The following is a 72,089-nucleotide window of genomic DNA, read 5'->3' as shown; positions in this document are numbered from 1 at the left end:
GAGGAGAAGATGGCGGCACGACGCAGCGTGTGTGGCTGCACCGAAATTATATCGTATTTGTAAGTAGGTACCATGCACAATCCTGATTTGATGGAGACAGACGTGAGAAGCACGAAGGAACATCTGGAGAAACTTCTGAAGTGCCTGCTTCACTGCCGCTGCTACTGTGCGATCAAGAATCTCCGGAGGGAAAGGCCTCGAATCCACGGCTTTGCCTATTGCCTATTGCTGGGACGGGGTCGAAGCGCTCGGCAGAGATGGTGTTCGGTGCTCGGTGTCGGAGGGCTGGTCAGAGGCTCGAAGTTTTCAGACGGACTCAAGAGTCGGCTGTGGTCGATTGCTTCCAGGATGCTGCATCGGCAAGTTTGTGGTGCTGGAAGCTCATGGCAGAGAGAGTTTTTCTCCTTCTACCGCCTGTGTGAGATGATGGGACTTTTAAAAGACTTTGAGACTTTTTTTCACCGTGCCCATGATCTGCTGTTTATCAAATTACGGTATTGCTTTGCACTAATTATGTGGTTTTTGTCAGTTTTTTTAGACTTGGCTTGTCTTGTGTTTCTGTGATATCATTCTGGAGGAACATTGTATCATTTCTTAATGCATGCATTACTAAATGACAATAAAAGTGGACTGTGTGTCCTCACAATCTAATCTAATCTAATAGTTACGTATCAACATCAGAACATATAGATGCAAGCAGATCTTTCACTTTGCCGCTCCAATAAATGGTATCACCAACTTGAAACACAATATGTTGAAGCTCTAAAATTTTTCAAAATAAAGGTTGTGCTATGTTTATTATTCAGAAAATTTATGGATTATATCCATTGGTTAGCATCTATCTGTCTCGAAGGACAATGGGTGATGATGATCTTCACAAGCCTGGGTGGAAGATGTGGAGATCCTGAGATGCCCAATCATCAAGACCCCCTCTTGGACTCACCAGTATAGTCCAAAGGAAAGCTTATGAAACAATATGTTTGGCTGCAGGAGCTGCCAGGAGGATGTTCAGTGATGTCCAGCTGCCTCAGAGTCTCCACTCCGGATTTGCTGTCTGTTTACTCCTGTAGCCTTCATCTCTTTCTTTATTAATCTTTTTATTGATTTAAAAGGAACATAAATGCAAACAAGAGGAGAATTATCTCAAATATATATATCAATAACAATACTAACCGAGATTGAGATAGACATTATCAAAAACATACATAGTGTTAAGCTAGCATATAATATATAATAAAAAAAGAAAATAGCAATTCTCCTCTTATCAGTTCATAAGGAGGAAAGAAAAAGCTTTGAATTTTAAATGAAGAAAAAAAACCCATTACACTATACAAGAAAAAAAGAAACAAAGAAAAAGGGGACTGTGCAATCCACTCTGAGGATACGACCAAAAAAAAAAGACGTTCTGATCAAATCTAAGACTTCGAAAAAAAAATTGGAAGAGTACTAAATCAAATTAAATGAAAATATTGAATAAAAGGTCGCCAGATTTGCTTAAATTTAAAGGATGTATCAAAAGTCTGTCTTCTTATTTTCTCTAAACTTAAACAGGACATAATGGAGGAAAGCCAATAAAAGACCGTAGGTGGATTAGAATCCTTCCACTTCAATAAAATGGCTCTCTTAGCCAATAAAGTCAAAAAGGCTATCATACGTTGAGCGGAACCATAGCCTTCATTTCTCCCAAGGCTGAACACAAGGCAGTGGGGCTACTTACCCATAGCTGGGGATCTGGTTCACAGTGTCTTTATAAGACAGGTGACCCCAGACATTATCAATTCTCTTCAGAGATCATCCACCTGGTGTCAGTGGTTGTATAACCAGGACTTGTGATATGCACCAGCTACACATACGATCATTCACCACCTGCTTCCATGGGTTCACATGACCCTCATCGGGGTGCTAAGCAGATGCTACGCCTTGCCCAAGGGTGACCTGCAGGCTAGCAGAGGGAGGGAGCACCTTACACCTCCTTTGGTAGAAATGTATCTCTACTGCACCACCCACCTGTGTTCAAAACTCTTTTAAACTTCATTCCTCGCACTTTAAACCATGCCCTCTTGTTTTGATATCCCTAACATGGGAAAAGTATTTGACTTATCTCTCATGTCTGCTCTTTTTATTGTCTTATTTACATCTATAAGCTTATCCCCTTAAAGTTCCTCACTAGTAGAGGATCCATTACACGAGACAACAAAGATTTTGCTTCCTGAATACTTCTGGGTGTATCTTATGGATTTTGGGATGCAGATCATGAAAATCACCATGAAATTTCCCAATCACGCATCATTTTTTAAAAATTGCCTATATTTGTAATTTCAATTCATAATTCAAGTCAATTGGTGCCCACAATGCAACCTGAAAAGTTTCCCATCTTGTCCTGGCGTGCCTGGGCATGCTTAGCCAGAGCAGATGCTGCTTGGCAGGACAGGTTTTAGAAAAACTATAAGTTTCCATGAAGGATTTTGATATTTGAGACAGATGTTTCTCAGAACAACTGATGCCAAGATTAAGGAATCAATTTTTGTTGGTCCCGAAATCAAACAGGTCACCAACGACAGGCAATTCAAAGAATTTCTAGTGGGAATGTAGAAAATCTCATGGAAGGTACTCAAGGAATGCTGTCTTGAGGAAAATTAAAGTGGATAAATCCCCGGGACCTGACAGAGTGTTCCCTCGAACCTTGAAGGAGACTAGTGTTGAAATTGCGGGGGCCCTGGCAGAAATATTTAAAATGTCGCTGTCTACGGGTGAAGTGCCGGAGGATTGGAGAGTGGCTCATGTTTTTCCGTTGTTTAAAAAAGGATCGAAAAGTAATCCAGGAAATTATAGGCCGGTGAGTTTAACGTCAGTAGTAGGTAAGTTATTGGAGGGAGTACTAAGAGACAGAATCTACAAAAATTTGGATAGACAGGGGCTTATTAAGGAGAGTCAACATGGCTTTGTGCGTGGTAGGTCATGTTTGACCAATCTGTTGGAGTTTTTCGAGGAGGTTACCTGGAAAGTGGATGAAGGGAAGGCAGTGGATATTGTCTACATGGACTTCAGTAAGGCCTTTGACAAGGTCCCGCATGGGAGGTTAGTTAGGAAAATTCAGTCGCTAGGTATACATGGGAAGGTGGTAAATTGGATTAGACATTGGCTCGATGGAAGAAGCCAGAGAGTGGTGGTAGAGAATTGCTTCTCTGAGTGGAGGCCTGTGACTAGTGGTGTGCCACAGGGATCAGTGCTGGGTCCATTGTTATTTATCATCTATATCAATGATCTGGATGATAATGTGGTAAATTGGATCAGCAAGTTTGCTGATGATACAAAGATTGGAGGTGTAGTAGACAGTGAGGAAGGTTTTCAGAGCCTGCAGAGGGACTTGGACCAGCTGGAAAAATGGGCTGAAAAATGGCAGATGGAATTTAATACTGACAAGTGTGAGGTATTGCACGTTGGAAGGGCAAACCAACGTAGAACATACAGGGTTAATGGTAAGGCACTGAGGAGTGCAGTGGAACAGAGGGATCTGGGAATACAGATACAAAATTCCCTAAAAGTGTCGTCACAGGTAGATAGGGTCGTAAAGAGAGCTTTTGGTACATTGGCCTTTATTAATCGAAGTATTGAGTATGAGAGCTGGAATGTTATGATGAGGTTGTATAAGGCATTGGTGAGGCCAAACCTGGAGTATTGGGTTCAGTTTTGGTCACCAAATTACAGGAAGGATATAAATAAGGTTGAAAGAGTGCAGAGAAGGTTTACAAGGATGTTGCCAGGACTTGAGAAACTCAGTTACAGAGAAAGGTTGAATAGGTTAGGACTTTATTCCCTGGAGCGTAGAAGAATGAGGGGAGATTTGATAGAGGTATATAAAATTATGGGTATAGATAGAGTGAATGCAAGCAGGCTTTTTCCACCTAGGCAAGGGGAGAAAAAGACCAGAGGACATGGGTTAAGGGTGAGGGGGGAAAAGTTTAAAGGGAACATTAGCGGGGGCTTCTTCACAAGGAGAGTGGTGGGAGTATGGAATGAGCTGCCAGACGAGGTGGTAAATGCGGGTTCTTTTTTAACATTTAAGAATAAATTGGACAGATACATGGATGGGAGGTGTATGGAGGGATATGGTCCATGTGCAGGTCAGTGGGACTAGGCAGAAAATGGTTTGGCACAGCCAAGAAGGGCCAAAGGGCCTGTTTCTGTGCTGTAGTTTCTATGGTTTCTATGGTTTCTATGGATGTTGTGGAAAACTTTCTTGGCAACTACAGAGCACCAAGCTATGTGCAGCTGGTTGACAACATGCTTCAAGCATACAAAACCATGAAGTGCAATATGTCTCTAAAGATTCATTTTCTACATTCCCATTTAGACTTCTTCCCTACAATTCTAGGCTCTGTCAGTGACGAGCATGGTTAAAGGTTTCACCAGGACATTGTGGTCATGGAGAAACAATATCTGGGCAATTGGAATCCATCAATGGAAGTAATCTGAAATTATATGTGTGTTCAGCTTCAAGTGGCCTATCATAAACAAAAAAAAAATCCTGATGAAGTAACACTTCTGAACATTTGTGGTCCAGTGTTATATCCCCAGCAGTAAGGCAAGTAACAAGAACAGAAATTCTCACCAAGGATCCTCTATTGAAAGGGGACAAAACTCAACAGTGACTGGTAATAATGTTGCCCATCTCTAACTTGGCAAAGTTTTTTATATAGGGTTTGACAGTTGGGAGAACGTTTCATTGTAAATGACATTCCTGAGCAAGGGCAGCTGTGCAGCTGGTGGAGTTGCAGTGATCTGTCGGTACTGTCTGGGTGGAGTTTGCATCCCAGTGACTGTGTCGGTTTCCTCAGGGTGCTCTGGTTTCACTGCACAGACATTGATAGATAGAAAGCCTGTTAAATTTTCAACTTACTTACTTTGCATCAGAACTGACCATTTCTGCTCCAAATTATCCCTGTCATATTGACTCACTTTCTCCATTAACACAGCCTGACCTTAGCTAACTGCCTGTTTAATTCGTTGACTAGAGAACCTTTGAGAATAATGAGATGAGGAATTTCTTTTGTCAGAGGATTGTGGATCTGTAGAATTCATTGCCACAGGCGGCTGTGGAGGCCAAGATTTTGTATATATTTAAGGTCGCGGTTGACAGGTTCTTGATTAGTCAGGGCATGAAGGGATACAAAGGGGAAGGCGGGAATTGAATTGAATTGACTTTATTAATTACATCCTTCATATACATGAGGAGTAAAAATCCTTTCATTACATCTCCATCTAAATGTCCAATGTGCAACTTGTAGTAATTTATAATAAATAGTATGTACAACAGGATAGTCAATATAACATAGAAATACAGTTGTGCCAGAATGAATTAATATGTCTGATGGCCTGGTGGAAGAAGCTGTCCCAGAGCCTGTTGGTCTTGGCTTTTATGCTGTGGTACCATTTCCCAGATGGTAACAGCTGGAACAGTTTGTGGTTGGGTTGACTCGGGTCCCCAATGATCCTTTGGGACCTTTTTACACACCTGTCTCTGTAAATGTCCTGAAAAGTAGGAAGTTCACAACTACAGATGTGCTGGGCTGTCCGCATCACTCTCTGCAGAGTCCTGCGATTGAGGGAGGTACGGTTCCCATACCAGGCAGTGATGCAGCCAGTCAGGATGCTCTCACTCGTACCTCTACAGACAGTCTATTTGAAAAGCAGGCTAATTGGCTGTTCCAGTTTCCTCCCACATTGCAGAGACATTGTGAGCATTAATACCTTGCCTAAATCAATGAAACACAATGTCACTCTTTGCCGTGGGTACAGCATCAATCACAGAAATGGAAACAGCGCCCTCCTGTGATTTACACTATATAGACTGGAATTTGAACGCACAGTTCACAACAATCTCCAAATTCAACTTACCATGTTCATTCATCATTAAGGCATCCATCATTAACAGACCCCCACCACCCAGAGCATGCCCTCTTCTCATTGCTACCATGGAGGGGGACAGGAGCCCGAAGACACACACTCAATGCTTCAGGAACAGCTCCTTCCCCTCCACCATCAGATTTCTGACAATGTATGCCAGACCCTACCTCAGCATTTTACTTCTATATATGTGTCTAGGAACAGAGGGACAGCTTCAGAATATAGGGACATCCATTTAGAATGCAGATGAGGGAGAATTTCTTTAGCCAGAGAGTGGCGAATCTGTGGAATTCATTGCCATGGATGGCTGTGGTGGCCAAGTCATTGGGTATATTTAAATTGGCAGTAGATAGATTCTTAATTAGTCAGGACATCAAAGGTTAAGGGGAGAAAGCAGGAGAATGGGGTTGAGAGGGATAATAAATCAGCCATGATGGAATGGTAGAGCAGACACGATGAGCCAAATGGCCTAATTCTGCTTCTATGTCTTATGGTCTAATATTTCTTATAGTAATTTATAGTAATTTTTTATGAATTGAACTGTACTGTTGTTGCAAAACATCAAATTTCATGACATATGCCAGTGATAATAAACCTGATTCATAAAACTTGTGCTCCAAGATAACTGCTTTGTCAGATCAGAGTCACTACAGGAATGCAATATGGACAATATTCACAACAACATCAAGAAACATCTGTTAAGGGAAAAACTGTGGATCCCAGGAATGGGACAAGTGTTTGATATGCCAAGCAACCACAATGTCAAGCTTCAAGATAGTGGAAGCACCCAAGAGTGCATGTGTTAACATTAGAGTTGATAGTTAGGTATGTGGGTAATGACCAAAGGAAAAAATGGCTGGAGTCACTTAGCACATCAGTGCAAGAGTGTTTATTAGGTGCATCAAAAATTAAACTTACAAAAATTAGTGAAAAGAAAACTACCAATACTTACAAAATCTGCCAGAAAACATAATAATAGTCTGTACTATTCTTGTCCAATGTGAACTCTCGACAGCCCCTATCTGTCTCTCATATTGAGGGTTAAGAGTCCCTTTAATTCAGCACTAGGACATAGAATGTTTAATTACCAACAAAGAATCTGATGTAGCCCACAGTGTAGTTAGAATCATATTACAAAATCAACAGAACTATCGACCTTAGATACAGTATACAAACAATGTTTACAGGCTTACACATCCCCGTTGCTAAAGAAATGGAGTGTTCCATCATGTATAGCAGCAAAGGCACCATAAAGACAACCCAAGTGCATCAGCTTGGTTTAGGACCCATGATGAGAATATACCAAGGAAGACAGTGAAGTGTATCCACTCAGCGCAAAACAGAATGACAAGGCAAGGTTTGAGTGTGTGCGTGAATGTGCGTGTGTAAGGAGTGCGTTTACCAAGTGCTCTCCATCGTGTATATTTGTAACAGGTGATGACTATATTAAGAACCCCACTGGAGAAAATGTCAGGTCGGAATCTACAAAATGTACTATGTCGCTGCACTGTTAGATGATTTGCAAGCACTGAGGAGGGATAACAGTGAGTTCTTCAACAGTTTACAGTACGCTTAGTTTTCACATGTGTATATATATATGTATATATGGTAAAGATCCTGTGACAAAGAAAATCACGGAAACAAGAACTTTATTGTATCTTACAGAACTATGGATTGAGACCATATTCATTGATAGGAATGCTGCCGGCTTCAGTTTATGTGTACAGAGATACCCTGAAAGATAAATTATCAACATCTACAAGCCAGAGAGGCAGGACAAAGGCAAATGCAGAGAAAGGCATGAAACTGAGATTCGGACCAATGCAGCTTCCGCAGGATAGAATGACCACAAGAAAAGCAAGAATCTCTGTGTGAGATTGTCATCACCACAACACAATCATGTCATGGATTAGTCCACAAATAACCTTGCTAAATGTGTCATCAAAATTCTCAAAATACCATTGCCTGTGAAACAAAAATTCAACAAACTCAGAAATGAAAATACACTCAACTTTCCGCTTTTGTTTCAGAACCTGAGCAAACCTACTTCACTCCACCACCAATGTTCTCGCATCTGAAAATGACCGAGTGTGATCCATTCCACAGGCCGAAACAGTCCATACAAAGACAAGGAAAGTTAAAATGTTCCTTTTAAGTAACATGGTGAAAGTTGCGGTTACTTTATTACAATGCTATGTTCAAATACCTTTTAAGGAATACTCTGCATATTTCCTCTGTAAGACTGTACATTTCTGAACATCTGGCATTTTCCCCCTTCCGTTCCAGCCCTGAAGAAGGATCCCGGCCTGAAATGTCGACTGTTTATTCATTTCCAGAGGTGCTGCCTGACCTGCCGAGCTCCTCCAGCATTTTGTGTGTGTTGCTTACTAATGTTACGGTGACAACAATTGCTTGACACTGTCCTCAGCGGAGTCCACATAATCAGCCATAAATAGATTTTCAGTCCAGAGACTGAAGCCTAGACTTAAAATGATTAGGAGCAAAACAAAAGTCTCCTTCAAGAAACTGCAAGCAAATGAGAGGGAACTGGTCAGTGGATTCAGAAATGAAAACAAGGGACATGCTGCTGAACATAATTTTACATGTCCTTGCAGCAACCAATGGAAATGCTTTTCAAATTCTGTTAGTGGAAAGCTGCAGCACTTCTGTCCAGTAATGAAATACAATGTGCAGTCATATTAATAAAATAGTGGCAAACAGCAGTCCTAGTCCCATTCTCCAGAGACGGTTGGAGGTCAATGGCTTAATCCTGAAATCCCTAAAGCACGTTGGCAGGCACTCATTATCTGAATCAGAAACAGGTTTAATATCATTGTGCAAAAATAAAACTAGAAAGTGAGATAATGTTCGTGTGTTCAATGTCCATTCAGAAAATGGACACCAAAGGGGAAGAAGAGGTTCCTGCATCATTGAGTGTGTGTCTTCAGGCTTCTGTACCTCCTTCCTGATGGTAACGTGAGAAGGGGGCATGACTTGGGTGATGGGGTCCTTAATGATGGATGCCACTTTCCTGAGGCACTGCTCCTTGAAGATGTGTTCGATACTACAGAGGCTAGAGCCCATGATGGAGCTGACTGAGTTTACAACTCTGTAGTTTACTTCGATCTTGTGCAGTGCCTCCTCCCCTCATACTAGACCTGTGATGCAGCCAGCTCGAATGCTGTCCGCAGCACAGCTGTAGAAACTTGTGAGTGTTTTTGGTGAGACACCAAACCTCTTCAAACTCCGAGTGAAATATAGCCACAGTTATGCCTTCTTTGTAGCTGCATCAATATGTTGGGCGCAAGATAGATCCTCACAGATGTTGACACCCAGAAACCTGAAAGTGCTCACCCTTTCCACTTCTGATCCCTCTCTGAGGACTGGTATGTGCTCTCTCATCTTACCCTTTCTGAAGTCCACAATCAGTTCTTTGGTCTTACTGACACTGAGTGCAAGGTTGTTACTGTGACACCACCCCACTAGCTGATATATCTCACTCCTATATGCCCTCTCATCTCCATCTGAGATCCTGCCAATGATGATTGTATCGTCAGCAGATTTACAGATGGCATTTGAGCTGTGCCTAGCCACACAGTCAAGGGTGTAGAGAGAGTAGAGCAGTGGGCTAAGACGTGTGCTAGTGCCGATTGTCAGCGAGGTGGAGATGTTATTTCCAATCCACGCAGATTGTGGTCTTCTGGTTGGGAAGTCGAGGGTCCAGTTGCAGAGGGAGGTACAGAGGCCCAGGCTCTGTAGCTTTTCAAGTCAAGTCAAGTCAAGTCGCTTTTTATTGTCATTTCAACCATAAACTGCTGGTACAGTAGACAGTAAAAATGAAACAACGTTCCTCTAGGACCATGGTACTACATGAAACAACACAAAACATCACTAGACTAAGTGAGGCAACACAAGGCTACACTAGACTATGTAAGACAACACAAAAACTACACTAGACTACAGACCTACACAGGACATGTGTTGGCGCGTAGCCAAGTAGTTAAGGCATTGGTCTAGTGATCTGAAGGTTGCTAGTTCGAGCCTCAGCTGAGGCAACGTGTTGTGTCCTTGAGCAAGGCACTTAACCACACATTGCTCTGCGATGACACCGGTGCCAAGCTAGATCGGCCCTAGTGCCCTTCCCTTGGACAACATCGGTGGTGTGGAGAGGGGAGACTTGCAGCATGGGCAACTGCCGGTCTTCCATACAACCTTGCCCAGGCCTGCACTCTGAAAACCTTCCAAGGCACAAATCCATGGTCTCATGAGACTAACGGATACCTATTATTACACAGGACTACATAAAGTGCCCAAAACAGTGCAGGGCAGTACAATAATTAATAAACAAGACAATAGGCACAGTAGAGGACAAGTGGATGTCAGTCTAGACTCTGGGTATTGAGAAGTCTGATGGCTTGGGGGAAGAAACTGTTGCACAGTCTGGTTGTGAGAGCCCGAATGCTTTGGTACCTTTTGCTAGATGGCAGGAGGGAAAAGAGTTTGTATGAGGGGTGTGTGGGGTCCTTCACAATACTGTTGGCTTTGGTTTTTTGATCAGAACTGTAGGAATGATTGTGTTAAACACTGAGGTGCAGTCAAGAAACAGCATCCTGGCATTATCAGAAACTAATAAATCTGGCAGTAATGTGTCAAGTCAGAAGATGAAACAATGAGTTGTTTTTGCAAGAGATCAGCAAAGAGATATTAAATACAGTTTAAAACTGTGTCAATAGTGATTATTGTCTTTTGATCTCTTCCCACAAGTCCATATCAATTTTCATCTGGACTTAGCTTGATAACTGCTCGGATGTATTCCAGATGTTAGCCTTTTTTGTGGATCACAGATAAAAATGTACTGTGACCAGTGGTGTGCCTCAGGGATCTGTTCTGGGACGCCTCCTCTTTGTGATTTTTATAAATGACCTGGATAAAGGAGTAGAAGGGTGGGTTGGTAAGTTTGCTGATGACACAAAAGTTGGGAGTGTTGTGGATAGTCTGCAGGATTGTCAGAGGTTATAGTGATAGGATGCAGAACTGGGTTGAGAAGCGGCAGATGGAGTTCAACCCAGGTAAGTGTGAAGTGGTTCAGTTTGACAGGTCAAATTTGAAGACAGAATGTAGTATTAAAGGTAAGACTCTTGGCAGTATGGAGGATGAGAGGGATCTTGGGGTCCATGTCTATAGGACACTCAAGTCAGCTGTGCAGGTTGACAGCATGTTTAAGAAGGTGTATGGTGTGTTGGCATTCATCAACCATGAGGTAATGTTACAGCTATACAAGATCTTAGTTAGATCCCACTTGGAGTACTGTGTTCAGTTCTGGTCACCTCACTACAGGAAGGATGTAGATACTATGGAGAGAGTGCTGAGGAAATTTACAAGGATGTTGCCTGGATTAGAGAGTGTACCTTATGAGAATAGCTTCCGTGAACTCGGCTTTTTCTCCTTGGAGCGACGGAGGATGAGGGGTGACCTGATGGAGATGTATAAGATGATGAGAGGCATCGATCATGTGGATAACCAGAGGTTTTCTCCCCAGGGCTGAAATGGCTAACATGAGGGACCACAGTTTTAAGGTGCTTGGAGATATGTACAAGGGGGATGTCAGGGGTAAGTTTTTCACTCAGAGTGGTGGGTGCGTGGAATGCACTACCAGCAACAGTGGTAGAAGCGGATACAATAGGGTCTTTTAAGAGACTCCTAGATAGGTCCATGGAGCTTAGAAAAATAGAGGGCCAAGTGGTAGGGTAATTCTAGACAGTTTCTAGAGTAGGTTATATGGTCAGCACAGCACTGTGGGCCAAAGGGCCTGTAATAAGCTGTAGATTTCTATGTTCTATGACGCTGGAATTGAATATTACCAGCTGATTGGGATCTCCATTTTATGTGACTTTCTGTCCAGTTCATCATGTGGACTACAGCCAGCCACTGTTGTACAAAACAGAAACAAGGGAGAGGAGAACAGTTATACATTACCATTATAATTTAATAAAACATTTCATAGACACAGATACCTCCTAGGAGTACAGGGCCTGTTCTGACAGTAAATATTGTCCGGCTATAAACCATTAACAGATTAAACAGTTTAAACTATACAGCGGGCAGCGGAGTGAGTGGCAGCAGAGTGTAGGGCTTTGGTTCAATGAGCTTAGGTGGTAACAGGAAGAGGCGAGAGCGAGGCACCAACCCTTTTTCGTCCCCTTGGCGATTCGGCCTGGACAGACAGAAGAACATCAGGGCTCACACAGCTAATGGTACGAACTAACGGTTTAAAAAGTTCGTGTGTTTGGCGAGGTATTTGGTTGAGTAGACTTATTTTTCCTTGTTTCATTCCTGTAGAATTAGGTAGCATGCCTGCAGGGTTAGTGCTTTGTTCAGGGTGTCAGATGGAATCCTGGGAGACCTCCAGCCTCCCTGATTGGCCACATCTGCGCCAGGTGCACCGAGATGCAGCTCCTCAGAGACCGTGTTAGGGACCTGGAGCTGCAGCTTGATGACCTACTGCTTATCAGGGAAAGTGAAGAGGTGATAGACGGGAGCTACAGGGAGGTAGTCATCCCGAGGCTACAGGGATCAGAAAACTGGGTGACTGGAGAGGGAAGGAAAATGCACACATAGTGGGGAGCACCTCTGTGGCTGCCCCCCTGAGCAACAAGTATCTCGTTTTGGATGCTGTTGAGGGGGATGACCTGATAGGGGATGCCCACTGTGACTGGGTCACTGGCACTGAGCCTGGTGCTGTTGCGCAGGAGGGAGAAGGGGAATGCGGTAGACATAGGGGATTCCATAGTCAGGGAAACGGACAGGAGATTCTGTGAGCCTGATAGAGATACCCGCATGGTGTGTTGCCTCCCAGGTGCCAGGGTACGGGATGTCTTGGATCGGGTCCTGAATATTCTGAAGGGGGAGGGCGAGCAGCCAGCTGTCTTGGTATGTGTTGGTACCAATGACATAGATAGAAAAAGGGAGGAGGTCCTGAAGAAAGATTTCTGGGAGTTAGGAAGGAAGCTGAGAAACAAGACCTCCAGGGTAGTAATCTCAGGATTGCTACCTGTGCCACGTGCTAGCGAAGGCAAGAATAGTAGGATCAGGCAGATGAATATGTGGCTGAGAGACGTGTGCAGGGGGCAGGGTTTCAGATTCTTGGATCATTGGGATCTCTTCTGGGGGAAGTATGACTTGTTCAAAATGGACAGGTTACACCTGAACCCGAAGGGGACCAATATCCTGGCGGGAAGGTTTAATAGAGCTGTTAGGGAGGGTTTAAACTAATTTGGCAGGGGGATGGGAACCAGAATGATAGGGCAGAGGAGGGGGAAAACAGAAAAGAATCTCAGATAGTGAGCAGTAAAGATGTCAGGAAGGACAGGCAGGTGATGGGGCAAATGTGTAGCCATTGGGATGAGTTGCAGTGCAATAAAGTTGCAGTGAAATCAAAGCACAAAGTACCAAATACTGGTCTTAAGGTGTTATATTTAAATGCACGCAGCATAAGGAATAAGGTGGATGATCTTGTTGTACAGCTACAGATTGGCAGGTATGATATTGTGGCCATCACTGAGATGTGGCTAAAGGATGCATGTCTCTGGGAGCTGAACGTCGAAGAATACACGGTGCATCGGAAGGATAGGAAAGTAGGCAGAGGGAGAGGCATGGCTTTATTGGTAAGAAATGATATTAAATCATTAGAAAGAGGTGACATAGGATCGGAAGGTGCAGAATCTTTATGGGTTGAGCTAAGAAATCGCAGGGGTTAAAGGACCCTGATGGCAGTTATATACAGGCCTCCTAACAGCTGCCGTGATGTGGACTACAAATTACAACAGGAAATAGAAAAGGCTTGTCAGAAGGGCAGTTTTATGATAATTGTGGGGGATTTTAACATGCGAGTGGATTGGGAAAATTAGGCTGGCACTGGATCTCAAGAGAGAGAATTTGTAGAATGTCTGCGAGACGGCTTTTTAGAGCAGCTTGTTGTTGAGCCCACTAGGGGATCGACTGTACTGGATTGGGTATTGTGTAATGAACCGGAGGTGATTTGAGAGATTGAGGTGAAGGAACCCTTAGGATACAGTGATCAGAACATGATTGAGTTCACTGTGAAATTTGAAAATGAGAAGCCGAAATCCGATGTGTCGGTGTTTCAGTGGAGTAATGGAAATTACAGTAGCATAAGAGAGGAGCTGGCCAAAGTTGACTGGAAAGAGACACTAGCGGGAAGGACAGCAGAGCAGCAGTGGCTGGAGTTTATGCGAGAGGTGAGGAAGGTACAAGACAGATATATTCCAAAAAAGAAGAAATTTTCTAATGGAAAAAGGATGCAACCGTGGCTGACAAGAGAAGTCAAAGCCAAAGTTAAAGCAAAGGAGAGGGCATACAAGGAAGCAAAAATTAATGGGAAGACAGAGGATTGGGAAGGTTTTAAAAGCTTGCAAAAGGAAATCAAGAAGCTTATTAATAGGGAAAAGATGAACTATGAAAGGAAGCTAGCAAATAATATCAAAGAGGATACTAAAAGCTTTTTCAAGTATATGAAGAGTAAAAAACAGGTGAGAGTAGATATAGGACCGATAGAAAATGATACTGGAGAAATTGTAATGGGAGATGAGGAGATGGCAGAGGAACTGAATGAGTATTTTGCATCAGTTTTCACTGAGGAAGACATCAGCAGTATACTAGACACTCAAGAGTGTCAGAGAAGAGAAGTGTGCACAGTCACAATTACCACAGAGAAAATACTCAGGAAGCTGAATAGTCTAAGGGTAGATAAATCTCCCGGACCAGATGGAATGCACCCTCGTGTTCTGAAGGAAGTAGCTGTGGAGATTGCGGAGGCATTAGCGATGATCTTTCAAAAGTCAATAGATTCTGGCATGGTTCCGGAGGACTGGAAGATTGCAAATGTCACTCTGCTATTTAAGAAGGGGGCAAGGAAGCAAAAAGGAAATTATAGACCTGTTAGCTTGACATCGGTGGTTGGAAAGTTGTTGGAGTCGATTGTCAAGGATGAGGTTACGGAGTACCTGAAGGCATATGACAAGATAGGCAGAACTCAGCATGGTTTCCTTAAAGGAAAATACTGCCTGACAAATTGCAATTCTTGAGGAAATTACAAGTAGGCTAGACAAGGGAGATGCAGTGGATGTTGTGTATTTAGATTTTCAGAAGGCCTTTGACAAGGTGCCGCACATGAGGCTACTTAACAAGGTAAGAGCCCATGGAATTACGGGAAAGTTACATACGTGGATAGAGCGTTGGCTGATTGGCAGGAAACAGAGTGTGGGAATAAAGGGATCCTATTCTGGTTGGCTGCCGGTTACCAGTGGTGTTCTACAGTGGTCCGTGTTGGGGCCACTTCTTTTTACTTTGTACATCAATGATTTAGATTGTGGAATAGATGGCTTTGTGGCTGAGTTTGCTGATGATACGAAGCTAGGTGGAGGGGCCGGTAGTGCAGAGAAAACAGAAAGTCTGCAGAGAGACTTGGATAGATTGGAAGAATGGACAAAGAAGTGGCAAATGAAATACAATGTTGGAAAGTGTATAGTTATGCACTTTGGTAGGAGAAATAAATGGGCAGGCTATTATTTAAATGGGGAGAAAATTCAAAGTTCTGAGATGCAATGGGAATTGGGAGTCCTCATGCAGGATACCCTTAAGGTTAACCTCCAGGTTGAGTCGGTAGTGAAGAAGGCGAATGCAATGTTGGCATTCATTTCCAGAGGAATAGAGTATAGGAGCAGGGATGCGATGTTGAGGCTCTATAAGGCGCTGGTACGACCTCACTTGGAGTACTGTGTGCAGTTTTGGGCTCCTTATTTAAGAAAAGATGTGCTGATGTTGGAGAGGGTTCAGAGAAGATTCACTAGAATGATTCCGGGAATGAGAGGGTTAACATATGAGGAAGATTTGACCGCTCTTGGACTGTACTCCTTGGAGTTTAGAAGAATGAGGGGGGACCTCATAGAAACATTTCGAATGTTGAGAGGCATGGATGTGGAGAGGAGTGGATGTGGCAAAGTTGTTTCCCGTGGTGGGGGAGTCTAGTACGAGAGGGCATGACTTAAGGATTGAAGGGCGCCCATTCAGAACAGAGATGCAAGGAAATTTTTTCAGCCAGAGGGTGGTGAATCTGTGGAATTTGTTGCCACGGGCAGCAGTGGAGGCCAAGTCATTGGGTGTATTTAAGGCAGAGATTGATAGGTATCTGAATAACCAGGGCATCAAAGTTTATGGTGAGAAGGCGGGGGAGTGGGACTAAATGGGAGAATGGATCAGCTCATGATAAAATGGTGGAGCAGACTCGATGGGCTGAATAGCCGACTTCTGCTCCTTTGTCTTATGGTCTTATTGTCTAAACCACAGCGTCCTGTGCAAATTACAGTTTACCTCCACATATACTTCTTCAGCAGTTTGATCGGGGCACGACTGCGCAAGTGCGTGGACGTCAGCCAGATAGAACAGCGAGAAGAGTTTAAAAGGAGACAGCTTTAGAGAGTGGGCTACAGAGTAGAGGTAGACAGAGTAGGAGGGCTTTGGCTCAATGGGGCTTCAGCGATAACGCGTCGAGACAAGGTAGGTTGCTTGTCTAGAACACAGACAGGAAGTATGTGTGTGAGGTCAGTGTTCTGAGCTTGGTGCCGGATGTGGGAAGAGTGGAAGACTCCCAGCCTCCCGGACGGCCACATCTGTGTCAGGTGCGTCGAGCTGCAGCTCCTTAGGGAACTGGAGATGCAGCTCGATGACCTTCATGTGGTCAGAGAGAGTGAGGAGCTACAGGCAGGTAGTCACACCAGGGCCTTGGGAGACAGGTAAGTGGATAACAGTCAGGAGAGCAAAGGGCAAGAGTCAGATGGTAGAGAGTACCCCTGTGGCTGTCGCCCTTAACAATAAGTACTCCTGTTTGAGTACTGTTGGGGGGGGAATGGCCTACCTGGGGGAAGCAACAGTGGCTACACCTCTGGTACAGAGTCTGGCCCTGTGACTCAGAAGGGTAGGAAAAGGAAGAGGATGGCAGCAGTGATAGCTTCTGATCGCGTCCATGATATCCTGAAGTGGGAGGGAGAACAGTCAGAGGTCGTGATACATATTGGTACCAATGACAAAGCTAGGAAAAGGGAGGAGGTCCTGAAAACAGACCACAGGGAGTTAGGAAGGAAGTTGAGAAACAGGACCTCAAAGGTAGAAATCTCAGGATTACTGTCTGTGCCACACGACAGTGAGTATAGGAATAGAATGAGATGGAGGATAAATGCGTGGCTGAGGGATTGAAGCAGGGGGCAGGGATTCAGATTTCTTAATCATTAGGACCTCTTTTGGGACAGGCATCACCTGCACAAAAACGATGGGTTGCACTTTAATCAGAAGGGGACCAATATCCTGGCAGGGAGGTTTGCCAAGGCTATTGGGGAGAGTTTAAACTAGAATTGCTGGGGCGTGGGACCAAACTGAAGGTATGGAGGAAGAGGCGATTGGCTCACAAATAGAGAAAACTTGAAGACAGTGAGAGAGGGAGGATAAGCAGGTAAGAGAGAAGGGATGTGCTCAGACCAATAGTTTGAGATGTGTCTATTTTAATGCAAGAAATATTATGAACAAAGCGGGTGATCTTAAAGCATGGATCAGCACTTGGAGCTATGATGTTGTGGCCATTACAGAGACTTGGATGGTACAGGGACAGGAATGGTTACTTCAAGTGCCAGGCTTGAGATGTTTCAGAAAGGACAGGGAGGGAGGCAAAAGAGGTGGGGGCGTGGCACTGTTGATCAGAGATATCGTCATGGCTGCAGAAAAGGAGGAAGTCATGGAGGGATTGTCTATGGAGTCTCTGTGGGTGGAAGTTAGGAAAAGGAAAGGGTCAATAACTTTACTGGGTACTTTTTATAGACCTCCCAATAGTAACAGTAACATCGAGGAGCAGATAGGGATACAGATTCTGGAAAGGCGTAATAATAACAGGGTTATCGTGGTGGGAGATTTTAATTCTCCCACCAAATATTGATTGGCATCTCCCTAGAGCAAGGGGTTCAGATGGGGTGGAGTTTGTTAGGTGTGTTCAGGAAGGTTTCTTGACACAATATGTAGATAAGCCTACAAGAGGAGAGGCTGTACTTGATCTGGTATTGGGAAATAAACCTGCTTAGATGTCAGGTCTCTCAGTGGGAGAGCATTTTAGAGATAGTGATCACAATTCTATCTCCTTTACCATGGCATTGGAGAGGGATAGAAACAGACATTTTAGGAAAGCGTTTAATTGGAGTAAGGGGAATTATGAGGCTATCAGGCAGGAGCTTGGAAGCATAAATTGGGAACAGATTTTCTCAGGGAAATATACGGAAGAAATGTGGCAAATGTTCAGGGGATATTTGCATGGAGTTCTGCATAGGTACATTCCAATGAGACAGGTAAAGGATGGTAGGGTACAGGAACCCTGGTGTACAAAGGCTGTTGTAAATCTAGTCAAGAAGAAAAGAAGAGCTTACGAAAGGTTCAAAAACAAGGTAATGATAGAGATCTAGCAGAATATACGGCTAGCAGGAAGGAGATTAAGAATGAAATTAGAGAGCCAGAAGGGGCCATGAGAAGGCCTTGGCAGACAGGATTAAGGAAAACCCCAAGGCATTCTACAAGTATGTGAAGAGCAAGAGGATAAGATGTGAGAGAATATGACCAATCAAGTGTGACAGTGGAAAAGTGTGTATAGGACCGGAAGAGATAGGAGAGGTACTTAATGAATACCTTGCTTCAGTATTCACTACAGAAAAGGATCTTGGCGCTCGTAGGAATGACTTAAAGCGAACTGAAAAGCTTGAGCATATAGATATTAAGAGAGGATGTGCTGAAGCTTTGGGAAAGCATCAATTTGGATTAGTCACCGGGACCAGATGAGATGTACCCCAGGCTACTGTGGGAGGCGAGGGAGGAGATTGCTGAGCCTCTGGTGATGATCTTTGGATCATCAATGGGGACGAGAGAGGTTCCGGAGGATTGAAGGGTTGTGGATGTTGTTCCCTTATTCAAGAAAGGGAGTAGAGATAGCCCAGGAAATTATAGACCAACTAGTCTTACCTCAGTGGTTGGTAAATTGATGGAAAAATCCTGAGAGGCAGGATTTATGGACATTTGGAGAGGGATGACATCATTAGGAATAGTCAGCATGGCTTTGTCAAAGGCAGGTTGTGCCTTATGAGCCTGATTGAATTTTTTGAGGATGTGACTAAACAGATTGATGTAGAGCAGTACAGTAGGTGTTGTGTATATGGATTTCAGCAAGGCATTTGATTAGGTACCCCATGCCAGGCTTATTGAGAAAGTAAGGAGGCATGGGATCCAAGGGGACATTGTTTTGTGGATCCAGAATTGGCTTGCCCACAGAAGGCAAAGAGTGGTTGTAGATGGGTCATATTTTGCATGGACGTCGGTGACCAGTAGTGTGCCTCAGGGATCTGTTCTGAAACCCCTACTCTTCATGATTTTTATAAATGACCTGGATGAGGAAGTGAAGGGATGGGTTAGTAAATTTGCTGATGACTCAAAGATTGGGGGTGTTGTGGATAGTGTGGAGGGCTGTCAGAGGTTACAGCGGGACATTGATAAAGTGCAAAACTGGGCTGGGAAGTGGAAGATGGAGTTCAACCCAGATAAGTGTGAGGTGGTTTGTTTTGGTAGGTCAAGTATAATGGCAGAATATAGTATTAATAGTAAGACTCTTGGCAGTGTGGAAGATCAGAGGGATCTTGGGGTCCAAGTCCATAGGACACTCAAAGCTTCTGTGCAGGTTGACTCTGTGGTTAAGAAGGCATACGATGCATTGGCCTTCATCAATCATGGGATTGAGTTTAAGAGCCGAGAGGTAATGTTACAGCTATATAGGACCCTGGTCAAACCCCACTTGGAGTACTGTGTTCAGTTCGGTCACCTCACTATAGGAAGGATGTGGAAACCATAGAAAGGGTGCACAGGAGATTTACAAGGCTGTTGCCGGGATTGGGGGGTGGGCATGCCTTATGAGTATAGGTTGAGTGAACTCGGCCTCTTTTTCTTGGAGCGACAGAGGATGAGATTTGACCTGATAGAGGTGTATAAGATGATGAGAGGCATTGATTGTATGAATAGTCAGAGACTTTTTCCCAGGGCTGAAATGGCTAGCGTGAGAGGGCACAGTTTTAAGGTGCTTGGAAGTCGGTACAGTGGAGATGTCAGGGGTAAGTTTTTTACACAGAGAGTGGTGAGTAGGTGGAATGGGCTGCCAGCGACGGTGATAGAGGCAGACCAACAGGGTCTTTTAAGAGACTCCTGGATGGGTACATGAAGCTTAGAAAAATAGAGAGTTATGGGTAAGTGTAGGTGATTTCTATAATAAGAACATGTTTGGCACAGGTTTGAAAGGCTGAAGGGCCTGTATTGTGCTGTAGGTTTTCTATATATCCAAAATAATCAGTGATTTGCCAGGCACAGCCTAGTATGTTCTGATGTTCATGTACAGATGAAAGGACACATGCAGAAACGATTACAGCCTGGAACATTTGACTGCAACAGCTTAGAAATTCAGCAAACCCATGGTATAATCTGTATTTATTTTCCTTTTACATAGCTCAGCCCAATTTCTGATCCCTTCTGCCCTCTTCTTGTCAGTGTGGTACAGTTCCTAGAACACCATACACACTCCAGCGTCTGACCCAACTAGGTCCAACCGTTTCTGATTTCAGATTAGCTCGAGTATCTCCCTCAACAGGCGGCTTGCAATCATTCCGCGGACTGCAGGCAGGCAGGAGATGAGACTGCCCCACCCTGGAGCTATGACCTAACTTGTGGCTGTAGTAAAAGTGATTCTGTTATCAATCCATAACAGCCTTTGGTCCACTCCATTCTCCTGAAATGAAACAGTGCATTCCACACACCTACCACTCTCTGTGTGAAAGAAGGCATTTCTTTCAAAAAGGCTTTGAGAAAATCACCTCAACTATTTTCTCAGTCTTCTTGGAAACCTCTGCCCCAGTGGGTCTCAGAGTAGACAGCTGCTTCAGAAGCCTGGTGTCAGGCAAGTGAGTGATACAAGCTGTCCAGGAGAGTCAGCTGAGCATCGATTCTTGGGTTGTTGATGTGGGAGTTGGCTTATTTAGATCTGTCAGTAGATTTGAAGGATTTTGAGGAGCCACTTTAAGTGGTACTTTTCCACATTTGTATAAATTAGAAATAAAGATGATTCAAATAATCATCCCCGAGGCAGCTATTGAACACCCCCTCCCAATTCCAGCATAACTCTATCCTCATCACCCTAGGTTGATTTCCGATTCCCCAGAACAATGAATATTAAAATACCACCTATTAACCCACATTCTGTTGCTTAGCCTGTAGCATGCTTTCCTGGGCTTTCATAGTCATAGTCATAGACATAGTCATACTTTATTGGTCCCGAGGGAAATTGGTTTTCGTTACAATTGCACCAACCAAGAATAGAGTATAAATATAGCAATATAAAAGCATAAATAATTAAATAGTAATATATAAATTATGCCAGGAAATAAGTCCGGGACCAGCCTATTGGCTCAGGGTGTCTGACCCTCCAAGGGAGGGTCTTTTGCAGTGTCTCATCGACATGTGTGAAATCGCTGCTCCCAGCTGAACCCCTCAGTCACAAGGACATCCTCAATATAGATGGCATCATCAGAATCACCTTGCAGAAACTCAATTTGACAGTCCCTGTATGTGTGTTCTTCTTATAAACATTCAAACAACTTGTTGGTCCCAGTAGTGGTATTAACGGATGAACATGTAATCCTTTACTAGGAAATTCCTGAATCTGATAAGAAGTCAGACTCTGTTCAAAGGAAATCCACTAATACTTGTATTTTTGGTATATAAATACCTGTTATACCTACTGGGAAACACTTGACAGCAAATACAATAAAATCCAATAATGGATTAATCAGGATTTCGTGCCAATGCACTGACAGATTTTCTGGACTTTTGGATAAGACTCCTATTAAAGCACCATACACTTTTAATTCATTTTTTTTTTTAGATGTTATTTATGGGCTTACCTTTACCGGACTCAGGACTTGGAGTGACAACATGGATTCTGAATCCATGCACTCAAGTTTTCATGGATTCCACGCCTCAAAACCTTCAGGCTGAGCATGAGGAGCCTTGTCAAACATCTTAGTAAAATCCATATACACCACATCCACTGCTCTACCTTCACCAATGTGCTTTGTCACATCCTCAAAGAATTGAATCAGGCTCCTGAGGCATGACCTGCCCCCTCACAAAGCCATGCTGATTATTCTAATCAGACTATGCTTCGCCAAACGCAGATTAATCCTGTCATGATATTGAGGATATAGTCATAGTCATAGTCATACTTTATTAATCCCGGGGGGAAATTGGTTTTCGTTACAGTTGCACCATAAATAATTAAATAGTAATATGTAAATTATGCCAGTAAATTATGAAATAAGTCCAGGACCAGCCTATTGGCTCAGGGTGTCTGACCCTCCAAGAGAGGAGTTGTAAAGTTTGATGGCCACAGGCAGGAATGACTTCCTATGACACTCTGTGCTGCATCTCGGAGGAATGAGTCTCTGGCTGAATGTACTCCTGTGCCCACCCAGTACATTATGTAGTGGATGGGAGACATTGCCCAAGATGGCATGCAACTTGGACAGCATCCTCTTTTCAAACACCACCATCAGAGAGTCCAGTTCCATCCCCACAACATCACTGGCCTTACGAATGAGTTTATTGATTCTGTTGGTGTCTGCTACCCTCAGCCTGCTGCCCCAGCACACAACAGCAAACATGATAGCACTGGCCACCACAGACTTGTAGAACATCCTCAGCATCATCCGGCAGATGTTAAAGGACCTCAGTCTCCTCAGTGGAGACTGTGTGAACTTGAAGTGAATGACTGAGCCCTGTAATTTGTTCAGAGTTCCTAATGATAGTAATGGCCAGAATCAATGTTATATTTCTGTCACATATCGCTGCTGTACTTCAAAAAGTGCATCCAGAAGGAAAGTGCACTCTTCTCTTTTTTCATGGCTGCCATCAGGAAGAAGGTACAGGAGCCTCAGGACTTACATCACCAGCTTTAGGAACAGTTATCACCCTTCAACCATCAGGGTCCTGAACCAGAGAGGGAGAGGATAACTTCACTTTCCCCATCACTGAATCTATGGAGAGCCTATGGACTCACTTTCCAGGACTCTTCATCTCATGTTAATGACATTTAATGTTCATTTAGTGGTATTATTTTTTTCTTTCTTTTTGTATTTGCTGTTTGTTGTCTTTTGCACACTGGTTATCTGCCCTGTTGGTGCAGTCTTTCATTGATTCTATTATGGTTATTGGATTTATTGATTATTCCCACAAGAAAATTAACCTCTGGGCTGTATATGGTAACTATGACAGAGAGTGCTCGGTAAACAATTTCAGTATACAGTACATGACCATTTATACACACACACACTGCTTTGTTATTCTTTCATTTAAGGTGCCTTTCCCACCACACACAGTGTAATATTCCATTTCCCGAGTAATTGGATGTGTAAATGTGTATATATTGTTTGTATTCTGTATTTAAGATAGATACTTCTGTTTATTTGGTAATATGATTGTAACTACATTGTGAAGTGTGTCATATTCTAATTCATGTGTACTCATAAGTTAACTTTGTAGCTAACTAAAAACAATACATCCTGGTGCCTAAAAAACTGGGATGCTCACTTTCAGATGAAGCACAGAGAGACTGAGCTGCCAGGAGTTCACACCGGAAACAGTATGGAGCTAATTGTAGTGGGGTTTTTTTTTTGTAAATATTGGCAGTTTTCTTTACACCATTTTCACTAATTTTTGTCCGTTTGATTTTTTGATAAACCGAACACACCCCTGCATGAAAGTGCTAGATGACTCCAGTCATCTTTTCTTCGGTCAGAACTCCTGTACCATGGTAGATATGTAGACCATAAGACCAAAAGAATTAGGCCATTTGGCCGTAGACTCTGCTCTGCCATTTCAAAGTTGAAACAAAGTTATTTAATTTTTTAATTATTTCCTGAGCTACAGCAAGGAATAAAGCTACTTGAGCCATGCTGCCCACCAATCCTCAGATTTAATCCTGGCTTAATCATGGAGCAATTTACAATGACCAATTAACCAACCAACTGGTAAGTCTCACACTGGTTACGGGGAGAACTCTTGGCAGTGGCCGGAATTGAACCCGTGTCGCCTGTACTGTAAAGTGTTGTGCCATTTTGGAAAAGATTGGAAAATATATAAAGCCAAAGAATAATGGTAGGATTGATCAAATTAATGCTAAGGAACAGGAGGCAGAAAGTAGTAGCCCTCAGCTGTTTACTTAAGCAAGAGAGAAAAAAAAGTCAGCTTTCCAAAAGGATTGGCTTTTGAATTATGACAGTGTGTGCATGCAGCATATTTGCTGTCATCAGTTGGTATGTTATATATTTAAGTAACATTTCAGAAATATTGTACATATATTGTTTGATTGACCATTCCTTGTTGTTTACATAATGCTTTGTAGGTTATATGCAAAACTATGTGAATGGCATACATCATCACACCACTACGTCATATGTAGCTGCGTCACTTAGAATAGAAACTAAGACACGCATTCGCAGCTCCAAGTTCCCTGTCAATTTTTTAAAAATTTAATTTTGAAGTTACAAGCATAACAGTGGCAATGAATAAGTTTTAAAATGATCCTGAGATGACTACCTACCTGTTAAAGCACAGTGAGACATTTGAATTTGTTTTTAAAAAAGACAGCGTAATATGTGTCTCTTTGGAAGGATGAGAGAGAAAGCAGACAAATTCACAGGTTCACAGTGAGTACCAGGGTGATACCAATCATAAATTTAAAAAAAAACACAGAAATGGCTTGGTACATTGGAAAGATTTCACAGGTGATAGCTGGCTATTGTATACTGAGAAATTGAGTAGTATATTGAAGCAAACGAAATAGCCAGTGAAAAGCAAGCGTCAATTTTGCTGAGTGCACTGGATTTAAAGGCATACAGTTTGCTTTGAAGTTTATCTGCTCCAACCAAACCAGCCAAAATGAGCTTTACTGTATCATGAAAGTAAAGCAGGAACATTTAGAATGAAAGCCATTGTTGATTACAGAATACAATCACGAAATCAAAGGAAAGGGAGTCCATTTCAGCTTAAATGGCTGAATTGAGGAGATTGCCTGAGCATTGTCAGTTCTGTGATGGGCCTAATGATACATGGAAAGAACATTTAGTTTATGGAATCTTACAAGAAAGCATTCAAAAATGGCTCCCAACTGAAGCAGAACTTAGGTTTAAAAGAGCAGTTGAAGTTGCTGTATCAATATGAAGACAGACACAATTGAGGTGCAGTCGGGAATGAAAGTGAGCATAAACAAAATTGCAAAGTCTAAACAAAAACCTGCCTGGCAGAACAAATTGTGTTACTGTTGTGGCAGGGGCTCACATTCACCCGACCAATGCAGATTTAAAGGTAAAACTTGCAGAAAATGCAACAAAGTAAGACACATACAAAGAGCATGTCAGTTAGATAAAAGTAAATGGACTGCAGAGGGAAGGGAAAAAGATAAGAAGTCAAATTGCATTTTCAAAAAAAAAAGCAACACATCCAGAAGATGCCACATGTATCTTGGAGAAGAAAGAGGAAAGGAGAAGGAAGGTATCCAGAGCTGTCAGAAACACTTCCTGCAGCCCCAGAGTCAATTCCTACAACCACCACAGAGGAAGCACCTGAGGTGGTTTCATAGCCACAAGTTTAACTGGCCAAGCAGAGTGATCCATCTTTGTCAAGAGAAACGTTATCCCGCAAGAATAAGAAATTCTCCACAGAAATTAAATATTTATGCCTGAATGGGACAATTTGAAATTTACTATGCTGTATATAGTACTTGTATCAGAGTATAGTGTGTGTGTGTGTGTGTGTGTGTGTGTGTGTGTGTGTGTGTATATATATATATATATATATATATATATACATACACACACACATAATGACTAGAGAAAAATACATTACATATTTGAGTTGAGATACATTCTATATTGAGTTGGAGTTTATACCTAAGTAGGGAGGAGGGTTGTGTATTTAATATTTCAGTAATATCGTAAACATATTGTTTGATTAAGCATTCTTTTTTTTTACATAATGCATTTTAGGCTAGATGTAGAAGTATGTAGATAGCATATTTCATTAAGTCACCAAGTTATAAGTAGGCGCCTCGCTTAGTGTGAAGATGAAACTCAAACATGCATTCCTGGCTCCTTGTTTCCTTCAATTAGTTTTATGTTTTGCAGTTACAAAACATAACAGTACATTGAGTATAAAAGTCAGGAAGTCAGCTATAGTTGTTTAAACTTTGGAGCATTGTGTGCAGTTTCAGTTGTTGCCCTGACAGAAAAGGTGTAGAGGCTTTGGCATGGGTGCGGTAAAGGTTTACTGGGATGGTGCCTGATTAGAGTTTTATCTGTAAGGACAAACTTGGATTATTTTCTCTGAAGCATCGGAGATTAGGGTGGGAACAACCTAACAGAATGTACATCAAATTATGTGAGTGTTGTAAAGAGGAGTCTTTTTCCCTCAGGGTGAAAATGTCCAATACTAGAGTCACAGGTTGAAAGTGAGAGTGAAAACATTTAAAGGAGAGGTGTATGGCAAGTGACTGGTAGAACTTTCCAAGCACCTACAACGGGAGGTGGTGGAAACAGAGACAATTGGAACTTTTAAGAGGGATTTAGTCAGACACCTGAACAGGCAGCAAACTAAGAAACAGAGGCCATGTGCAATCAGAGTTAGATTGGCATTATGGTCAGCACAAATATCGTGGGCCAAAAGGCTGTTCCTGTGCTGTCCTGTTCTAAGTCTATACAAGAAACTCAATCCTATATGCAAACACAATCAATCTTATTCTGTACCCTACTTTCATCCTCCCCAGAACTCCAACTCTGCTCCTCCTGCTCTTCTTCCCTTACTTTGTGTTTAATTGTTGCCAGGTGTTCTAGATGCAAAGTTGTCATGGTCAGGGCTTATGGAGAATTTGCCCAGTGCTTCGGAGAAGATGATAGGATCACACCACACCCGCAAACTCAGCTTCTGTTCTGTCGTACGTGAGGAAGATTGGCATTTCTCTCTGTTATTCATAAAACCTCAAGCTTTGGGTCTGACTCTTGCCCTTTGTGACTCTGGCATTTAGATTAAGAAAATTGTCCAGAGAAATAACATATCCTACAATGGCCCTGCAATACTCATCGACATAAGAGATAGAAATACAACCAAGAGATGCACACACCAAGAACAGGTTTTCATTTCAGTGGGAATAGAAGAAACAGAATAAATGTGAGAAACTTGTACATTTTGATATTCAGCAGAATCTGATATCCTTGCATATGAATGACAGAAGGACAACATACAGATACTGTAAATCACACATTTGGAAAGACCAATGACATGCCAGCTTTTATTGGATTTCCAGGGATCAGTCAGGGTGAGTGAACATATGAGACATTTCAAACCACATTTAATTTTGTCTGCAATCAGTTTTCCTACTTCTATAGTCTGTTTTCCTTCCATTATATTTGCCCAGTTTTCACATAATTGCCAGAATTTGAAATTATGCTTTTGATACCAAGACCAGGCTGGCAATAAAGTGGACTCACTTTACACCGCACGCTGTTGGAGCAGTACTGCCAGGACCCACCCAGCCAACACACTTTTCGTCCGTCTTCCCTCCGGGAGAAGGCTCAGGAGTTTGGGAACAGCTTCTTTCCAACTGTGATAAGACTGCTGAACGGATCCTGACCCGGATCTGGGCCGTACCCTCCAAATATCCAGACCTGTCTCTCAGTTTTTTTGCACTACCTTACTTTCCATTTTTTTATTTTCTATTTATGATTTATAATTTATTTTTTAATATTTACTAATTTTTACTATTTTTAATTTTTTAAGATTTAATATTTGTAAGGAAGCACAGAATCAAATATCACTGTGATGATTGTATGTTCTAGTACCAATTGTTTGGTGACAATAAAGTATAAAGTATATATAAGAAATATTAAATGCAAGAGATTCTACAGATGCTGGAAATCCAGAGTAGCACACGTACACAAAATGCTGGAGGAACTCCACAGGTCAGGCAGCATCTATGGAAAGCAACAAAGAACTGACATTTTGGACCAAAATCCTTCTTCAGTACTGATAGAAGTAATAGCTATAGAAATAGATAACAGAAATAAGTCAGTCATTCCAACTATGAATCCCAGGGGGCAGCACCCTGCTCTTAGTCTGAAAAATAGCGAATCAATATTTGCATTTGGATGGATAGTGGTGGTCCTCTGAAAATCAGTTAGTATTTATCCCAATGCATTTCAGCAAACACTCTTAGAAAGTCCGCATACATATGTTTCATCATCTCTGCCACTTTAAAGAACTATCAGAATCAGGTTTATCATCACCGGCATGTGACGTGAAATTTGTTAACGTAGCAGCAGCAGTTCAATGCAATACATAATCTAGCAGAGAGGGAGAAAAAAATAATACAGTAAATAAAAATTAAACATAATAAACAAACAAGTAAATCATGTATATTGAATAGATTATTTTTAAAATGTGCAAAAACAGAAATACTGTATATTAAAAAAAAAGTGAGGTAGTGTCCAAAGCTTCAATGTCTATTTAGGAATCAGATGGATGGCAGATGGGAAGAAACTGTTCCTGAATCGCTGAGTGTGTGCCTTTAGGCTTCTGTATCTCCTACCTGATGGTAACAGTGAGAAAGGGGCATGGCCTGGGTGCTGCCCTGGGTCTTTAATAATGGACGCTGCCTTTCTGAGACACTGCTCCCTAAAAATGTCCTGGGTACATAAGGTTGAACAAGTTGGGTCTTTATTCTTTGGAACGTAGAAGGTTGAGGGGGGACTTGATAGAGGTATTTAAAATTATGAGGGGGATAGATAGAGTTGATGCTTTTTCCATTGAGAGTGGGGGAGATTCAAACAAGAGGACATGAGTTGAGAGTTAAAGGGCAAAAGTTTAGGGGTAACATTGGGGGGAACTTCTTTACTCAGAGAGTGGTAGCTGTGTGGAACGAGCTTCCAGCAGAAGTGGTTGAGGCAGGTTCAATGTTGTTGTTTAAAGTTAAATTGGATAGCTATATGGACAGGAAAGGAATGGAGGGTTATGGGCTGAGTGCAGCTCGGTGGGACTAGGTGAGAGTAAGAGTTTGGCACGGACTAGACAGGCCAAGATGGCCCGTTTCCGTGCTGTAATTGTTATATGGTTATATGGTACTTTGTAAGCTAGCGCCCAAGATGGAACTGACTAGATTTTCAACCTTCTGCAGCTTCTTTCAGTCCTGTGCAGTAGGCCCTCCATACCAGACAGTGATGCAGCCTGTCAGAATGCTCTCCACGGTACAACTAAGTCAAATTACTACGTACCGTGCTTTGATGCAATCAAGAAGAATGACTATACCTCATAAGCAGTTTGCAGAGATTTGGTACATCACCAGAGACTCTAGCAAATGCCCACAGATGTACATGGAGAGTACTCTGACTTATTTAATCACCACTTGGCAGGAAGGCGCCAATGCACAGGATCAAAATATGCTGTAAAGGGTTATAGTCTCAGCCGGCTCCATCACGGGCACTAGCCTCCCACCAGTGAGGACATCTTCAAAAGTTAATCCCTCAACAAGGTGGCATCGCCCTTTAAGGATTCTCACCACCCAGGGCATGCCCACTTCTCATTACTACCATCAGAGAGGAAGCAAAGGAGCCTGAAGACCCACACTCAACAATTCAGAAACAGCTTCTTCCCTTTACTATCAGATTTCTGAATGAACAACGAACCCATGGACACTACCTCAGTATTTCACTCTCCTTTGTACACTCCTTATTTATTTTTAAACATTTCTCATTGTAACTTGCAGTAATTTTTTTTTTGATATATTGACCGTACTGCTGCCACAACATGACAAATTTCACGATCTACAATAGTATGCAAAATTCTTAGGCATATATTCTTTTCAGAGTTCACAGTACTATATTTTTGCCAATGTGCAGTGAAGGATGGTTTATAAATCTGGTGGGAGCAAAGGATATTGGTGAGGGTGGAGCGCTGCAGGAGAGGTGTGGGACAGGTGGCGGAGAAGGAGTGCCAGGGGTAGGGGTTGGTGTGGCTGCAGACACCCCCAGCCCTGAGACACCAGGCAAGGTCATTTGATTCCAAACAATTGGTTTATTGATAACTACAGAATGCCTCTCTGGTGCTTCCTGCTCTCCCCCTGCCCCTTTCCTCGACTATGATTCCCCTCTTCCTGCCCCTTTGCCACTTTCAGTCCACCATAGAGACCCATATCAGAATCGGGTTTATCATCACTCACATATGTCATGAAATTTGTTTTCCTTTGTGGTAGCACTACAGTGCAATACATAAAATTACTACAGTACTGTGCAAAAGTCTTGGGCACCCCAGCGATACATACAAGTGCCTAAGACTTTTGCACAGTCCGGTAAATCAGTGATAATAAACCTGATTCTGAAGTACCGTACAAATCTGCTCCAATTTTCAATTGTTACCCCACAAAAAGTGGGGAGAATTGAAATTGGAATAGAAGTGCCTGTTTGACTGTGGGCACAGACCTGATAGGCTGGAGGGGCCATTTACTGTGCCATATTGTACTCTGACACCTTTCCAAATGGCAGTTTCAGGTCATTGGAACAAAGGACTTTCCCTCCAGCACTGAACTGCCTGTTTTGTAATTATCTGGTCTACTGTTCTTTCTTAGAATGGTTAAGCATTCACTGTTCCACTGTTTCCATCCACACGGATCAAGGAGGTGCTCTTGAGACAGCAAATAACCAAGGTAACACCATAAACACAGGAGACTCTGCAGATGCTGCAAATCCAGAGCAGCACACACAAAATGTTGGAGGAACTCAGCAGGTCAGGCGGCATCTGTGGAAATGAATAAACAGCCGATGATTTGGGACGAGGCTCTTCATCAGGACTGGAAAGGAAGGTGGGGGGTGGGGAGACCAGAAATCGAAGGTGGCTGGAGGGGAAGGAGGATAGCTAGGTGATAGATGATGTCAGGAGAAAAGCAATGGGATGGAGAGGAAACAATTTGATAGGGGAGGGAGTGGACCATAAGAAAAAGGGACCCAGGGGAAGTAATAGGTAAGAACAGTTAAGGGGGCAAAATGGGGAATAGAAGAAGACGGGAGAGGGAGGGAATTTTTTTTTTTAAACCCAGAAAGAGAAATCAGTATTCATGCTATCAGGTTGGAGGCTACCCAGACGGAATTTAGGGTGTGCTCCTCCACCCTGAGGGTGGCCTCACCAAGGCATAGAAGGGGGCCTTGGACTGAAACGTTGGCTCCTACTTCCAAACCTAGCTCCATTGCAACCATGAAAGTCCCACCCACTCTGCCACATGGAGGGTTACCAGTTTCTGCAGGCTCCCTCTGGCCACCTCCTGATCATCAGCCAGGTAAAACAACGTAATATCTCAAAATGCTCAGAAGGCCAGGTTACATCTGTGGGAAGAAGGAGCAAAGTCATGATTCAGTGTTTCTGACAAACTAACTCACCCTTGCTCCCACACAACAAGTGAGAGCACTGAGCTGGAATAATACAAAAGTCACTTTGTAATGTCAAAGCAATCCATTCAGATTGCCGATTTATTTGGAGAAACAGCACAAAACAGGCCCTTCCTGCCCTTCAAGCCATGATGCCCAGCAACTCCCGATTCAATCCTAGCCTAATCACGAGACAATTTACAATGACTAATTGACCTACCAGCTAGTAGGTATTTGGACTGTGGGAGGAAACGCACACTGACACAGGGAGAATGCACAGGCTCCTTACCGGCAGCGCTAGGAATTGAACCTGGGTCACCTGTACTGTAAAGCACTGTGCTAACCACTACGTTACCCTGCCCCTCCTATGTCTTATGGTTTAGCTTCTTAAACCATGAGACGAAGGATCAGAGTTTGGTCATTGAGTCTGCTCCACCATTCAATCATGTCTGATTCATAAGCATTAACACAGAGCTTACCCGTCTGTTGAAAAGTCAGCCAACTGAACACTATTTCCAGATTAGATTAGATTAGATTATGAGGACACGCAATCCTCTTTTATTGTCATTTAGTAATGCATGCATTAAGAAATGATACAATGTTCCCCCAGAATGATATCACAGAAAACAAGACAAACCAAGACTGTAAAACTGACAAAAACCACATAATTATAACATATAGTTACAACAGTGCAAAGCAATACCATAATTTGATAAAGAACAGACCATGGACACGGTAAAAAAAAAAGTCTCAAAGTCTCTCGAAAGTCCCATCATCTCATGCAGACGGTAGAAGGAAGAAAAACTCTCCCTGCCATGAGCTTCCAGCGCCGCAAACTTGCCAATGCAGCACCCTGGAAGCACCGAACCACAACCGACCCTTGAGTCCGTCCGAAAACTTTGAGCCTCCGACCAGCCCTCCGACATCGAGCACTGAGCACTATCTCTGCCGAGCGCTTCGAACCCGGGCCCCAGAAACAGGCAATATAGGCAAAGCCAAGGATTTGGGGCCTTCCTCTCCGGAGATTCTCGATCGCACAGTAGCAGCGGCAGCGAAGCAGACATTTCGGAAGTTTCTCCAGATGTTCCTCCGTGCTTCTCATGTCTGTCTCCATCAAATCAGGATTGTGCACGGTACCTTACAAATACGATATCATTTCGGAGCGGACGCGCGCGCTGCGTCACGTCACCACCTTCTCCTCCCCTCCTATCCACAAAGGTCCAAAGGTTCACAAGGTTCAAAGGGTCATTTATTATCAAAGTATGTATGTAATATACAACTCTGAGATTCATCTTCTCCAGTCAGCCACAAAACCAAGAAAACCATAGAAGTGAGTTCAGAGAGAAACAACAAATCCCCCTCCCAGTCATACAACATGCAACAAGAACATCAGCCCCCAAATCCCCTTGACCTACACAAAAAAAACTAACAAAACATAACAAGAACATTGATCCTTAAACCCCTCTTCCCCCCTCACAAAAACAACAAGAAAGAACAGGTGACAACACACAATATAAAACCAAGAAGACTGAATAAGTCCATAGTCCAAAACCATAAACACAGAACCTTGGTAACATCCTCCAACATCATGCCCTGACCTGTTGAGTTTTCCCCCAATATTTTCTGAAGTTATCTCTCATTTAAAGTACTCAATGGAGTCATAAGCAGTTCTGCTACTTCAGATGCTTGCTACCTATTTACTCCCACTCTTTTCCTCGTGATTGCCCTTCCTTCTCCAGACTTTGATCTCCTGACGTTCATCAAATGAGCACAGTGCTGGCTGAAAGCTGCTCAACATGGGATCCTGAGTCTCAGGTCAATGTCTTCAGCCATGCTGATGCACCAACTGAAGGTCAGATACATGGATCCAGATCCAAGAGGTGGGACAATGCTGTCTCCCCATCACAGCACTTATATTCCATACCAGGAATCTCAACTATATGTCTCTCAACTCACTTGATACCTGGTTGTTATCCAAATGCCCAATGTGAGCTTGGTTTGTGTAAATTGACTGTATTGTTTCCCAAATTTCAGGAGAGGTTATAGTGTTACTTCATTGGTTGTAAACGGATCTGAAGGCTTCAGTTATTGTGTGAAGCAGAGGAATATTCCAAGGGCATATGAAAATAGGGGCAGGAGTACACCTAACCCTCTATGTCTACCTCACCTAGCATTTCACATCTCCCTCACCTCGCCCTCCATGACTACCTTGCCTAACCCGTCTACCTCACCTAGATCACCATGTCTGCCTCACCTAGACTCTCATGTATACCTCATCTATTCTCCCATGACTACTTCACCTAGATCTCCATGTCTACCTCAGCTAGACCCCCGTGTCTACCTATTTCATATGGTCATGACTAATCTACCTGTGTCAGATCCTCGCAGCCCTCAATTCCCTGATCTTTCAAGAATTTACTTACCTTCACTTTAAATGCCTCTAATAATCTATTCTCCACAATTTTAAGTAAAATATTCTACAATTCACTACATCTTTAAGAAGAAATTTCCACGTACTTTGGTTTTAAACAACCAGCCTTTTATCCTGAAACTATATCCCTTGGCAAGACTCTCCCACCGGTGGGAACATCTCAATATCCAGCCTGCCATGCACACCCACTACCCCAGGATTTTATATGATTCATTAAAATCATTCCTACCTTTTTCAAACTCTGAAGAGTTTAAACCTAACCCATTAGCCTCTCAGCTGCTCTTCATAGAACAACCTTACCCAAGAATAAGGATCAGCCTGGTGAACATCCTTTGGTCTACATCGCTCCTTATGTGTGTGGACCCAAACTCTGGGAGGTGTGGCCTGGCTGATGTCTTTTACAACTATAACAAAACCCTCCCTTGTTTCAACTAAAGGTCAAGTAACATCTTCAACATAAGAAAATGACCCCTGTTGTTCCTGAACTGCAACAATATGGGGTATCAAGTTCCAGTAAGATAGCAGCACGTTCCAGCACAGTGGCTTCTACAGAGTCAACCAAAGGTGCTATTGTCTTTTTTAAATGTAATTTTTTTACGATCGCAAGACCCTGCTGAAGCTGCAGGTTTACCTCATCAGCAAGTTGCATACCGTTAACAGTACTATCGTCATCTGAATAATGTAGATGCGTTGATGTTGTATGTTATTCAGCACCGATAACAGGTAGCAGTGGAAGACCGATTCTTTTTGGGAAAAGAATACCAGACAACAGGGTTATATTCCAATGGGTCGTTGCATCCAAAGCCCAAGTCTAGGCTATTATATTCGATGTTACATTGCAGAATTAAGCTGGAAACAAGAGAGAATCTGCAGATGCTGGAAATCCGAGTGACACACACAAAATGCTGGAGGAACTCAGCAGGCCTGGCAGCATCTATGGAAAAGAGTACAGTCAACATTTCAGGCCGAAACCCTTCAGCAGGAGTGATCTTTTGCATTCTCAAGTTGTTTTACTTTCATGGTGAGGAATGGAATACAAAGGCCACTGGTCTGACGGCTGCTCTGCACTGCTAACAGCAAATGAATGGTTGAATTATGACTGAAACATCAGCAACTTCCCCTGACAATTGGTGCAAAGTCCGATCCTAATCCACACATGGGCACTGACATCAAACTCGCCTCATCACGTATCATGACTAACCCTACATGCTCAGATAATTATGGTGTTCTTGAAGTAGGTTTACAAGAGTTCATAGTTCAAATGATGCAAGATGATACCATTATTTAAACTCAGACAGAGGCCTCACTGCCATTGAATGTTTTTTCTATTGCAGTGAGGGAAATGGCCTACTTAAAGTACGGATCCCAAAAACCACTTAGTCAATTTCCAGTTTATTTATTTTCTATTTATTTATTTATTTAGAAATACAGCATAGAACAGACCTTTTGAGCCACACTGTCCAGCAACCCCCAACTAATCAAATTTAACCCTAACCTAATCACGGGACAATTTACAATGACCAATTAACCTACCTAGTGTGCCTTTAGACTGTAGGAGGAAACCAGAGCACCCAGAGAAACTCACACATTCCACGGGGAGGACACAGAGAGACTCCCAACGGAGGAATCTGAGCTGAACTCTGAAACACCCCAAGCTGTAGCAGTGTCGCACTAACCACTACACTACCCTCTGGAGTTTGTCTCTCCGAAATCTTTTCCTCTCCAATAATGTACTAGGAGTATTAAAGGGGCAAGTTTCAAATGCTCCAAGTTTCTTTTTTAAAAGTTGTTAGTCCACATTTCACACATTAACCTGGCACAAACATTCAGCAATTTCAAGTCTGTATTCTATAGTATCACAAACAAGAAGCACAGCGGTCATACTCTCCCCAGCAATTTGTCCTTTGTGTTTGGCGGACTAGGTTGGAAGGACCATGCTCCACCCACTGAACTGCATTCTCACTTGGTTTTCTTTTCAGGGTTGTCCCTCCAGATACAATAGGTAAGACATGAGGCAAGTGTCAGCCAGGCAAGATATGGTGCCATGAGTAATGTGGCTGTCCTGTTGATGGGATACCAGGAAACCATTGTTGCTATTACAGCTCCGTCCAGACAAAGAATATTGGCCAAAGCCTAAGAAATCAAAGGAGAGAAAATTAATGAGAAGGGAAATTAAGAATTACTCAGCATTTGCCAATTGTACTTATCACATACACCAGGATTATCCAGCATTTACAACAGAGAACTTGGACATTAATACAGAGATTTAAATTAATATCCTCCAATCCAATATCTAAGGCCTCCCAACCATTGAGCACATCTACATGAAACAGTGATGCAGGAAAGTAACATTCTTTTTACCTTTGCACGGTTTGTTGTCTTCTGCACTTTGGTTGAATACCAAAGTTGGGGGGGGTCTTTCATCAATCCTGCTATGGTTATTATTCTATAGATTTATTGAGTATGCCCACAAGAAAACAAACCTCAGCGTTGAATATGGTGACATATGTACTTTGATAATGAACTTACTTTGAACTTTGAGTGTTGGATGATGGTGGAAATACCCCAGTACTTCAAAAGACAAGTGGAAGCACCCCTTCTCAAGTCTTTGACCATTGTCTTAGAATGTCAACAATGATGTACCTCCCGCACACGTTGAGCATTTGGGGATATTGAAACCTGTGACACTACCCAGTTCCTTTGTTAGGCTCATTGCTACAACTCCCAAACCATAAACTCAGCCGAAAGAAAACCGTGAATATAGATTTAGGCAAAGTTTAGGATAACAAAAAGCATTTTGTCAGAGATTTAGAAACTTTAAATGCATCCACTGAGGCACGAGAAACCGGAAGAAATTGGAGTCTGAACATTAAAGAATCTTATCGTTTAAAAAGAAAAACAGAGTTGGACCAAGATTGAGTTTCAACGGTCTATGGGGCAGATTCAATGGGCTGAATGGCCTAATTCTGCTCCTATATCTTATGGTCTAAGTTACTCTGAGGAAAATTTATATAACGAAGGTATACTATCCAGCTACCCATCAGCACTTACAACTTTAAGACTACTGAAAGGTAGGCAAGACATCATTTAGTACAAGTTATCAGCTAAAGCCTTGAATGGCCATCAAAAGGTCACCCTACTATGGTTAGCATCAATTTATCCTATTGGGTTCAAGGAAGCAACCAGAGTAAAAAGATTTTAAAGTAACCAAAATCAGTGAGATAGTGTCAAACACGATTCCTTTGTCGGGTAGGAGTTAGATAATGGGTCCTGGAATTAAAGACCATTTTACTTGATAGAAGTCCTAGTTCCTATACAGAAAGATATATACAAGTTATTTATTCATCTCTCAGGACCTGGGAATTGCTGACATGGTCAGTATTTAATATCCATCCCTCACTGCTCAAGAAGATGGTAGTGGTAAGCTGTTTTCTTTAGTTGATACAATCTCTCCAATTAGTATACTCCCACGGTGCTGTATTTCAAGGTGTGCAAGAGGTGAAAATGAGAATGTGAGGTTTCCTGTGCCCAACTCCCTTGTCCTTCCTAGCAATGTACGTTGCACATGCGAGAGGTGCTTTTGGCCGAGCCAGTGTGCATAACTGCAGTGCATTTTAAAGTTACAGACAATGTTTGCCAGCAGTGGAGAGAGTGCATGCTCAGGGAACCAGATGTCCTTCCTGGATGGTGTCCTTATTGAGGGCTTTAACAGTGGAAAGAATGAGCAGTTTCAAGTTCTGAAGATCTACTCTGGGCACAACATACTGATGCAATTATGAACAGGGCACCCCAGTAGCTGCATTTCATTAAGAATTTAAGGAGATTTGGTATGTCACCAAAGATTCTAGTAAATTTCTACAGATGGACTGCGGAGGGCATTGTAACTGGCTGAATCAACATCTGGTATGGAGGGGCCACTGCACAGGATCAGAAAAACCTGCAGAAGGTTGCAATCTCATCTGGTTCCATCATGGGCCTCTCCACTATGGAGGACACCTTCAAAAGGCGATGCCTTTAAAAGTTGATGCCTCAAAAAGGCGGCTTCCATCATTAAGGATCCCGACCACCCAAGAAATACCTTCTTCTCTTAACTATCATCAAAGAGGAGGTACAGGAGCCTGAAGACACACACTCAATGTTTTCGGAATAGCTGCTTCCTCTTCGCCATCAGATTTCTGAATAGACAATGAACCCACAAGCATTGTCTCACTATTTTTGCTCCCTTTTTACACTAATTTAACTCTTAAATACCTTTATTATAATTTATAGTATACTTTATGTTTGCACTGTACTGCACAGCATACGTCATTAATGATAAAGTTGATTGTGTCTGATTCTGACCTTCGACAGCTGTTAAGAGCTGCACTCATCTAACGCAGGGAACGGAGGAATATCCCATCATGGTCATGATCTCTGCCTTGTAGATGTCAGAAAGGAGACAAGTCACTGGTAACAACATACTCAACTTCCAACCTGCTTTTCTAGTCACATTATTTATATAAAACCATAGTCATAGAAAAATACACCACAGAAACAGGCCATTCGGCCCATCTAGTCCATGCCGAGCCATTTAAACTGCCTGCTCCCACCGACCTACACCTGCATCCATGTACCTATCCGAACTTCTCCTAAACACTGAAATCAAACTCGCATGCCCCAGTTGCACTGGGTCCACATTCTCACGGCCCTCTGATGTTCCCTTAAATATTTCACCTTTCACCCTTAACCCATGACCTCTGGTTGTAGTCCCACCCAACCACAATGGAAAAAGCCTGCTTGCACTTATCCAATCTATACGCATCACAATTTTGAATACCTCTATCAAATCTCCTCTCAGTCTTCTACATTCTAGAGAATAAAATCCTAATCTATTCAATCTTTCCTCATAACTCAGATCCTGCAGTCCCACCAACACCCTTGTATATAGTTTCTGTACTCTTTCAACCTTATTTACATCTTTCTGGTAGGCAGGTGACCTATGGTCAGTGTGGTTGAGGGTCTAGTCAACAGTGCCCACACGATGTTAGTGACAGAAACTCAGCAATTCAATATCAAACAAGCCCCACTGTGATATCACAACATCCTGACTTAACAAAGTAGGTCATCTGACTCCCTGTCCAGGACATGGTCACTGCTTGTTATGTCTGTGAAGTCAGTGTTACTGGCCATCTACCAGCTCATGTCAAGGGCTTGCTAGGCTTTGCTGTGTGTAAGCATGGACTATTTTTTTTTCTGCTGAGGCACTGTTAATGGAATTGAGCATTAAGCAATTTAGTGAATATTTCCACCTCTGTCCTTCCGATGGAAGGTAGGTGACTGGAAAAAGCTGAAGATGGTTAGGCTCAGGACAATGCCCTGAGGAAATGCAATGATATCCAGGGGCTGGGATCATCAACTGCCACCAAACACAACCATCTTTTGTGCGAGTTCGGACTCCAAACATTGCAATGTTATCCTTTGATGCCCAATTTACCAGGACTCCTCCTTGCTACACACAGTCAATTGCAATCTGGTATCAATAGTAGTTGATCACACCTTGGTGAAACCCAAGCTGGTTGCCTGTACCAGGAGAAATGTATAAAGATCATTAGACAGCATGGTCAATGACACCTTCAATCACTTTGCTGATGACTGAGTGCAGACTTATTGGGCAGTAACTTGGCAGAATGAGCTTGTCCCACCTTTCGTGGTGGGTGTATCTGAGAAGTTTTCTATTCCATGGTAGCAGAAGAGAGTTTCGATTGTCAAAACTGAAGAAAGTTACATGACAATAGTTGAAGGAATGGAAATAGTTAAAGCTATTGTTTATAAACTTGTAAGTTTCATAAATCTCCAAAACAGATATTTCATAAAATATTTACATAACATTATGCTTAATTGATTTGGTAGAAAAATGCCATAACTCTTTCAAAGGGCAATGTTTTTTTTTCAATATAAAGTTCACTCAACTTGAAACATTTAACATTACACTTGAATAGTCCAATGCAGATTAGTGCTCATTTGTTCTTACTGTATGTGCCGTGTCGTATGACATGGCTGATCATGATTTTTCCAAGGCCATGACTGTACTCGGCAAATTTCTTTTTTTATAAACGCAAGTAGTTTGCCATTGCCTTTTCACGGGCAGTGTCTTTACAGGATGGGTGATCCCAGCCATTATCAATACTCTTCAGAGATTGTCTGCCTGACCTCAGTGACCGCATAACCAGGACTTGTGATATGCACCAGCTGCTCATATGACCATCCACCACCTACTCCCGTGGCTTCACGGGACCCTGATCAGAGGAGGGGGCTAAATTTGTGCTACACCTTGCCCAAGGGTGATGCTAATTATACATATGATGTTTTTGTCTTCTGTCGCTGAGCAGCAGTGAACTATCTGATTGGCCTATCAGAGTTCTCTTTGGGAACTAGTTGACCTGATCAGCATTTCTGATCTGGCTATTACTCACGATTGCACCTAATTAAAAAAAAGGCTAGCAGAGAGAAGGGGCACCTTACACCTCCTTTGGTAGAGACGCATCCCCACCCTGCCACCCAAGTGTAGGATTCAAAGTTTCAAAGTGCATTTATTATCAATGAATGTATAAATTATACAACCTTGAGATTTGTTTGCTTAGCAGGCAATTGCAAAGCAAAGACCCAAAAGAACCCAATAAAAAAAAAGATCAACCCCCACAGAGAAAGAAACAAAAACAAACCATGCAAATAGTAGAAGAGAACAACAACAATGCAGTTCGCCAAAAAGATCAGCACGAACACAGGGGGCTGTGCTGAACAATTCTACAGCTCCATTTCTAACTCAGTGACTGTTGGTTAACTGATGTTCTGCATTGTTCTCCCAATCACATTGTAGCAATCAGCTAACACAGCACACCCAATTTGTTAGGAAATAGTTTGCTCAAATGGTCAAAACAAAAGTAGAAGTGACAGTGCTCCAGACAAGATCTTAAACTTGCACCAACTGATTTTCAGTTGCTTCTTATATTTCTTTTCCTTAGGAAGAGTACAGCTCTAAGCTCTACTTGAGGCCAGATTTCTGATGCAGAGCTCAGATAGTGTTGCATTATCAGGAAGCACACCCTGCCCTGGTTTATGTAACATAAAGAAATTTCCCAATATGTTGGCCAACATTACCTCTTCAATTAACATCATTTCAATAGATTTCTGCTTCTGCTTATGCAACACATTCCACTTTCTCCCTGAAATACAATGTCAGGAGCAAAGAGATCAAGCAGGCAGGTTGCATAAACCAATCTGCATTCCCTTGACTAGAGAAGAAGGAGGGAATGATCTCACTGAGGCATTTCAGATAACGGTAGGATCTGAAATAAATCAGAAAATAATGCCCCCCCTCCTCTAATGAAAGTATCCCGAGCAAGAAGGTATAACCTTAAAATTAAGTCTGGTGTCCAGAATGTTCTGACACAAGGCTAGGGAAGATGTTAAAAAGCACAAAAAAGGCATCAAGCTCATTACCTGATGTCTAACCCCAACTCATAAATTTCACTATTTCTCTTTGTAATTGATCCTAATATACCCTTTCTCCAAATTCCAGGAGAAGTGAAATTGGGTCACAGATAAACCATGGGCACCACTTCTATAGCTGATGTGACCAAAAGTGACTACCCAGTGGTAGTACTGGACTAGGAATTGGTTACACAATGGCAATGACAACAGAACATGAGCATGTTGGATATAAATCCATACTGTAACAAAAGACACCTAAAAATGAAATAAGAGCAATGTTTACAAGAAAATATCCATAAAGACACTAACTGAAATCAAATCATTATATAGAGGTGACATAGGATTGGGGGACGTAGAATACTTGTGAGTAGAGTTAAGAAATTGCAAGGGTAAAAAGACCCTGATAGGAGTTATATACAGGCCAGCAGACAACAGCCAAGACGTAGGCTACGAATCACAACAGGAGATAGAAAAGGCATGTAAAAAGGGCAATATTACAATAGCCATGGGGTATTTCAATGTGCAGGTAGGTTGTGAAAATTAGGTTAATGCTGGATCCCAAAAGAATTTCTAAAATGGCTATGAAATGGCTTTTTTAGAGCAGTTTCTGGTTGAGCCCACTAGGGGATCAGCTACTCTGGATTGGATGTTGTGTAATGAACCAGATTTAACTAGGAAGCTTAAGGTGAAGAAACCCTTAGGAGGCAGTGATCATAATATCAGCGGTCCCCAATCACCGAGCTTTAGACCGGTACCAGGCTGCAAAGCATGTGCTACTGGGCCGCGAAGAAATGATATGATTTGGTGATATGAGTCAGCTGCACCTTTCCTCATTCCCTGTCACGCCCACTGTTGAGCTTGAATGCACATGAGGTCATTACCCGCGCGTCATCCATGTCAGTGCGGGAAGGAGCTCAACTCCTCGAGCTTGCAAATGACGGTGGGCTGAAAAGCATGTTTGACATAACATCTCTGCTGGCATTCTGGATCAAAGTCAAGGCTAAATATTCTGAGGTAGCCACGAAAGCACTGAAAACGTTGCTTTCATTTCCAACATATCTCTGCAATAAATGCAACAAAAACTAAATTGCGGAATAGACTGGACATAAGGAACCCCCTTCGAGTATCGCTGTCTCCCATCACCCCTCGATAGGACCATCTTGCTGCAGAGAAACAAGCCCAGGGCTCCCACTGATTCAGCGATATTGGTGTGTTGCAATGATTTTATATGTTCGTACGGGGAAAATATGTGCTGTGTGTTTCATATCCAAACGTTACTTAAAATGTTATGATGCTATTGACTTATAAGTGACTTATATAACCATATAACAATTACAGCATGGAAACAGGCCATCTCTGCCCTTCTAGTCCATGCCGAACGCTACTCTCACCTAGTCCCACTGACCTGCACTCAGCCCATAACCCTCCATTCCTTTCCTGTCCCTATATCTATCCAATTTTTCTTAAATGATAATATCGAACCTGCCTCTACCACTTCTACTGGAAGTTCGTTCAACACTTACTTCAAGCTCCCCTGTCCTCCCCTGGTAATTGACATGCAAGGAAAATATGCATTGTGTGTTTAATATTAAATTCATTAGATAAATCCTTTTAGAAATGAAATTGAGTGTATTAGCCACTTATCACCTATATTCCGGTCGCGATTAACACGCCCCCGTACAGAATCGCCAAAAACGACTTGTAGTAAAAAATCGGCACGTACACACATGCGCAAGTCACGCATGCGCACTGGTGCCTGTGCAAGGCTTCATGGTCATTGTAGTCTTTCTAGGGTAAACACAACGTATTTGACTGCTACTGTTGTCCATTGGCAACCCTACTCCGCGCCCCCCCCCCCCAACCTGGTCAGCCGGTCTGCAACAATATTGTCAATATTAAACCAGCCCGCAGTGCAAAAAAGGTTGAGGACCCCCTCTAATATGATAGAATTCACCTGCAGTTTGAGAGACCAAAATTAAGTCAATGTATCAGTATCACAGTGGAATAAAGGGAATTACAGAGAGAGGAGCTTTCCAAAGGTGATAAGAAGTGGACACTAGCAGGGATGACAGCAGAGCAGCAGTAGTTGGAGTTTCTGGGGGCAATTCAGGAGGCACAGGATAGATAAATCCCAAAAAAGTATTCTAAACAACACACATCAAAGTTGCTGGTGAACGCAGCAGGCCAGGCAGCATCTGTAGGAAGAGGTGCAGTCGACGTTTCAGGCCGAGACCCTTCGTCAGGACTAACTGAAGGAAGAGTTAGTAAGGGATTTGAAAGTTGGAGGGGGAGGGGGAGATCCAAAATGATAGGAGAAGACAGGAGGGGGAGGGATAGAGCCAAGAGCTGGACAGGTGATTGGCAAAAGGGGATACGAGAGGATCGTGGGACAGGAGGTCCGGGAAGAAAGACAGGGGGGGGGACCCAGAGGATGGGCAAGAGGCATATTCAGAGGGACAGAGGGAGAAAAAGGAGAGTGAGAGAAAGAATGTGTGCATAAAAATAAGTAACAGATGGGGTACGAGGGGGAGGTGGGGCATTAGCGGAAGTTAGAGAAGTCGATGTTCATGCCATCAGGTTGGAGGCGACCCAGACGGAATATAAGGTGTTGTTCCTCCAACCTGAGTGTGGCTTCATCTTTACAGTAGAGGAGGCCGTGGATAGACATGTCAGAATGGGAATGGGACGCGGAACCAAAATGTGTGGCCACTGGGAGATCCTGCTTTCTCTGGCGGACAGAGCGTAGATGTTCAGCAAAGCGGTCTCCCAGTCTACGTCGGGTCTCGCCAATATATAAAAGGCCACATCGGGAGCACCGGACACAGTATATCACCCCAGTCAACTCACAGGTGAAGTGTTGCCTCACCTGGAAGGACTGTTTGGGGCCCTGAATGGTGGTAAGGGAGGAAGTGTAAGGGCATGTGTAGCACTTGTTCCGCTTACACGGATAAGTGCCAGGAGGGAGATCAGTGGGGAGGGATGGGGGGGACGAATGGACAAGGGAGTTGTGTAGGGAGCGATCCCTGCGGAATGCAGAGAGAGGGGGGGAGGGAAAGATGTGCTTAGTGGTGGGATCCCGTTGGAGGTGGCGGAAGTTACGGAGAATAATATGTTGGACCCGGAGGCTGGTGGGGTGGTAGGTGAGGACCAGGGGAACCCTATTCCTAGTGGGGTGGCGGGAGGATGGAGTGAGAGCAGATGTACGTGAAATGGGGGAGATGCGTTTAAGAGCAGAGTTGATAGTGGAGGAAGGGAAGCCCCTTTCTTTAAAAAATGAAGACATCTCCCTCGTCCTAGAATGAAAAGCCTCATCCTGAGAGCAGATGGGGCGGAGACGGAGGAATTGCGAGAAGGGGATGGCGTTTTTGCAAGAGACAGGGTGAGAAGAGGAATAGTCCAGATAGCTGTGAGTATTCTAAAGGGAGGATGATATAACCATGGCTGACAAAGGAAGTCAAAGCCAGCATAAAAGTCAAAGAGCGGACAAATAATGAAGCCAACATTAGTGGGAATTAAGAGGATTGGGAAGTTTTAAAAACAATAGAACCCAACTAAAAAAAGCCACAGGGACGGAAAAGTTGAAATATAAAGGTCAGTTAGCCAGTAATGTCAAAGAGGATACAAAAAGTTTTTTCAAATATTTAAAGAGTACAAGACAGGAGAGAGTAGATGTCTGACCGTAAGAAAATGATGCTGGAGAGATATAATAGGAGACAAAGAAATGGCAGACGAACTAAATAAGTATTTTGCATTAACCTTCACTGTGGAAGACATTAGCAGCACGACAGAAGTTCAAGAGTGTCAGGGGGCAGAATTGAGTGCAGTTGCTTTTACTAGGGAGAAGGTGCTGGGGAAATTGAAAGGTCTGAAGGCAGACAAATCACCTGGACCAGATGGACTGCACCCCAGGGTTCTGAAAAAGCTAGCTGAAGAGATTGTGGAGGCATTAGTAATGATCTTTCAAGAACCAACGGATTCTAGCATGGTTCTGGAGAACGGGTCTTAGTGGTTGGGAAAATGTTGGGAGTTGATTGTTAAGTTTGAGTTGTCAGTGTACTTGGAGGTACATGATAAAGTGGGCAAGGTTTCCTGAAGGGAAGGTCTTAAAATCTTGCCTAACAAATCTGTTGGAATTGTTTGACGAAATAACAAGTAGGATAGACAAAGGAGAATCAGTGGATATTGTATACTTGGATTTTTAGGAGGCCTTTGACAAGGTGCTGCACATGAGGCTGCTGAGCTAGATAAGGGTGCATGGTATTACAGAAAAGATACTAGCCTGGATAGAGTGCTGCCTGATTGGAAGAAGGCAAAGAATGGGAATAAAGGGAGCCTTTTCTGATCGGCTGCTGGTGACTAGTGGTGTTCCACAGGAATCAGTGTTGGGACTGCTTCTTTTTACGTTATATGTCAATTATCTGGAAGATGGAATTGGCTTTCTGGCCAAGTTTGTAGACGATACAAAGATAGGAGGAGGGGCAGGTAGTGTTGAGGAAGCAGCGAAGTTACATAAAGACTTAAGACAGATTAAGAGAATGGGCAAAGAGTCAGACGGAATATAGTGTTGCGAAGTATATATGGTCATGCACTTAGGGAGAAGGAATAGAAGCATAGACTATTTTCTAAATGGGGAGAAGATTCAAAAATCTTGGCAAAGGGACTTGGGAGTTCTCGTGTAGGATTTCCCTAAAGGTTAATTTGAAGGATGAGTCTGTGTTGAGGAAGGCAAATCCAATGTTAGCATTCATTTTGAGCACAAGAATATAAAAACAAGGATGGAATGTTGAGGTTTTATAAGGAACTGGTGAGGCCTCACTTGGAGTATTGTGAGCAGTTTTGGGGCCCTTAACAAAGAAGGGATGTACTGACATTGGAGAAGGTGCAAAGGAGGTTCAGAAAATGATTCCAGGAATGAAAGAGTTATCATATAAGGAGTGTTTGATGACTCTGGGTCTGGAGTTTAGAAGAATGGCGTGGGAGCTCTAGATAGAGTGGATGTGGAGAGGTATTTCCTATAAGTGAGACTCAGACCAGAGGGCACAGACTTAGAATTAAGGGAAACCCATTTAGAACCGAGATGAGGAGGAACTTCTTTAGCCTGAGGGTGGTGAATTTATGGAATTTGTTGCCAAAGGCGGTTATTGAAGCCATGTCATTAGGTGTATTAATGCAGAGGTTGAGAGATGCTTGATTAGTCAGGGAGTGAAAGGTTCGGGGAGAAGGCAGGAGGCTGGGGCTGAGAGGGAGATGTATTAGCCATGGTAAAGTGGCAGTGCAGACTCGATGGGCCAAATGACCAAGTTCTGGTCTGAGATCTTATGATCTAATGCGTACCAGCTTTAGTCTGTGTGCACCAAAAAATATTGGAGTCCAGGTCCAATTTAAAGCCAGCTGAATCCCATAGATGCCAAGTGGGGCAAGTGCTTCACGTGTGAAACCTCCTTGCTCTTTCCACACCAGGTACGATGCATAGCTGTGAAAACAAAGAGCAACAATTTAGTAGCCTCTTACAAAACGGTTCGCCGTGTAGTTTTTAAAGACAGCACGTCCAGTCACAGTGGCCACGCTGGCTCTAACTAATTCATCCTTTATGTCTTTCTTACGACTCCAACTAATTCATCCTTTATGTCTTTCTTACGACTCCAACTAATTCATCCTTTACGTCTTTCTTACGACTCCAACTAATTCATCCTTTACATCTTTCTTACGACTCCAACTAATTCATCCTTTACATCTTTCTTACGACCCCAACTAATTCATCCTTTACGTCTTTCTTACGACCCCAACTAATTCATCCTTTATGTCTTTCTTACAACCAGCAGACACTGCTGGATATTAAGACCACCAAGTGCTGCAAGTCTACCTCACAAGCAAGTTTTTGGACAGCAGAGGAGCTCTGCAGCATGGACTTGCAGCACGCCGTACCAGTAGCTGCCACAGCCACCTTGGAGACCCTGTCAGAAGTGGTGCACGAGGAAACAAAAGCACTGGTATTTGTGTGAGACTGAAGCCAAACCCTACAGGCCAGCTCTCCCATCGATTCTGCTTTCAAACATTCAATCGGTACAAAGTAAGCTAGATTACCTACATCTGAGACTGAATCAATGCGAGATGAAGTCCAGCTGACAGAAATCCAGCTCCAGGATACCATCCCTGAAGCAGCTATCCAGCTTGGGGTGGGGGGGGGGGGGTTGATCTATTTTTGGACTGACAGAACTCCCACAATCTCTAGCAAGACCCACGGTGGAGGTGTATATAAGAACATTAATAAGGACAGTAGTGATGACGCACTGTTCACCTAACAGTGAAGTGCAGGCCCTTCTATCTACTGAGGGAGTTCACAGGTATTGTGATTGTGGCCGTACCTAATCCTCCCATCTGCTAATGCTGGCGAAGCACTGCATGAGCTCTACAGCACCATAGACTTGCAAACCACACACCCCACTGGGTTATTGTTGCTGGCACCTTCAACCATACTAACTTGAAAACAGTCCTGCCTAAATTCCATCAGCTTGTTGACTTTGCGACCCAAGGTGAGAACACATCAGACCTGGTTTATACCAACACCCCTGGTGCATGCAAAGCTGTTCCCCACCCCTCGCCTCGGATTCTCCCACCAGTTACCTGCTGGGCTGGTTCCTGAGTCAAACCAGTTCAAAGGGAGATAAGAGCCTGGCCAGAAGGACCCACCGTCGGAATGTTTTGAAAACATGGACGGGAGAACGTTCAGGGAGGTAGCTGCCTATAACCATGATCTGTGACTGGCCACATAGAGAGGTGCTTTGAGGACTTCAGCATTCTTAAACACATCTCACTGAGGGCAAATCAGAAGCCACGGCTGACAGCAGAGGTCCAGGCACATCTGAGAGATTGGGATGCTACCTTCAGATCAGGGGATAAGCCAGCTCACATAAAAAGTGCTGGTGAACGCAGCAGGCCAGGGAGCATCTATAGGAAGAGGTACAGTCGACGTTTCAGGCCAAGACCCTCTCAGGTCAGCAAGGGCTGTACTTTCCTGCACCACCAGGTAGGCAAAATGAGATTATTCACAGAGAATATACAGACATATTTGTAACTGAGACACGAGGTGCACGTGGCAGGATATTCAGTCCATTACGGACCACAAGTCCACCCTGTGCACCAACAACTGTGACACGCTTCTTCCTAATAAGCTGAATGTCTTTTACGGTCAGTTCTATGCACAGAGCGTTGTGCTAGTGAGGAAGGATGCCGTCCCCTCGGAGGAGAAATCACGTTGTCTGGCCATGGCTGATATTAGGAAGACCCTAACACACAAAACTGCGGGGCCTGATAGTGTACCTGGACGGGTGCTGTGGGACCGTGCAGCAGAGTTAATGGAGGCTCTAACAGACATCTCCACCATCTCTCTGGAACAGTCCACTGTCCCCTCAGCCTTCAAGATGGCCACCATCTTCTCAGTGCCCAAGGGGGCAATAGTAACCTGCCTCAATAACGACCGTCCAGTTCCACTGACATCAACAATAATGAAGTGTTCTGGGTGGCAGGTTAGGAATCGCACTAAATCCCATCTCCCTGTTACGCTGGACCCTTTCCAATTCGCTTATCATTCAAATCGGTCCACTGATGATGCCAGAGACTCTGCACCCCACTCCGTCCCGTCCCACCTGGAAAATGGTGCCTCATATGTTGTTTATTGACTTCAGCTCAGTGTCTAACACGACCATTTGTCAGAAGTTGGTGAGTAAATTGTCCTCGCTGGGTTGCGACTCCTCTCTCCGTAGCTGCATTCTGGACTCATTGACAGAATGGCCAGTCAGTCCATGTTGGTAGAAACATCTCTAGCTCCATCACGTTGTGCACGGGCGCTCCCCAGCTCGCTGCTGATGCAGGACGGCACGGCGATATAAGACCGCTGATGTTGTGTCATCAGTGGTGTGCCTGGTCAACAACGATGATGAGATAGCGTGTAGAGAGGAGGTAGAGTGGCTGGTAAAATGGTGCGAGCACTGCAACTTGAGTCTGAATGTGGACAAGAACAAGGAGGTGATTGTGGAATTTAGGAAGATGCAGGCTAACCATTACTCTCTGTATACACACTACTCCTACGTGGAGACAGCCAGGACCACCAAGTTTCAGGGGCTGCACATACGGACGATCTCACCAGGTCCTTCTTTGGTCAAGAAGACACGCAGCATCTTCACTCCCTGAGGAGACTGAGGTGAGTGAGGCTCCCCCTTCCCATCCCCCGATTCTAATCAATTTTTACAGGACCGTCTGTCCAGCTGCATCACCACCTCGTACGGGAACTACGAGGCATCTGACTACAAGTCTCTCTGAAGGACTGCTGAGGGCATCATTTGGGTCCCTCTTCCACCCATTAAAGATATTTATCCTAGCACTTTCAGAGAATTCTCCCATCTGTTCAACAGTCTCTTTGACCCCCTACCATCAGGCAGGAGGTACCGTAGAATTAGGACAAGGATGGGGAACAGCTGTGAGGCCAGTGATCTCCCTGCCAACACCCAGGCCTTGTCACGTATGACGTGCCAGTAACATTATATGTCTACTTTTTAACTTGTGTCATAAATGCATCTTATTAGTTGTTCTGTGTTATGTCTGTGAGTTATATGTACTGTGTTGTGCACCTTGGTTTGGAAGAATGTTGTTTCATTTGGCGGTATACATGTCGACAGGTGAATGCCAATAAACTGACCTTGAACTTGAAAAGCCTTTTGCAGAAATCAATTTGTAAATTAAACCATCAACCGCCACCCATGTTTGCAGCTTGGATTTTTATTTGAATCCGGAAATATTTGTAGATGCAAGGCAGCATCACCAACACACCTCTTTGCTTTATGCTGGGGAGTGTTGACTTTACCTTATTCAATGAAATTTACTTTCCCTGAACCACATCCTGCACATTGGCTGCAACTTTTAAAAAAGCATGAACTTAAGATAGGCTTTGTCATTTATATCTAAGTTAATAATTTACCAGCAACTTTGTAATCCTGGCGATAGACAATGAAAAAGGTTCATAATTTGCTGTTCACTAAATCCTTTCCTCACATACTCACAATCCCATTTCCTCTAGTCTGTATAATCTTCACCTGTGAATCTGCTGGGGTCATCGACTGTGTCCAGTGCTCCTGAAGCTGCCAGCTGCCTCCTCTACATTGGTAAGACGTCATAAATGGGGGTGGGGGGGGACACTTCAATGAGCACCTCCACTCCATCCACCAAAAGTGGAACTTCCCGGTAGCCAAACATCTTAATTCCAATTCCCATTTCCATTCTGACACGTTGGCCAACGGTCTCCTCCTGTGCTGAGATGAGGCCACTCTCAGGGTGGAAGAGCAACACCTTATATTCTCTCTGGGTAGCCTTCAATCTAATAGCATGAATATCGATTTCTCCTTCCAGTAAAGAAAATTCTCTACCCCTCCCCTCTTCTTCTGTTCCTCACTCTGGCCTCTTCTCACCTGCCCATCTTCTCCCCCGGGTCCCCTCCCTTTCTCTTATGGCCCACTCTCTTTTCCTATCAGACCCTGCTGCCTCTCCAGCCCTTTATCTTTCCTACCCACCTGGCTTCACCTATCGCCTTCCAGCTCTCCCACTTCTCCACCCCCCACCTTTTTATTCTGTCCTCTTCCCCTTCCTTTTCAGTCCTGAAGAACAGTAGAAAGATTTCGGCCCAAAATATTGACGGTTTATTCATTTCCACCGCCGCCGCCTCACCTGCTGAGCATTTTGTGTGTGTTGCTTTGTCTGATCTCATTTCCTTTCCATTATGACGTCACTTGTCAGTTCATATTCTCTCCATCTCTTCTTTTTTGATACCCATGCAAGCCCAGGTTTTACGTTACCAACATGTTATCATTTCAGTTAAGCCCGGAGATGTGCACAGATAAAATACATCGCCAACATCAGGCACAATAAAGTTAAATCTAATCACATTCATTCCATTTACATCACTTGCTTTGTCTTATGATCTCTCTAGGTACTGCACACGAGATTAAATCTGCCCCACTCTGCTAGACTGGGGCATAGTGCCGTTACCAATATTAGGAGGATTTGAACTCACAGATATTAAAGCGGCAACCAAATAAATCTACTTACTGGAACAATATTTGACATTGCTCTCGTTTTTCTCATGAATTTTATACGTACGGTACTCACCCCATTCCTGTGTACAATGCAGTCCATGCTACAGGGAACGACTTATTGGGTGGACACCACGACGGCTTCTTCAGGCTCTCATACCATGTCGTGACTTCTGATCTTGTAACATACCATCCCAAAAATCCCCCAACATGAGGAAATGTGGCAAATCCAGCAATCTGAGCCCATACAGGTGCCATGCTCTGCAAAGTCACCAAAGACAGCACATCTTCAGTTTCCTGAGGCAGCAAGTGAAGTTGTATGCTCAGGTACCATATGTCAAATAATTGCAAAGTGACTCGAACACACTGAAGATATGTTGATTCAACGGAGCTAGCCACTGATAGGAGTGATGTTAATCAGATATAAAGCACACTTCTCTCAAACTTTGCCACAGAAAAAGTTGAATATTACATATTACGTTTGTATAGCACCAATCATAGCTTCAGGACAGTGTAACGTACATTTGCAGAGAATAAATACGTATTGGATATACTGACCATGCTACACTTTCAACCTCAGTTTGAGAAACGTAATCCATCATGGACACAACACTTCCCAGCACCAAGGACATCCTTGTGTCGGTGCCACTAGAAGCTGGCATCCATCACTGAGGACCCTTGCCATCTGGGACATGCCCCATTCTCACTACTACCATCGGGGAGGAGCTACAGGAGCCTGAAGGCCCATACTCAATGATATAGCTTTTTTCCCCACCTCCATCAGACTTTTGAATGGTCCATTAACACCATCCCTTTATTCCTTTTTTATTACATTATTTACTTATTTTTGCAATTTATAGTCATTTTTAAAAATATATTTGTAGAGGAAAACAAATTGGTGATAATAAATCTGATTTGGATCCTTGTTCTTTTCAATGGCCTTGTCAGGCACCGACACATTATAAAACAAACAGTACTTGAAATGGCCATTCATCCCCTCAAGTACGTGCCAGCCCTCTGCCTGACCAACACAGTTGGTTCTACTCCTTCGCCTTTTCTTCATTTACTCATTCATTACGTGCTGTGTTGTATGGCGTGGGCAGTCATAGTCTTCCCATGACCATGATTGTTCTTGGCAGATTTTTCTTCAGAAGTGGTTTGCCATTGCCTTCTTCTGGGCAGTGTCTTTACAAGACGGGTGACCCCAGCCATTATCAATACTCTTCAGAGATTGTCTGTCTGGCGTCAGTGGTCACATAACCAGGACTTGTGATCTGCACCAGCAGCTCATCCGACCGTCCACCTTACACCACTTTTGGTAGAGGTGCACCTACCACCCTCATAGCCCTGCAATTTAGGTTCTTTTACATGCTGATCCAGTTCCATGACTGAGTTAGCATCCACCAGCCTGTTAGACAATGCATTGAAAAATGTTAACCATTTAATTAGTTAAAACCAAAAAATGCTCTCATCACTTTGGGTTCTTTTGTCAGCAACCAGTTTTATTCTTTCCCAAGAGGGGGAAAAGCAATTCATGAAATACTTCCTGATTGGTACAACTTTGCAGATCTTACCACAGCGGAAGAACTATTCTGCCAACCAGTCCCGGTTGGCTACCTTCCACGTGAACACAAGCCTGTAACAGTAAATGCAATAGAAACAGGAGGATTCTATTTGGCCTCTTGGGCTTTGAATTCAAGGTGCGCTTTCCCTGTACCGCCACATTCCTTAAACAGTAGAGTGTTAAGTGGAGTCAAGGCCTGAACGGTTACAGCATTCTGAGTTCGAGAATTCCATGGACCCTGTGTTCACTTTTAAATAGCCTGCCTCTTTTTGAGACTGTGACTCCTGGTTTTCCAATCTTTGGACAAAAGAAGCAGCTTCTCTGAAATATATCCTGAAGCATTCTAAAACCAGAGAAGTGCTTTATGAAGCTGTGAAGGGTACTTCGTACTGAAGACTAACTTACCCAATCCCTGCTCTTTGAACAACCCCAATACACATTCCTTAAAACAAGTTTAGGGAGACCAAAATTGTGATCTCATCAAACTCAGAACAGAAGTCAAATGTATGTATTTTTATTATACGCAAATCCTATTTCAACAAAACCCAACAAAACGTTTGCCTTCCCAACTGCTTGCTACACATTAACTATTACCAATTCTTCATTGGACCCTGGACCTTGGGTCAGCTGCACTTTTTGAGAAGTTTTGTGGGCATTCCTTCACGAAAGCACAACTAAATGTGTGTCTAATCACAATTCCCTTCACCTCCCCCCTCACCCATTACAAACTCCCCAGTCACGAAACCAGAACATTGCAGATCCTCGAACAAAATTATGAGAGGCTGACATGGGCGACATCCCCTAGGGAAGACTTTCCTGCTCTTGGTCAGAACACCGTCCGCAGCTCGCAGGTGGACAGGACAAAACCGCGCAGCGCTTTGCAGGAGTAAAGTTTCCTCGGCCAATACCTACCGATATTGTCACCCTGTTACACTCCTGGGTGCAGCTCCGTCTGTGGAGAACAAACTTCCAAACTCCGTGACCTTGGCGGCCGCACTAAGGCCAGGGCGGGGTGTGAGCGTCCAATTAACGCGGGGCAGCGACAGAGGGCGGGGCGGCGACTGACAGGCCGGGTCCTTCCCCCTGTGGCTCTCCTCCGGTTGGTACCCACTCCTCGCCCGGTGAGACAATGCGCTCTGATCATTTTCAGTGAACAAGTCCGCTCTCCCCGAGCAGGGAGCTGCCGTCGCTTTTTGCGCGCCGGGGAGGGTCCCGGTGCTCTTAGACAGTAGAGTATCGCCAAGTGAGGGGAACCGGTCCCCGCCTCTCTGAGCACTTTCGCGGCTTCCCCGGCCCAGCTCAGCGACCTCGCCACCAGGCTTGGTGGGTAGTGTTTCCGGGCCGCCGCAGTACTTCCTTACAACCAGCCGGCTTCGGACCTGTAACGGCGTTCGGGCCTCCGGAGGAATTAAAGTTGGAACGAAAAAGGCGGAGGGGTCCGTGTGGCGGAAGTACCCGAGTTGGAGCCGGTGTCAGTCCCGCAGCGGGCAGCGGGCAGCGTGGGGACAGACTCTAGGATGGTGCATGTTACAGCACGGGAAAAGGCCCTTCGGTCCGGCGTGATACAAATCCAAACTAACCCATCTACCTGAACGTGGTCCATATTCCTCCATCCTCTGCCGTTCTAAGTGTCTCTTAAATGCTTCCACCACTTTCCCTGGCACCTACCACACTCTGTTGTAAAAGGTTGCCACGTAAACTTATTTAAACTCTCAATTTAAACATCTGTGTTCTGGTGTTTGACATTACCACTCTAAGGAAAAGTACTCTGTCTACAGTATATCTCTAATAATTTTATTAACTTGTATCACCTGTTGTACTAATCTATGTTCTAGCAATAACTTTTAATGGCAAAAATCCTCGATGTGCAGTAGGACAACTTGGTTACTTTGATGCAATACAAATGTAATTTGTTGTCACCCCAGTGTGTTACTGTCATACAGTTTGCAGGAGTCAATGTTCTTGAGTTGTACCATTAGAGGGCGCCATCAGCGGATGTTGGTCAGTTTGCTAAGTGAACATGCACTATGATTTACATAACATCCAAATCTGATCCACTGCCTCCTTCACATACAACCAACAAAGGTACCTTATTTGTTGGATGGCTCATTTTGTCAATTATTAAGGCATCCGTTAGTCTTGCGAGACCATGGATCTGCACCTGGAAAGTCTTCACTCTCCAGGGTGCAGGCCTGGGCAAGGTTGTATGGAAGACCAGCAGTTGCCTATGCTGCAAGTCTCCCCCTCTCCACGACACCAATGTTGTCCAAGGGAAGGGCATTTGGGACCCATACAGCTTGGCACCAGTGTCATTGCAGAGCAATGTGTGATTAAGTGCCTTGCTCAAGGACACAACACGTTGTCTCGGCTGGGGCTCGAACTCACAACCTTCAGGTTGCTAGTCCAATGCCTTAACCACTTGGCCATGTGCCCACAATAAATTTGCAAATTTCCCCTGTTCTGTCAGGCAGAAAATACAAAATGACTGAAAGCACACACTAGGCTCACTCTCCTATGTTCCAGAGAAAATAATCCAAATTTATCCCACTTATTTATCCTTGCAGTTAATGCTGTCTAATCCAGGCAGTATCCTGGAATGAATCTACACAACCATCTCCAGTGTTCACGCTGTTGCCCAATCACTATCCTGTAACCATCGCCAGTTTCCGGTCATTAAAAGAGTTTTTGTGTAGTTCAGAGAAGTTCTCAGAGGTCATATCATGGACACCATTGAGCCAGTTGTATTCCCTCTATATTCCCATTAATTTCCACCCCAGATTATACCACCTGACTGCACTCTGGAGTGGGCGGTGAACCGACCAACTCACAAACCTGGGATGTGAGAGGAAGCCGGAGTACCCAGGAAAACCCACAGGGTCTCAAGGAGAATGTACAAACTCCACAGATTCACGATTAACCCCTTGTCGCTGGGGCTGGGAGAGAGCCACTCTACTGGATTGCCTTGTGATATTTTCTCTCTCTCACCTGCCTATTTGGCTTCTCTTCTATGAGGATTCTGGAGGCTCGGTCGATGACAATAAATAAAGAGACAATCAAGGGTTCAAAGGTACAATTTAATGTCAGAGAAATGTATACAATATACATCCTGAAATGATTTTTCTTCACAACCATCCACGAAAACAGAGGTGTGCCCCAAAGAATAAATGACAGTTAAACGTTTGAACCCCAAAGTCCCCCCATCTCCGCTCCCTCCCACACATAAGTGGCAGAGAGCAATGATCCCCCCCTCGCCCATCGGCAAAAATAGCATTGGCACCCATCACCACACACTGAAGCGTTGAGCAAAGCAATAGCAAAGGCACAGACTTGCAGTTACCCCAAAGACTTCGCGTTTCACCCAGTATTTGACATACCACAGGCTCTCCCTCTCTCCCTAATAAGGGAAAAGGAGGTGTCTCCATTTTTCCAGTGAGCGGGGAGACATAACAAACAACTCGCTGGCTTACGATGTTAAATGTCCTTTCGATCACAAAGATCTCGGGTCTCAAGGGACAGAATCGCAGATAACCCAACTCCTCCTCCTGTCGTGACACCGACCCTCGATCCGCCCATCTCCAGAGCCCCAAGATCCTAGGCTTCTGAATCAAAGCCAGACTCTCAGGCCGAGCCTTTGGCGTGCCGGACAACAATGGCTGATCATGGATCTCTGAGACCGGGTCCCATTCCCACAAAGAATTGATAAATTTTGAACAATCGGCGGCGGGGGGGGGGGGGGGGGGGTCTCTGACGAATTATAAGGCCGAAGGCAGATAAGCCACAATTATATTGAATGGTCAGACAGGCTTGAGGGGATGGGGCTGGAAGAGAGAGTATGGCCTGGCAGGGAGAGAGAGTAAGGCCTGATGGAGAAGGTTTTTGCCTGGCTTTTGTTCTGGAGTGCTATCTTGCTGTAAATCTACCTGCAGGATGGGTGGTGGGGGTGCCACTTGAGTTGGTCTGCCTGCCTTGGGAGGGATCTGTAGTGGGGAATATACGGAACTATACAAGAGTTGAAAGACATACCTTCCCTGCTTTGTGTGTTTTTTGGTGATCTCTGTTGTATCTGGGTGTTTAGGAGTCCCCAGTCTGGATTAAATTAACAGGGAACAGTCTTAGTCTCAATGCTCTAATTACATAGATCCAATCAGTATTTTTAAGGCCTAGTTTTTAATTTTGAACATTTGGGGAGGAGGTTTTATTTTTCAGCCTAGTTCTTAGGCTTCATTTAGACCATTTGAGGAGTTGCTTTGTAATGTTTCAATCCATTTCTTCACTGCTCTTTTTCTTTGAGGTTTGGCCAGTTCATGTTAGTTTGCAGGAACATTATCTACAAAGTCTGGATCCTATTGTGCTTGAAATGTCTACTCTAGTCTTCCCTTGCAATATTGATGAGGTGCCCCAAGCGTCTGACTCTTAGGCTGTTGTCTGTCTCCCCTGAGACCATCTGCATTACTCCAGTATGGGAGTCTCATTCCACATTGCTGGTCATAACTTCAGCTGCCAAAATCCTACATTTTGGAATTGTCTTGCAAAGGCTTTCCACCTCCCCACTTCTCTTCCAGATGCTGTAGTATCTACAGCACAACTCGCGGATACCTCCTCTTATTTACCCCTCGATCGTGACCCCACTAAGGAGCACCAGGCCATTGTCTCCCACACCATCACCGACTTTATCCACTCAGGGGATCTCCCATCCACTGCTACCAACCTTATAGTTCCCACACCTCGCACTTCCCGTTTCTACCTCCTACCCAAGATCCACAAACCTGCCTGTCCTGGCCGACCTATTGTCTCAGCTTGCTCCTGCCCCACCAAACTCATTTCTGCATACTTCGACACGGTTTTATCCCCTCTTGTTCAATCCCTTCCAACCTATGTTCGTGACACTTCTCACACTCTTAAACTTTTCGATGATTTTAAGTTCCCTGGCCCTCACCGCTTTATTTTCACCATGGATGTCCAGTCCTTATATACTTTCATCCCCCATCAGGAAGTTCTCAAAGCTCTCCGCTTCTTTTTGGATTCCAGACCAAATCAGTTCCCCTTTACCACCACTCTGCTCCGTTTAATGGAATTAGTCCTTACTCTTAATAATTTCTCCTTTGGCTCCTCCCACTTCCTCCAAACTAAAGGTGTAGCTATGGGCACCCGTATGGATCCTAGCTATGCCTGCCTTTTTGTTGGGTTTGTGGAACAATCTATGTTCCATGCCTATTCTGGTATCTGTCCCGCACTTCTCCTTCGCTACATCGACGACTGCATTGGCGCTGCTTCCTGCACGCATGCAGAGCTCGTAGACTTTATTAACTTTGCCTCCAACTTTCACCCTGCCCTCAAGTTTACCTGGTCCATTTCCGACACCTCCCTCCCCTTTCTAGATCTTTCTGTCTCTGTCTCTGGAGACAGCTTATCCACTGATGTCTACTATAAGCCTACTGACTCTCACAGCTATCTGGACTATTCCTCTTCTCAACCTGTCTCTTGCAAAAATGCCATCCCCTTCTCGCAATTCCTCTGTCTCCGCCGCATCTGCTCTCAGGATGAGGCTTTTCATTCCAGGACGAGGGAGATGTCCTTTTTTAAAGAAAGGGGCTTCCCTTCCTCCACTATCAACTCTGCTCTCAAACGCATTTCCCCCATTTCACGTACATCTGCTCTCACTCTATCCTCCCACCACCCCACTAGGAATAGGGTTCCCCTGGTCCTCACCTACCACCCCACCAGCCTCCGGGTCCAACATATTATTCTCCGTAACTTCCGCCACCTCCAACGGGATCCCACCACTATGCATATCTTTCCCTCCCCCCGTCTCTCTGCTTTCCGCAGGGATCGCTCCCTACGCGACTCCCTTGTCCATTTGTCCCCCCAATCCCTCCCCACTGATCTCCCTCCTGGCACTTATCCTTGTAAGCAGAACAAGTGCTACACATGCCCTTACACTTCCTCCCTTACCATCATTCAGGGCCCCAGACAGTCCTGCTGCATTCACCAGCAACTTTGATGTGTGTTGCTGTAGTATATACCTAGCTTTGACAAAGACTTTGGTCTTCTGGCTGAAACAAAGACCCTATTGTCTTCACCTCCACCACTGTTGCTGGCAGCCCATTCCACGCACTCAGCACTCTCTGCGTAAAAACTTACCCCTGACGTCTCCTCTGTACCTATCCCAAGCACCTTAAACCTGTGCCCTCTTGTGGTAGCCATTTCAGCCCTGGGAAAAAAGCCTCTGACTATGCACATGATGAATGCCTCTCATCATCTTATACACCTCTATCAGGTCACCTCTCATCCTCTGTCACTCCAAATCTGATCCACTGCTTCCTCTACATACAACCAACAAGACAGATAGATATACTTTATTGATCCTGAGGGAAATTGGGTTTCGTTACAGCCGCACCAACCAACCAAGAATAGAGCATAAATATAGCAATACAAAAACCACAAACAATCAAACAACAAAATGCAAACTATGCCAGATGGAAATAAGTCCAGGATCAGCCTATTGGCTCAGGGTGTCTGACCCTCCACGGGAGGAGCTGCAAAGTTCGATGGCCACAGGCAGGAACAACCTCCCATGACGCCCAGTGTTGTATCTCGGTGGAATATGGCCGGGGTCCAAAAGCAAAAAGTTCAATATCCGGTCTACAAACATGTTCCTTGATCGTAATATGACCCGGATTGCACCATCTGTTGTTAACCAGAACAGTAAGCACCCGACTCCTTTACGCTTACCGCTCTCAGTGCACTTCCGGTCAGCCCGAACGATCTGGAAGCCATCCATGGAAAATATTTAATTGGGTATGTCCTCGTGGAGCCCTGTTCCAGTGAAACACGTAACACTGCACTCCCGAAATGTTCTCTGACGCCTGGCTAGCGTCATGAACTCATCCATTTTATTACCCACCAACTCCTCTTCTCCATAAGTCTTTGTTGTCTCGACCCGGTCTTCTTTCCTCACCTTTGTGATCACCAACAAAAGCACCTTATTTGTTGGATGGGGCATTTTGTCTATAAATTTGCAATTTTCCCCATTCTGTCAGGCAGAAAATACAAAAAGACTGAAAGCACACACATGTAATGAGCTGTTCAAGTATTGTATGGGGAGCCAGAGAGCATTGGGCTCTGAGGCTTTTAAGAGCATCTGAATTGGTTACCTGTTGTTTTAATGAGAGTCGTTAATCATTTAGAGTTTCATGTGCCTTTTTTTCCCAGCAATTTTCTCTTTCTAATGCAGTCTCCTGGTGCTTTCTGTTTAAGCTTGTTAAGTTTATTTTGAAGGACTTGGGGATTCCATGATACTTGTATTGTTTAAGTGGATGCCTGATTAGTGCTAATCGCGGGGTCCTAGTTTTGGGAATGTTACTTCTTGCAGTGTTGCTCGGTTGAGTCACCGATGTTCTGTTGGAATTATTATGAATAAACTCTTATCGCCGTCTCTACATCAGAGTCTGTCTTTCCTCTGCAATGGATTTTGACATTGCCAGCGAACGTCATTACATATTTTGTTCAGATTGTCTAGCGTAGAGAGAATGCCAGGCAGGATGTTGGAATGCTCCTCTTGCAGGATGTGGGAAGTCAGGGAGCCCTCTGGTGTCCCTCACAACGACACCTGCAAGAAGTGCATCCAGCTGCAGCTCCTAACAAACCGCGTTAGGGAACTGGAGCAGGAGCTGGGTGACCTACGGATTATTCGGGAGAATGAGGAGATTATAGATCGTAGCTACAGGGAGGTAGTTACGCCAAAGGAGCAGAGGACAGGAAATTGGGTCACTGTCAGGCGAAGGAAGAGGAAGGGGCAGGCAGAGCAGGGTTCCCCTGTGGCCATTCCCCTCAGCAACAAGTATACCGCATTGGATACTGTTGGGGGGGGATGACTTACCTGGGACTAGCTGCAGTAGCCGGATCTCTGGCACTGAGTCTGGCTCTGCAGTGCAGAAGGGAGGGGGGAAAAAGAGGAGAGCGGTAGTGATAGGGGACTCGATAGTTAGAGGTGCAGATAGGAGGTTCTGTGGTCCTGACAGAGAATCCAGGATGGTTTGTTGCCTCCCAGGTGCCAGGGTCAAGGATGTCTCTGATCGATTGCATGACATTCTGAAGTGGGAGGGTGACCAGCCAGATGTCGGGGTGCACATAGGCACCAATGACATAGCAAGGAAGAGTGAGGAAGTCCTGGACAGTGAGTATAGAGAGCTTGGTAGGAAGTTGAAAAGCAGGACTCAAGGGTGGTAATCTCAGGATTGCTACCTGTGCTAGGTGCCAGTGAGGGTAGGAATAGGATGCTCTGGAGGAGGAACAAGTGGCTGAGGAACTGGTGTAGGGGGCAGGGTTTCAGATTTCAGGATCATTGGGACTTCTTCTGGGGCAGGTGGGACCTGTACAAGAGAGACGGGTTACACTTGAACCACAGGGGGACCAATATCCTTTCAGGGAGGTCTGTTAGTGCTATTGGGGAGGCTTTACACTAGATTTGCAGGGGAATGGGAACCAGAGTGCCAGAGCTGACAGTGTGGCTGGGGTGAAAATAAATGATATTGAAAGTTTAAGCAAATCCGCTGATAGAAAAGTTGTGAGTGGTGGTAAAAATCTTCTGAGGTGTATATATTTCAATGCTAGGAGTATTGCGGGGAAGGCGGATGAGTTGAGGGCGTGGATTGACACGTGGAATTATGATGTAGCAATTAGTGAAACTTGGCTACAGGAGGGGCAGGACTGGTAGCTTAATATTCCAGGTTTTCGATGTTTCAGATGTGATCGAGGCAGAGGAATGAAAGGTGGGGGAGTAGCATTGCTTGTTAGGGAAAATATTACAGCAGTGCTCAGGCAGGACAGATTAGAGGACTTATCTACTGAGTCCTTATGGGTGGAGCTGAGAAACAGGAAAGGTATGACCACATTAGTGGGTTTGTATTACAGAACACCCAATAGTCAACGAGACTTGGAAGAGCAAATCTGCAGAGAGATAGCAGGCAACTGCAGGAAACATAAAGTTGTGGTGGTAGGGGATTTTAATTTTCCATACATTGATTGGGACTCCCATACTGTTAGGGGTCTAGATGGTTTAGAGTTTGTAAAATGTGTTCAGGAAAGTTTTCTAAATCAGTATATAGAGGGACCAACTAGAGGGGATGCAATATTGGATCTCCTGTCAGGAAACGAATTAGGGCAAGTGACGGAAGTCTGTGTAGAGGAGCACTTTGGTTCCAGTGATCATAACACTATTAGTTTCAATTTGATCATGGACAAGGATAGATCTGGTCCTAGGGTTGAGGTTCTGAACTGGAAGAAGGCCAAATCTGAAGAAATGAGAAAGGATCTAAAAAGCTTGGATTGGGACAGGTTGTTCTCTGGCAAAGATGTCATTGGTAGGTGGGAAGCCTTCAAAGGGGAAATTTTGAGAGTGCAGAGTTTGTATGTTCCTGTCAGGATGAAAGGCAAATTGAATAGGAATAAGGAACCTTGGTTCTCAAGGGATATTGCAACTCTGATAAAGAAGAAGAGGGAGTTGTATGAAATGTATAGGAAACAGGGGGTAAATCAGGTGCTTGAGGAGTATAAGAAGTGCAAGAAAATACTTAAGAAAGAAATCAGGAGGGCTAAAAGAAGATATGAGGTTGCCTTGGCAGTCAAAGTGAAGGATAATCCAAAGAGCTTTTACAAGTATATTAAGAACAAAAGGATTGTAAGGGATAAAATTGGTCCTCTTGAAGATCAGAGTGATCGGCTTTGTGCGGAACCAAAGGAAATGGGAGAGATCTTGAATAGGTTTTTTGCGTCTGTATTTACTAAGGAAGCTGGCATGAAATCTATGGAGTTGAGGGAGTCAAGTAGTGAGACCATGGAAACTGTACAGATTGAAAAGGAGGAGGTGCTTGCTGTCTTGAGGAAAATTAAAGTGGATAAATCCCCGGGACCTGACAGAGTGTTCCCTCGGACCTTGAAGGAGACTAGTGTTGAAATTGCGGGGGCCCTGGCAGAAATACTTAAAATGTCGCTGTCTACGGGTGAAGTGCCGGAGGATTGGAGAGTGGCTCATGTTGTTCCGTTGTTTAAAAAAGGATCGAAAAGTAATCCGGGAAATTATAGGCCGGTGAGTTTAACGTCAGTAGTAGGTAAGTTATTGGAGGGAGTACTAAGAGACAGAATCTACAAGCATTTGGATAGACAGGGGCTTATTAGGGAGAGTCAACATGGCTTTGTGCGTGGTAGGTCATGTTTGACCAATCTGTTGGAGTTTTTCGAGGAGGTTACCAGGAAAGTGGATGAAGGGAAGGCAGTGGATATTGTCTACATGGACTTCAGTAAGGCCTTTGACAAGGTCCCGCATGGGAGGTTAGTTAGGAAAATTCAGTCGCTAGGTATACATGGAGAGGTGGTAAATTGGATTAGACATTGGCTCGATGGAAGAAGCCAGAGAGTGGTGGTAGAGAATTGCTTCTCTGAATGGAGGCCTGTGACTAGTGGTGTGCCACAGGGATCAGTGCTGGGTCCATTGTTATTTGTCATCTATATCAATGATCTGGATGATAATGTGGTAAATTGGATCAGCAAGTTTGCTGATGATACAAAGATTGGAGGTGTAGTAGACAGTGAGGAAGATTTTCAGAGCCTGCAGAGGGACTTGGACCAGCTGGAAAAATGGGCTGAAAAATGGCAGATAGAGTTTAATACAGACAAATGTGAGGTATTGCACATTGGAAGGACAAACCAAGGCAGAACATACAGGGTTAATGGTAAGGCATTGAGGAGTGTAGTAGAACAGAGGGATCTGGGAATACAGATACAAAATTCCCTAAAAGTGGCGTCACAGGTAGATAGGGTCGTAAAGAGAGCTTTTGGTACATTGGCCTTTATTAATCAAAGTATTGAGTATAAGAGCTGGAATGTTATGATGAGGTTGTATAAGGCGTTGGTGAGGCCGAATCTGGAGTATTGGGTTCAGTTTTGGTCACCAAATTACAGGAAGGATATAAATAAGGTTGAAAGAGTGCAGAGAAGGTTTACAAGGATGTTGCCGGGACTTGAGAAACTCAGTTACAGAGAAAGGTTGAATAGGTTAGGACTTTACTCCCTGGAGCATAGAAGAATGAGGGGAGATTTGATAGAGGTATATAAAATTATGATGGGTATAGATAGAGTGAATGCAAGCAGGCTTTTTCCACTGAGGCAAGGGGAGAAAAAAACCAGAGGACATGGGTTAAGGGTGAGGGGGGAAAAGTTTAAAGGGAACATTAGGGGGGCTTCTTCACACAGAGAGTGGTGGGAGTATGGAATGAGCTGCCAGACGAGGTGGTAAATGCGGGTTCTTTTTTAACATTTAAGAATAAATTGTACAGATACATGGATGGGAGGTGTATGGAGGGATATGGTCCGTGTGCAGGTCAGTGGGACTAGGCAGAAAATGGTTTGGCACAGCCAAGAAGGGCCAAAGGGCCTGTTTCTGTGCTGTAGTTTCTATGGTTCTATGGTTCTATATACATATACACACACAAAGAACGAAACAATACAAAATGACTCTGACGTACATGGTCAGTACTTTCGGTGGTGTAAACATTAAAGAAAAAAAAACCTAAGGCAAACACAGCACCATTGCTCCCTGATGTGATATCCCTTTCACGTTCAGGGAGCTTTTGCTCCCAAGTACCCAGAATGTGGCCCTTCCCTACAGAGCTGTATCATTGGTTGCACTGAGCTTCTGTCTGTTTATAGTCTGGGCCTTCGTCAACACTAATGTAAATGAATTAGCCTATCTGTGTCCTGAATGCTCATGAAAACACATATGAAACAGTACAGTTTACTAAACAAGAATAAGTCTGAGGTCAGACTTACTGTGCAAGAAGTACTACTGAACTCCCCTCTGTTTGCTTTTCTTCCTACTTTCTATTATTGGACTGAAATTTAAAGTGATTCTCCCTTTTATATAGTTTTCAGCCATGGTGACATGGTAGAGTGAAATTTTGGCATGGATAATCATCATCCTCCATGGAACACTGATAACTTCCTTTGTTCCATCCAAAGGATGTTAGGGTTGATGGTGGGGCTGTTATTTCTTGACCATCGCATTCATTTTGAGAGGACTAGAGTAGAAAAGCAAGGACATAATGCTGAGGCTTTATGAGGTACTGGTCAGACCACATTTGGAGAATGGTGAACAGTCCTGGGCCCAAGTGAAGCCTCACTCGGAGTAACATAGAAACATGGAAAAACTACAGCACAATACAAGTCCTTCGGCCCACAAAGCTGTGCCAAACATGTCCTTACCCTAGAAATTACCTGGAGTTACCCATAGCCCTCTATTTTACTAAGCTCCATGTAGCTATCCAGGAGTCTCTTAAAAGACCCTATCTTACCAGCCTCCACCACCATCGCCAGCGGCCCATTCCACGCACTCACCACTTTCTGCATAAAAAACTTACCCCTAACATCTCCTCTATACCTGCTTCCGAGCACGTTAAAACTGTGTCTCTCATGCTAGCCATTTCAGCCCTGGGAAAAAGCCTCTAACTATCCACACGATCAATGCCTCTCATCATCTTATACACATCCATCAGGTCACCTCCGTCGCTCCAAGGAGAAAAGGCCGAGTTCACCCAACCTATTGTCATAAGGCATGCTCACCAATCCAGGCAACATCCTTGTGAATCTCCACTGCACAGTTCCTATGGTTTCTACATCATTCCTGTAGTGAGGCAGCCAGAACTGAGCACAGTACTCCGAGTGGGGCCTGACAAGGGTCCGATATAGCTGTAAATTACCTCTCGGCTCCTAAACTCAATCCTATGATTGATGAAGGCCAATGCATCGTATGCCTTCTTCACCACAGAGTCAACCTGCGCAGCAGCTTTGAGTGTCCTATGGACTCGGACACCAAGATCCCTCTGATCTTCCACACTGCCAAGAATCTTACTATTAATACTATATTCTGCCATCATATTTGACCTATCAAAATGAACCATCTCACACTTATCTGGGTTGAATTCTATCTGCCACTTCTCAGCCCAGTTTTGCATCCTATCAATGTCCCGCTGTAACCTCTGACAGCCCTCCACACTATCCACAACACCCCCAACTTTTGTGTCATCAGCAAATTTACAAACCCATCCCTCTACTTCCTCATTCAAGTCATTTATAAAAATCACGAAGATTAGGGGTCCCAGAACAGATTCCTGAGGCACACCACTGGTCACTGACCTCCAGGCAGAAAATGACCTGTCTACAACCACTCTTTGCCTTCTGTGGGCAAGCCAGTTCTGGATCCACAAAGCGATGTCCCCTTGGATCCCATGCCTCCTTACTTTCTCAATAAGCCTTGCATGGGGTACCTTATCAAATGCCTTTCTGAAATCCACACACACTACATCTAATGCTCTACCTTCATCAATGTGTTTAATCACAGAGAGTGGGAATAAAGGGATCCTATTCTGGCTGGCTGCCGGTTACCAGTGCAGTTCCTCGGGGTCAGTGTTGGGACTGCTGCTTTTTACAATGTATGTCAATGATTTGAACTATGGTATTAATGGATTTGTGGCTAAATTTGCTGATGATACAAGGATAGGTGGAGGAGCGGGTAGTGTTGAGGAAACAGGGAGCCTGCAGAGAGACTTAGATAGCTTAGGGGAATGGGCAAAGAAGTGGCAAATGAAATACAATGTTGGAAGTGTATAGTCATTCACATTGGTGGAAGGAATAAATAGGCAGGCTATTATTTAGATGGGGAGAGAATACAAAATGCAGAGATGCAAAGGGACTTGGGAGTCCTTGTGCAGGAACCCTAAAGGTTAACCTTTATGTTGAGTCGGTAGTGAAGAAGGTGAATGCAATGTTGACATTCATTTCTAGATGTATAGTATATAAGAGCAGAGATGGGATGTTGAGGCTCTATAAGGCACACATGAGACCACACTTGGAGTTTCGTGTGCAGATTTGGCCTCTTTGTTTTAGAAAGGATATACTGACATTGGAGGGGGTTCAGAGAAGATTCATGAGAGTGATTCCAGGAATGAAAGGGTTACTGTATGAGGAACATCTGGCAGCTCTTGGGATGTATTCCCTGGCATTCAGGAGAATGAGGGGGTATCTCATAGAAACATTCTGAATGTTAAAAGGCCGGAACACTTTAGATATGGCAAAGTTATTTCCCATGGTAGGGGAGTCTAGGAGACAAAAGGACATGACCTCAGGATTTAAGGAATGTCCATTTAGAACAGAGATGCGGAGAAAGTATTTTTGTCAGAGGGTGGTAAATCTGTGGAATTTGTTGTCACGAGCGGCTGTGGAGGCCAAGTCATTGGGTATATTTAAGGCAGAGATAGATAGGTTCTTGATTAGCCAGGGCATCAAGGGGTATGCGGAGAAGGCAGGGGAGTGGGGATGACTGGAAGAATTGGATCAGCCATGATTGAATAGCGCAGCAGACTCGATGGGCCGAATGACCTACTTCTGCTCCTATATCTTACGGTCTTATGGTGCTCACTATCTGGGACGTGCCCTCTTCTCATCAGGGAGGAGGTCCAGGAGCACGAAGACGCGCACTCAATGCTTTAAGGACAGTTTCTCCGCCCTCACATTTCTGAACGGTCCGTGAACTCATGAATAGAAAATCGTTATTTTTCTGGTGCAATATTTATTTGTAACACAGTAATTTGTTGATCCTGCGCTGTACTGCGGCTACAAAACAGCAGGTTTCACCATTTATGTCAGTAACAATAACCTGACTCTGACAGAGGCGGGACACGAAAGCACCGGCAGACCTCAAAATCCCGGCCACAAGCTCATCCCGACACAAGGCACACTTGTTGCTTTACTGAGTGAGCGATTAAGTGCTGTACGCATGCGTACTTGCCATGCTATTGAGTTGCGAGCGATCGACAAGCTTGTGGTTTGTGCGCATGCTCGCATTCTTGCTCTGCCAATAATTAGATCTTTTCATGTGTTGGACAAAAACTATTAAAAACTAAAATGTATTACTTAAAGTGAAGCAACGCCATATTAAAGCAAAAATCACAAAAATAAAGCTTCAAATAGTTCCCACAAGTAAATAAGTGAATATTCCACAAAAACAAAACTTTAAATTGGTGATCTCCTGAAATATAATAACTGATGCACCCGCGCTGGCGGAGAGTCCAGCTAGCAACTCAGCCTCGTAAAAACAGGCAAAATGCTATGGACAAGGCGTGAAAAGGAACAGCAACATTTACAAGTTTGGACCACACAGCCCATTGAAAGCTTCAATAGGACGTATGCTCTTTGTTGATTTCTCAGGAAAAGTTTCTTCCGATATATCCAGCCCCGACCTCAAATCTGTCAAAAATATTGATGGCAGCAATGGATTTCATTTCTAAAAAAAAAAATGATGCCAGATGACTGTGTCCTTCAGGTAGAGTTCGAAAAAAAACCCGATCCCCGAGAAGAATCAAGCAAATTTCTTTCACCTTACTCATACAAGGTCTCGTCAGGACTCGGTCATTTTTAATGTGGTAGGGATTTTGATCTCAGCAATGGTGAAAGTTAGACTGGTTAATAGACACGAAACAAGTAATTTGAACAGGTGCTATGAAAATCTCACACAGTTCTTGAAGGGGCAGCTGGGCTCAAAAACCGCACTCAATAGGTACATTTTGATGTCAGAGAAATGCATACAATATACATCCTAAAATTCTATTTATTCATAAGTGTACGGGGTCTTTCTTTCTTGTTAAATTTAAAATAGCTTCTTTTGTTATGTTATACTGGGGAATGCTGAGAAAGTCTCTAACTAGACAGTTGCTTGGGTTATTATAGATAGCAGGCTGCTATTAACCAATGGGTGGTCAGGTATCGTTTTGTTTTCGGATACAATGTTTTATCATACGACTGTGGACGGGGTTTTTGGCAGAGAGTCGAAGGAGAGACGGGGAGGACGGTGGACATGCGGAAAGGCTCCGGTCGATCACTTATTCGAAATATTACAGGAAACTCTAGATCCAGGCTGAGGGTAGCAGACACCAACAGAATCAACAAACTCATTCGTAAGGCCAGTGATGTTGTGGGGATGGAGCTGGACTCTCTCACGGCGGTGCTTTCTAGGTTAAATGCCATCTTGGTCAATGTCTCCCATCCACTACATAATGTACTGCGTGGGCCCAGGAGTACATTCAGCCAGAGACTCATTCCACCGAGATGCAACACAGAGCATCATAGGAAGTCATTCCTGCCTGTGGACATCAAACTTTACAACTCCTCACTTGGAGGGTCAGACACCCTGAGCCAATAGGCTGGTCCTGGCATTATTTCATAACCTACTGGCATAATTTGCATATTACTATTTAACTATTTATGGTTTTATTACTATTATTATGGTGCAACTGAAAAGAAAACCAATTTCCCCCGGGAACAATAAAGTATGACTATGACTATGACTATGACTGGATTCAAAAGGCCTCGGACTAATCGGAAATCTGTACTGGGAACAAACTGCCGCTGTAAGAATAGACGGAGAAGTGAGTCAGTTTACGAAAATCAAGAATGTGTTTTCTCTCCTGATTTGTTTAATGTGTACAGTAAAACAGTATTACAAAAAATAAGAGATATCTTGGGAGTCAAAGTTGGCGGTGAAAACATCAACAATTTTAGATATGTGGATGACACTGTGTTAATTGCAAGTATGGTGGAAGAACTACAAAACTTAATTGATATAGTTGTTGAAGAAAATGCAAAATAGGTCTATCAATTGCAAAAAGACAAGGTATTGTGATCTCCAGAATGTAGGAGAATCCTATCTGCAGGCTGAGAATAAATGGGGAAGACATAAAACAAGTACAGAACTTTTGCTACTTAGGAAGCTGGGTGACATCAGATGGCAGGTGCGACATGGACATCAAAAGAATAGCGATGGCAAAAAGACTTCTTTTCGAGAATGAAGAGTATACTGACCAACACAAAACAAGACATGACAACCCGCCTCAGAGAACTGAAATGTTACGTTTATCCAGTTATGTTATATGGATCAGAATGTTGGACAATATCTAGTAACATGAGGAAGCGAATTGAAGCAGCAGAGATGTGGTTTTTGAGGAGGATGAAAAGAGTATCATGGACGAAACGAATATCTAACGAGGAGGTCATGAACAGAGCAAACACAAAAAGAGGAATAATGTACGAGATAATGAAAAGGCAACTTAACTTCATTGGACATGTGAGTAGGAAAGAGGAGTTAGAATGCACGGTAATTAAGGGAAAGATTGAAGGGAAGAAAGCAAGAGGAAGACAAAGACAAATGATGATGGAAACAGCAGCCAGAGAACTGGAAATGAATACAAATGAATTGATCCACTTGACCCGAAACAGGAATATGTAGGGCATGGCAGACAAAGCTCAAACTGGGCACGGCAACTGATGACGATGATGACGATGATGACGGAGTCGATTTGCCGAGCGATGATCGGGACGGTGTGCATGCGTACTGTCCGTGCCATCGATCTGTGCGCGATCGATTCATAGGCGTGTGGTTCCCGCGCAAGTTCAACTCTCGCATTCTCGGTCTGTTTTAATAATCACAGCGTTGAATGTAAACGAAAGCAGTATTTATTCAAAAATTGATAAAATGAGATACAAGTGCTAGAAATGCAACAATAAAACATAAAATAGATGCAACTTAATAAATGAATAGTCCATAAATACGATTAAAATCTGCAGAGTACCAAACAAGGCAGTCCCAGAGGGATGCGAGTAAAACGTTTAACTTTGCTGATCTCCAGAAATAATTCCACCCATTTCGTGGCTAAATATTATTCAACCGACCAGTTTAGATCTATTAAGACAAACAGGTTATTATTTATAAAAGTGGCTGGAAATGCCAGTTTCTGTTTCTTTGATGTGCTGCGCTGGATATGAAGACAGGACATCGGCTGGTGAAACCAGCTGGGTGGGTATTCATTCCGATGCCCTGATTCACTGTATTTTTGAATTGTTTCTGCTGAAGAATGTTTCCTGGCTGGAAATGCCAGTTAACGTTGCTGTGAAATTCTGAGGCGACGGTGAAGCCAGGGCGCAGGATGCTGAAACCAGTGGTGCAGGGTTTCATGTGGATACGCGGGTTTATGTTGTTATAGATTCTTTCCTGCTGCAGAGCCTTGGCAACGGCGCAAATACGCAATTTCTTTAACCAGACATCTGATGTCGACTCCATTTCTGCAAGTCCGTCCCTCGCAGCGTGTCCTTTCATTCGCAAAGATACATCTTTCTCAGTGACTTGTGAGGTTTCCGTCAAACTTCGGCTGCTTGCCTCTCCCTCACCATGGCCATCTGCTGTGTTGGTCTTTCTGCAGATTGCTCCAGAGAAGTTCTGGGCGACACGAATTCCACTCTGCACGAAATGCCAAACCAACCACACTGAAAACATTTTCTCAGCTCACGGCGCTCCGGAGAGATAACCACGTGTCTGAGTGCAGAAACGGGAGCGGTCGCCGCTATTTATTGGGTGGGAATCAATGTCGTCACGTGATGAAGTGTCACATCAACAATGGTTACCATGGTGAAACCTGCAAAACAACAACTGAAGGACATTCCACCAATGGAGTGTTTGGGCAGACGTATTGTTCATGTCCAAACATGGCGTTACCATCGTTACAATAGCTCTATTTGACCACAATGCATGACGTAGGAAATTTGGGTGAAAGTATTCCTTATCCTTTAGTTAATATTCGATCACGTGCAGCTGATGCAAAACAGTAATTGCTGATCATTTCAAAGTTATACAGAAAACCCCAAAGTACATGGCCCATTGGACTGGTCAGTGTATAATGCAATAAACATTTGTAACAGGCCACACAGATAGCATGTTATATTTGGCATCGGTGCATGTCATATGCGGTCTGTCAGGATGCTGGTCCTAGCACTCTGCGATATTGACTGAAACGCCATCTCCATACACAGTAAGGCTGCCTCAAACACTCGGTTCTTCAGTTGAAAGAGTGTAATGAAGGAGATTACAATTGGAAACACTATTAAACTGCAGGTCTGATCAAAATAATGCAATTTCCAAATCTCACTGACTGTTA

The 72,089-nt window shown here is 43.8% G+C and overlaps 1 protein-coding gene across 1 annotated transcript; it reads right to left on the bottom strand.

The window, feature by feature from the left end:
* Window positions 1-35,319: 35,319 nt before the first annotated feature.
* On the bottom strand, window positions 35,320-54,077 carry tspo (translocator protein). Its single transcript, XM_072253328.1, has 4 exons — window positions 53,968-54,077; window positions 51,568-51,752; window positions 46,744-46,882; window positions 35,320-36,072 (listed from the first exon to the last, which is right to left on the bottom strand). Exons 2-4 carry the CDS (start codon window positions 51,747-51,749, stop codon window positions 35,899-35,901), a joined length of 495 nt encoding a protein of 164 aa, XP_072109429.1. The 5' UTR covers window positions 51,750-51,752; window positions 53,968-54,077; the 3' UTR covers window positions 35,320-35,898.
* Between the last annotated feature and the right edge of the window lie 18,012 nt (window positions 54,078-72,089).

The sequence above is a fragment of the Mobula birostris genome, chromosome 3 (assembly GCF_030028105.1).
Source record: "Mobula birostris isolate sMobBir1 chromosome 3, sMobBir1.hap1, whole genome shotgun sequence".
Taxonomy (NCBI): Eukaryota; Metazoa; Chordata; class Chondrichthyes; order Myliobatiformes; family Myliobatidae; genus Mobula; species Mobula birostris.
Note: the sequence above shows the minus strand (reverse complement) of the source record. Positions and strands in the feature narration are given on the sequence as shown.

What these genes read in the sequence shown, in the direction of transcription:
- tspo (XM_072253328.1), bottom strand. Translation starts at nt 51,749, where the DNA reads ATGGCACCTGTATGGGCTCAGATTGCTGGATTTGCCACATTTCCTCAT. An exon ending in GCATTGTACACAGGAATGGG is followed by an intron (nt 46,883 to 51,567) that starts GTGAGTACCGTA and finishes TTGTTTTCACAG; the next exon opens with CTATGCATCGTACCTGGTGT. An exon ending in GTGCACACAGACTAAAGCTG is followed by an intron (nt 36,073 to 46,743) that starts GTACGCATTAGA and finishes TTGATTTCTTAG; the next exon opens with GCTTTGGCCAATATTCTTTG.